This window comes from Crinia signifera, chromosome 2, assembly GCF_055691185.1.
Source record: "Crinia signifera chromosome 2, ASM5569118v1, whole genome shotgun sequence".
Classification (NCBI taxonomy): domain Eukaryota; kingdom Metazoa; phylum Chordata; class Amphibia; order Anura; family Myobatrachidae; genus Crinia; species Crinia signifera.
This window is the reverse complement of record NC_139218.1, coordinates 58,671,395-58,725,513: the sequence shown is the minus strand read 5'-3', so window position 1 is coordinate 58,725,513 and position 54,119 is coordinate 58,671,395. Positions and strand designations below refer to the sequence as shown.

The 54,119-nt window shown below is 45.9% G+C and overlaps 1 protein-coding gene across 1 annotated transcript; it reads right to left on the bottom strand.

Moving 5' to 3' along the window:
* Nucleotides 1-10,522: 10,522 nt before the first annotated feature.
* Nucleotides 10,523-50,582, bottom strand: ORAI2 (ORAI calcium release-activated calcium modulator 2). Its single transcript, XM_083172202.1, has 3 exons — nt 50,240-50,582; nt 30,265-30,503; nt 10,523-17,139 (listed from the first exon to the last, which is right to left on the bottom strand). The coding sequence occupies exons 2-3, from the start codon at nt 30,487-30,489 to the stop codon at nt 16,591-16,593; spliced, it is 774 nt and encodes a 257-aa protein (XP_083028328.1). The 5' UTR covers nt 30,490-30,503; nt 50,240-50,582; the 3' UTR covers nt 10,523-16,590.
* Between the last annotated feature and the right edge of the window lie 3,537 nt (nt 50,583-54,119).

The window sequence follows — 54,119 nt, the reverse complement described above, 5'->3', positions numbered from 1 at the left end:
CTCTGACTCCTCAAACTGCCTTGTAGCCCCGCTGTCTACTAAGCCCCGCAGTCCTACTGCTAACTGAGACAGGGGCCGGGTGAGTGGCCTGTGACAAGTGTGCACTTCACTGTTACTTACAACACAGGCAGTGTACATACTCTGCCTTGTTAACACACGCAGAGCCCCCCCTGCAAAGCCTACTGCTCTCCCATAGACCAGACTGCCCCCGGCTATCAGAGCCACTTGAACGTGGAGACACTTATTGAACTGTACTGGTTTGAGAAGACCACAAAGTGAAACAGGAGCGCCATCTACTGACATTCCTTATAATCGCAGAAAAGCACTGAATTACAGCTCCTAAAGACATTTGGCCAAGGAAGCTTCTCTATGAGACTTCTGGTAAACCTACCTGGTGCTGTTAATAGAGAGCTGACGTACAAAGCCTCCTATCATTTCAGGGCTAACAATTCCCACTACAGACACTGAACTGAGGGCATAAAATCACGCGAAGGCACCTCTGACTCGGCCCCCCAAAGAGCTCATAATTCACCCACAGAAGCCCTGCCTAATATCTCACCCAGGGGTGGCCAGCAATACCCCCGGGCGGCCCATTGTTGGGGGGCAATATCGGGAGTGAACCCCACCACGATACACCCCCTGCCCTGAAACCCCAGGGATCCACATTCCCCAAAGGAGATCAGGCCTCATCCCTTGAGCGGCGACTGCCCCCTCCCCCCCCCCCCCACCGGACACAAAGCTGAACACGCCAAACGGCTAGGGGTGAAGGAGTTAGATAAGGATACCCGAACAGCCCAGTAAAACCGGGGAAAGCCCACCCTCCCTAGTAAACAACTAAGAGACCCTGCTGCCAGCCTACTCTTGGCCCAGACAGAGCCGCCTCATACTAACTACAAGGAGACGTGACCCCACGGTGCAGCAGCATATGATCAGCGGGCCCCAGGACATTCACAACCAACCCGAGACATTCTGAACCCCCATCTTCCAATTTTGTCTTGGACTAGTCTGTAAACCCAACGCACATAAGACCACGGCCCAATCCAGGGAACACAGCCACCCACAGAGCGGGACAACCGCGATTCGGCCTGGATCCGTAGCTGCACCAATCCTTCCTTGCTACAAACCCCCCGAATGAGACAGCTCCACTGAAGTCGCAGAACTGTCATAGGACATTAACTATAATACTGCTCTTGAATCATCTTTTTTGCAGGTGTCAATTTGATAGATACTGAGACAGGAGCATATTTCTTTCGCTTTTTCTCAGGCCAAAACCACCATCTAGTGTTCAGTTTGGTTATTGCATAGTGCTGATTCAAATTGCTTTCAAAACCAAAATTTTTTTAATACAGACCCAAGAGAGCCTCCTGGGGTCTAGCTCTAGGGCTATTGGGGGGAGGAAAGATTGGGTGGTACCTCCCGACAGCCACAGTTACTCTGATCTAAAGGCTCTTGATTAGTCGTACCATATTATTATACCTTATAATGTAATGGTTTAATGTATGCACGTCCGGGGTGACCTGACCTCCCGATCACGCATCAGATACCCATTGGTCCTGTTCTCCTACTGTACCCCTAGGACTTAATCTGCTACTGGGTACACACCCAAGGGGGCAATTGTGTTGTCCAGAGGGGTATGGACAAATTTCTGGAGAGGAATACCCCATCTCAGTCCTCTCAACCAACACAAGATTCCAATATGGTGAAAAACCGCCAAAAATCAACCCATATCGTCTCGCCTCCATCCCCACCCTTATTCTCCTCAGATACCCACACAGGGGTTCTGTCGGGTCACTCGTCTCAAACACAGTCCATACCCTCCCCCGAGGACAACGCAAAGGTCACCATACAAATGCTTATGCCTTTGTTAGACAAAAAATTTGAAGATCTACACACAAGGTTGGAAGCCTCTTTAACAAAAATTGACTCCAACACAGCTAGAATAGCCACGGCAGAACAGCGCATCAGTGATGTAGAGGATTCTACACACAACATGCAGGCGCTCTTAGACAGGAGAGAACAGACAATACTCTCTTTGACCGCCAAGATAGACGAACTGGAAAATAGGGACAGAAGGTGTAACCTGAGATTCATAGGGGTCCCTGAGTCAGTTAGAGGCCCACAATTAGAAGAATTCATAACTGTCAAGATTGCGCAAGCGTTGGACATCTATGATCCTTCCAAAATGCTTCAGATAGAAAGAGTGCACAGAATAGGCCCGGAGAGACAGGATCAGGCTGATAGACCAAGACCTACCATCGCAAAATTCTTGGATTTTAGGGCTAAAGAAAAAATGCTCCTGGCCTATAGATCAGCCCAGTCACTGTCGGTGGATGGCCGGAGGGTCCTGATCTTTCAGGACTTCTCGGCCATTGTGACACAAAAACGGAAGGAATTCTCTCCCGTGTGTAGGATGCTAGTGGAAAGAAATCAGAGATTTGCCTTAATGTATCCAGCCAAACTTAGGATTATGGAGAACGGACGTCCCAGATATTTTACAGACCCTACCATGGCTAAGGCATTCCTGGAGCGAGACCCCTCTCGCTCACCAGATAGACACCCCGAGTGAAGGGACAAAGGGTATATAGTTCATACCGGGTTATCTACTCGTTAACATTGCTTTAGGAGGCCGGTCGCCCCCATAGGTTGTAACTACACAATGTATTTGAATGTTAATGTTGATGTTACCAGGGCACCTCATGTGAAAAATCATGAGGCCCCCGATCTACCCACAGAGAGCACACCACTCTCTGAAGGAAAAGTTAAGTTAAAAAAGAAACACTGTTTGACAATACAGATTCACTTGACAATATTGATTTTCTTATGTTACAGAACGTTGGTTGATGTCAATGTAGGTTTGTCTTGCGGCACAGGGCTGTCTTCAAACTCCAGAACCTCACCTGCTGCACATTGGAATCTAACACCTATCTTTTCTCTGACAAAGCAGGGCCACTACCCCCTTAAAACTTTGATCCATGTCTGCGGGAATAGATAACCAGGTGTCGCCGCGGACCCCACCTCTCCTGAAGGTATTGTCGTGGAATGTCAATGGCCTAAACACCCCGATCAAACGCAAAAAGGTAATTTCCCACATTAAAAAGTTTGGACCAGACATTACCATGTTGCAGGAGACACACTGGAAAAAGGATAGCGATTCAGCTCTTAGGGCCAGATGGATTGGGGACTGTGTCACAGCCTCTTATAGAACCAAATGTAGGGGGGTCGCAATTCTTTTCCATAGAAATCTTAGATATCAAATACATGACTCACTGGAGGATCAGGAGGGACGATACTTACTACTGGATGTGGAAATTGAAGGAGTATATTTCACCATAGTGAATATATATGCCCCTAACATCTCCCCTGAGCAGTTTCTAACTAGAATCTCCCAGATTTTGATAGGCCGCACAGTCCACAAACTACTAGTGGGCGGGGACTTTAACTCAGTAGATAGCCCAACACTCGATAAATCTCCACCACTACTAGGCCGCCAGCCGGCATCATGGTACCATATTCAAGCTTTAAAAATCAACCTCCAACTATGCGACCCCTGGCGCGTGATGCATGGCACTGAAAAAGCATTCACACACTTATCTAGAGCGCACCAAACCTTATCTAGAATAGATTTCTTCTTGATTGCGGATAGTCTTATGTCGGAAGTACAACACACGGAGGTACACGATATCGTCGTCTCAGATCATGCCCCAATATCACTATGCTTACGGCTGGGATTTGGGGGGGGATCGGACCGGCTCTGGCGCTTTCCAGATTACCTGACCCACTCAGAGGACTTTAAGAAGTTCCTCCTCCAATCCTGGCACAACTACCATGATGATAACATAGAGCATTGGGAAGATATAGTTCTGTTCTGGAGAGCGTCAAAGGCGGTACTAAGAGGGCAGGTGATGCAATATGTTTCAAAACGCAAAAAAGAAATGGCAAAACAGTACAGAGAATTACAAAGGGAGGTAGCCCTCTCATTTCGTAATTACCAGATTCGCAACTCCCCCACCAACCTAGAAACCTACCTAAACAATAGGAAAGTACTGGAATCTTTCCTGACGGCCCAGGCTCGCCAGAAATTAGATTTCACAAAACAAATGTATTACAAATGGGGCAATAGATCGGGAAGACTACTCTCTCTTATGTCAAAACCCTACAAAAAAAGATCGTTTATCACATCCATACGGGACTCGACCTCTAATAGGAACCTCTTCACCACTAAAGACATAATCACCCATTTTGAAGACTATTATCGGAAGTTATACAGAGACTTCCCAGTTAACGCAGAAAAACAGACATCTTTATTAGCGGAGGCCAACCTGCCCCGCCTGTCACAGGCCCAGAAAGACGACCTAATGGTAGATATCACCCCAGAGGAGTTACACACAGTAATAACTAGTCTTCAATCCCACAAATCCCCGGGCCCAGATGGCTTCTCTGGAAGCTACTACAAATTACTAGAGACAGAATTAACCCCCTCACTATTGGAACTATACAATAACATTCTCAAATTCAAACCTCCCTTCCCATCATTCTCAGAGGCATACACCACACTCATCCCAAAGCCGGGCAAAGATCCAACATTGGCGGACTCTTACCGCCCAATTTCATTATTAAACGTAGATTTTAAAATCCTAACCAAAATAATAGCAAACAGGCTCCAACGGATAGCTAATGACTTGTTCACCACACACCAGACGGGCTTTATCCGAGGCCGCCACTCGGTGAAGGCTATCCGGATGGCTATAGCAGCAGTCATGGCAGAATCCCACAAACGCTCGCCCAATAGTATGTTATTAAGCCTAGACACAAATAAAGCCTTCGACTCTGTGGCTTGGCCCCACCACTACACAGTACTAGAAAAAAGGGAATTCGACCAGACGTTTGTGGACTTAATCAAATATTTCTATACCCAACCAACCACCTCCCTATTGATTAATGGGTGCAAGGGAACAAGTATACAGATGTTCAGAGGGACGCGCCAGGGCTGCCCACTCTCCCCCCTGTTATTCAATTTATGCATTGACCCACTGTTCCGTATCTTACAAGAATGGACAGAATTCAAAGGGGTCAAGATAGGCAACTCTGAATTAAAACTCTCAGCATTCGCGGACGATGTCCTATTATATATCGGTAACCCTGAACACTCACTAGGAACAATACTAAACAGGCTGGAGGATTACGGAGAAATCTCTGGATACACAATCAACGCCTCCAAGTCCACAGGACTGTACCTACACCCCCGGGTGCATATTCCCTCTTGGGGGGCGGGATTCCCGATTAAATGGGAAAAGAGAGCACTAGACTACCTTGGGATACACTTACCGAAACGGGGCACATACTTATATAGAATTAATATTACAGAAGCAATCCAGACAACAGCAAGAGAACTAGAAGGGTGGAAACACCTAAAACTCTCATATATAGGTAGAGCCAATCTCATCAAGATGGTGACATTTCCCCGATGGTTGTACATACTCCAGGCCCTACCACTACTGCTGACACAAAGCGATCTCCGCTTGTTAGACTCAAATTTTAGGAAATTTATCTGGGGTTCTAAACGCCCCCGCATCGGGCTCTACAAACTACAGCAGCCAGCGTTTAATGGGGGAATAAATTTCCCTAACATCCTACACTATAACCACTCCTCCATACTCCGCTTTTTAAGGGACTGGTTGCACGGGAGCGAAATCTACGCAAACACACAAATAGAAGGGGAATTCCTGGAGGGAGGTGGTCTAGTGAGCTTCCTACATATCCACGATGGGGAGGTGGATGAACAAACTAGAATGAACCCTTTGCTGTGGTCAACCCGCAGACTATGGCACATCCTCAGACACAAGTTACACCTAAACGCCCATAAATCTCTATTCCTACCTTTCTTGCACAACTCAGAATTCCAACATGGAGCGGCCGGCCAGCCATTTGGGAGCCTCCGTGCAGAGGGATTGTCCACCGTCAGAGCACTGATAGATTGGGACCTGAAAAGGCCGATGTCCTATGACAAGGCCTCGGAAGCCTTCCCAACTTTTCGCAGACATCCTCTCGCATTTATGCAGGCCACACATTATGCGTCAGAAGTAATACGCAACTTCTCAGAGACAGATTGGGCAAGCACTCTGGATACGATGCTCTTATCTGGGGTGGCCGACCGTAAGGCCATATCCATACATTATAACTTCTTACGGCAGATTATAGATCACGACACCATTAACACAGGCATGAAAGCCTGGACACAAGCAATGCCGGACCTAACCTGCACACAGTTGTCCAAGGCACTGCTAAGATCCAGAAAGCTGCTACCCGCAATCCAATATCAGGAGATGTTCCTCAATATCTTCCATAAAGCTTACTTTTCACCCCATAGACAATTCCTGGCCGGGATGACGTCCTCGGCAACTTGCCCGAGGTGTCAGGCCGGCGAGGCAGATCTGTATCACTACTTTTGGAACTGCCCCATAATAAAACTATTCTGGCTACAGGTCAGGAAGTTTGCACAGGACCACTTAGTGAACTACGTACCCTTCACTGATCACTGGGCTATATTTGGCATACTGCCAGAGGACCAAAGAGCGACTAGGGGATGCAAAAGACTCCTGGGGATTATCAGTGCGGTTGCGCGCAAATCCATCCTGCAGACATGGATCGAAGCCACTCCCCCTTCCATGCAGCTTTTCAGGACAAAGTTATTTCATGTCTTCAACATGGAGTGGATTGAATGTTTATTAAACAAAGATAGATATACTAAAAAACTATTCGACACTTGGGAGAGCTATATAGCAATACTTTCCTTAGAAATTAGAACTAAACTCCATAACTCACTCAAAGACACACAGTGGTATTTACTAAGAACCATTTCAGGGGACCACCCGGTGCTTCTGGATGCTTAACAAAGAGAACCTAGTCACAACACATTTCTGGAGACAGCCCTGTGCCGCACTGGCCTATAGGCCACATAATGTAGGAAGAAAAGGATCCTGACATGATAAAGGCTCTTTCTGATGTGTTTACTTGAAACTGATCTGTACATCGGACATGATATGCTCGAATAAGAATGTCGTTTTGATCTGTATTTGCTGACGCTAAGACCACTTATACTTTTGTGAACTCACCTAACAATCAATGTTTATTCTCTTATTAATGTATTTTCTACCTCGGTCGGCTGATTGTATGTCAAACTCAAAGTGTTTCAATAAAAATGTTAAACTAAAAAAAAAAAAATGCCTTTCAACAGTCTATCTTATCAGTGTGAAAATATATTTGTATACAGTATATATCTGGTGTCCCGGCTGAACAGGGAAAAACAGATCTTTTATTAATGGTTGGAGGGCTGGGTCTCAGGGGTACACTGATATGTGAAGAAAATTTACATGGAAATTATCCCAGCAGATTACTCACAGTACTGGTGGACACTGAGGGGGAAATTTACTAAAGGAAATTTGTAAAAAATACAGTAGGTGTATTTGTATCCAGAAATACACTTATTTTTGACATTTACTATCCCGAAAATACGGCAATTCGTATTCGTATTGATAGAACATCAATACAAATACGAATTGCCGTATTTTCGGGATAGTAAATGTCAAAAATAAGTGTATTTCTGGATACAAATACACCTATTTTTACACCTATTTTTTACAAATTTCCTTTAGTAAATTCCCCCGATTGTTAAAGTTCTAATACCTGTACAAAACGATGGTCTTTAAAAGGTGTGGGACCGCTGGTGGCAATTAGGTCTTATTTACGGCCAAAGCCATGCTGTTGGAATGTTCGGCTAAGGCGATCCAGCCCGCACTACCACACAAGGGTGCAGATTCTTGGGCCACACCCAGGGCAGCCGAGAGGGGGGGGGGGGGAGCGGGTACTAATTACCCGGGCCCAGCCTTGCTGGAGGGGCCCCACAGGGGCCCTGGTCCGACCCCTCCCTTCCCCCTCCTGGGTAGCAACAGCAGGCTCAGCATGAGTGTCTCACTGACAGCGTAAGAGGTCATGCTGAGCCTGCTGTCAGCACAGCACATGCTGTATGTGTGTGCTGCTGAGATTACAGTCTTTAGCGTTTTCTTTCACCCTTCTCTAGACATTTTGTGGGCATGGCCTAAGTGCGGGAGGTGCCCACACCCCCACACTTAGGCCACGCCCCCCAAATTTTACCGGGGCCCAGCATTCTTCTCGGCTTCCCTGGCCACACTGCTAGCGGTGTTAGCATCTGGGATCCGGTTGATGTTTCTGAGCAGGAGAGGCCGTTGGATCGTAGTGGGTCCTGCTATTTAGCAGGCTTGTAAGGGTGCTGCATCTTGTATTCTTTCTTGCATTTAGTACTACTTTAATCACGTCATTTGAGATGCCATTCTTATACAGTTCTTTAATAATGTCAATCCAAAAGGGTTTAAATCTGGAACCTGTCCTGGCTATTCCATAAATGGTAAGACACCATCTTGTTCTTCTCATGTAATACATAGTAAGGGGGTGGGGGGTGGGGGGGAACGATGACTGCACACCCTGAACATAATGTGAGGTGCTACCTGATGAGACTTGTAGTGCAGCAAGCAGAATTAAGAGATTGCAGGAGCACACTCTAAATACAAATGCTACACCTATTAACAATATTGCTATATTGTATTTCAGAGGTTCTTTGCATAATGATGGCCATTATTATGGACCTCCCCACCGTGCCCAGGTGAACTCTATCAGGCAGGTCCCTAACACTACTATGGGACAAGTCCAGGGCTCGGAACCCCCAAAGCCAGCCCAGCAGAACCACTACACGTCATCACATTGGTGTACAATTAAAGTGATAGTTAAGGGATATAGGGAAAATGATATGTGATAAGTAGGGTGGTTCTGCTGGGCTGGCTTGGGAGGTCCCGTGCCCTGTACTCTTCCCATGTAAGTAAGACCTGATATTGTCTATTGTTACTGTAGCCTGCAGCTGGAGGTCTTTTCTGAAACCGAGAGATGCTCATTTTCAACCTGTGCTTGAAGCTACTTTGTGAACTCCCTATGATACAAGTGAAAGATTCTCAGAGACTAATTCTGATTTTCTGGACTTTGATCTGCCATATATCCTCCTGTCAGAGTTTCCTACCATTTCCATGTTCTTTTTCTTGGTGTAAAGAACTACTTATTTTTAGCTTTTTCAAGGCTGACCTAGATCCGTGAAACGCGTTGGTGTGTTACCAGGACCTTTTTGCAACAAGAACTCTGCTTTCTTCTCCACCTGCTGATGCCTTCTGAATCGATGCCCCAACACTGAGGAGTGCCTGGCTTTTTTACGTGGATATAATCTGTGTACTAGTTGAGGAAGTGTGGATTTGGGAATACAAATAACTCCAGCCCCAGGACACAGCCTCCACTCCAGCCCCAGGACACAGCCTCCAGGATTACAAATCACCCACAGGACTCCGTCAGCAGAACAAGGGGACTTTCAGCCAAGTTCAGTGCAGGTTATTAATCCATGCAGTATCAATATATCTTGTTTGCATTAGATTCCTGATATTGTTTTTAGTTATATTTTTAATCCAATTTTTTATCTTTATTGTGCTTGTATGATATGCATATTGATTCACTAGGTGAAGTACTTTTTTAATTGTAAGCGCTGCTTTATACTCTGCTTTATACAGCTGCTTTTGAGTCAGCACATTCATAAATAGCGCTCCTTAAAACTGACTTAAGTCAGTTTTGTCTTCTTTCTGACTAATTAATTAATCTCTGCTCAAGCATAAAAAAAACCTGGACTGCTAAACCAGGTACTTATAAGAGGAGACATATCGCTCAGTACGTATGCCCAAAATGTGGATGCCCATATTGCTAGTGACCTCACCCCTGGACAGCCCTGCCAACCGAGCAACTGTGACTTGTTCTATATAAATGAGGGATAGAACTATATATATCCTAATATGCTATCATTCTAATGTGTATCCAGGATTGAATGTGCCGTATTCAATGCAGGGGGCGAGCGGTGACAGGGAGCAGTGCTCCCTGTCCCGGCTTTAGGGTGTCCTGAGTGCCAAATTTGGGAACATCTGCCTTTACATTCAATGTTTTGTTGGAAGTCTGTTTCATGAACTTCCACAAGAAGTAAAATTGTTTTGCCGATCTGTCATAGTTTATTTGAATATGTTTTGCCTGCTGCCATCGCTGCCCCTTCTCAGTAACAACTAAAATAGACTATTTCCATATACTAGGAAACGAGATATCCAAGACGTTGTCACTGGAGCAAAGCATCTGAAAGCAGCTCATCTGAACATTTAAATACTGCTTAATATTATTACTACCTACGTGTTTGAGGATCTCACCACAAAATAAAGTCATGCCGTATATATTGTATTAAAACTTGCTATGTATATACGCATGACATATAATGGTTACAGCAGCTAGTAAGGGACTTCTATATTTTATATTTGTGAAGAATACGTTTATTTTTTCCAAACTGTAATCTATTAGGACCACATTCACCTGATTAAACGGCTCTCATAAAGAGAACACCAACACACACTACGAAATAAAAATCAGACAGCAGATGTGTACAACATATTTTTCTTTAGTTCATTTTTATGTAACATTAAACGTGAAAACAAGCCCATAAAAACAATGCAAATTATTTCATATTCACTTTTATGTTTAAAAAATATAAATTGTGCAAATACTTTGTTACATTTAAAAGTTAAATATGCAGATGAATACAGTACGACTGTACCTAGCAGGAATGACTAGTACACATTTGGTCATAGCAAGAATACATAAAATATATTAAGCAGTAATCCGTATGATAAAAATGTGATGCAGGGTAATCCAAGTCACCCAACGTGTAAAAAAAAGAGAAAATCAGAATTGCACCTATAAGATAAGTAATGGGCCACTGCAGCCCTAATTAAGTGTAAGAAAATAAGATTATACACAGACATGGAGACGAGAGGCAGAGTTGAAAGCAATATGGTTGCACTTGCTAACGTACAGTATATGCCGAGTTTCACGTTACCTCTGAGGCTGCACCTATCTGTACACATGGCATGATCCCAATTACCATCAGCATGCACTTGCTCATCACGTATACTTTGTGTAAAAGATAAATCAGATAACAGGTGTCATTATACATAAATACAACTCTGCATAGCCTACAATACCATCAACATGTCCTCAGTGAGTACAGCCCAGTTACGGCCCTTCAGTCACAAGCAGAGAGAGGACTTTAATGTACATGACTGTGCAATGCCTGTAGATGCATACCCTTTGATACACTACATAACTAGTCCAGCTCTGTGCCAGCCCCTTACAGTTTGCTCCTACAGTCTCTGCTGGGCCAGATGTAAGTGATAAAAAGTGATAAACCACCAATCAGCTCCTCTCACTTTTCAAACACAGCCTGTAGCATGGTAGTTGGTAGCTGATTGGTGGTTTATCACTTTTCAAGCTAGTACATCTGACTCTCTGTGAGGAGCTCTGCAAAACAATATAATAAAAAGCAAATGGCAAGGTAGAGTGAGGAAATACTGGGGTCATTGTTTTAAATGTACCTTGTTACCTTATATTTAAGGTTTGGCTGTACCACAGTAGAGTACCAGATGTCACATATAGACAAGTTGCTGTTGGCACTGCTGAAGTCCATGTTGTGTATTCAACAGCTGATCTCAAATAAGGGGTGATTATTTATGCTCCCCCCCCCCCCCCCCAAAAAAAGTACATTGTATAGTGCAAAATATCACAGTAAAAGCTTTTAAATGAGTCAGATACTGCAACTGGATGGCCAGATGAAATATCCTAAACGCATCTCCAAATTGTGCGCTCTAATTGTGTGCTTGCATATGTTAACTGACATTTACAAAGATTTTAACCATTTAGCCTGTCCCCAGCATCATCTGTCTGATGCTTGCGAGTAACTGGCAGTACCTCTAGGAGAGCTTTCATCAGGGTGGACCTTCGATTTCATGTACAGTACAAGCCCCACATAGGTTAAATCACGTATAAGGCAAGATCACCCGCTTTAGTTTACATTCAGTTTTGGCACTGCATTGGATCAGACTGGTGTAACATCTATATTTAATAAACAGCATTATTCCATTACTTGGCATAGCTTGGGGGGGGGGGGATTCAAATTCTGTCAACCTGTTCGGCCGGCAGAATTTGAATGACAGCATACAAAGATGAGATCTCACTCAAAAATGTTCGCTGGTCAATAGGGTTGCAGAGTTTGCTTTTAGCCACATTTCCTGTTAGCAATATGAAAAAGCTGCATGCAGTGTTCACAAGTGTTAATTAATGAATGAATTCATTATCTGTTGGTTTTCTTATCAATCACATTGTTTCCACAATGAAGGTACTGTGTGAACCCCCAGGGGCTTAACTACAACTGAGCTGGGTTGCAGGGGATCTTCCAAGAAGGACTTACAGCCACATTGGGGCTGACATTCTGATGTACCTGTCCCTGCTTAGAAGAGAAGTATGCCTCACTTCCAGAAATATATAACTATGGAGACCAACATCCAAGCCCTGATTATACTGCCTTCCCAAGAGTAAGCGTAACAGCACCATTTTTAGTCTATTTACTGTACTAATGTATATTAAATAAGAAGGTTTAAAAACTTAAATTTAATTTCTTCAGAATTTTGATAAAAAAATAAATAAAAAGAGAATGCAAAAAACATAAGACTGTGGGCAGGATGCACTAAGCTTCAAGAGTGATAAAATGTAGAGTGATAAACTCCTGCTTAACATTTTTCAAACACGGGATGGATGCACTAAAGGAAAAATACAGTAAAAGCCCTATTATTGGGGTGTTTACCACATTTTGGTATGCAGGAAAACCCGCACGCCGGGTTTTCGCTGCGGGTGGTATAACCAGCAAAAGCTGGCGATACCCAATAGAAGCCTATGGGCTTCTTAACCGCCGCCGCCCTGCAAGGACCACCGCCGACCTCCCCTCCCTTGTGACCAGTGACCTCCTCCTCCCTGCACTTCCAGGTGCAGGGAGGAAGTGTCAGAGCCTGCCCCGCAGCAGCAGCGGGGTAGGAGGAGGGGGGAGCCGCTGGGGACCTGCTCACCCTCAGCCGGCTGCTTCGCAAAGGGCATCTCTTACCGCCAGAGCTGTCTTTTGCGATACTAATCGCATATGTTAGAGCATATGTGATCAGTATCGCTGTGGTAGCTGGCGGAGGGGGGAAAAGTGGGGAGGTGGATGTTACTGCATCCCACCCACAGTATGTGACATGAAAGTTAGGAGCTTATTGGCTGGCTGTTTATCACCTTCCATTTTATCACTTTTGATGTTTAGTAAATCTGGCTCTGTATATGAAATTACATTAGTTCACCCCCACCATCCATCTAAAAGAGAATAATTAATTAACAAAATTCACAAAGAGGGATAACAAAACATTAAACATGTAAGACCAATACATACTGTATATACAATGTAACATAAATGAGAAACTCATAAAGGCAGTTTATCAGAACCACAACATGCATGCTGCATACAGAACTACTGTGCATGTTCTTTACAAGATGCAATATAAAAAGGTGAAAAAAATAAGTGTGTTCCTCTTAGTAACAGGGATAAACACATCCATTTTAACCCTTTCAGGTCCAACGTCTAGTCAGACCCAACAGCCCTAGCGCTAATAGCAGATCCAATGGTGAGACACTTTAAAATAAGAACATTAACATCATTCAATGTAGAACATTTTTGAATAAATTAAAAAAAAAATACAATTAATTTAAACATTCAAACCAGAATGTTTGAATTGCAAAAAAAACAAATTTGGACTGCAAAGGGTTAACATACCGTGTAACATAGCATTTGTGCCATATAAATATTATTAAAACTATTTATAATTTGGGATAGTTCAGTCAGGACAATATTACAACAAACACCTTAAAAAAAAAAAAAAAACCCTACTGTTTGGTAACTGCCATTGTTTACCTTTATCATTCTATGTACTGTACTATTTTATAGCGATTGCTATTTAAAATCGCTCTTAAATTTTTCTTTATAATATTTCCCTGTTTCCTTGGAAATGTAATTCTGCAGGGCTCATAGTCACTTTATAAGCATCAAAAACATAGCCCTATTAACATAGTGTACATAATGAACTTAATGCAGGGTTGATGCAGCCATTTTGGGTAGAAAATTCCACCGCTTACATAACCCACCTATGAAAGATAACAGGCAAGGCAGACATTTTTGCTGTTCAACATCGGTTACCCCGGGTGGAATAGGCAATGCCTAGAAGAGATGACACAAAATGGGGAAGTTGCGTGTACTAAAAATAAAAGCAGAACCCTTGCATAACCATCAGTTCTACGTATTTTTAATCTCACCTTCAGATGTACCATGTGGTGCAGCCTTCTTGGGCGCACTACTAAGCTTACTGAGGGCCAGATGCACCAAGCTTTAAAAAGTGATAAAGTGGAGTGTGATAAACAACCAGCCAATCAGCTCCCAATTGTCATTTATCAAACCCAGCCTGTAAGGTGGCAGTTAGGAGCTGATTTGGCTGGTAGTTTATAACTATCCACAGTGTCACTTTTTGAATGTACTATAGCTGTGCACATTGTTCATCTGTACATATATCCAAACTCTAAAACTCACTTACATGTTGTTTATCCCTACCACCATAGATAAAGACAGATAGGGGCTCAACATATTTGGTACACAGTTGTGTTACAAATGGAACTTCCCCTTTAATGAAAAATAGACAATTTATACTTTAGGATATAGGATTTAGTTATTATGAAGTCAAGCTATAAAGTGAAACCTAAACAAGAACGTGAAAACAAAGTACTTCATGTACTATTACTTCCAGTGTCTTAGGAGTACCGTAAGTCTTTGGTCGCAAGAAATCGGCAAAATATTGCACACGAGCAGCTGAAATGTAGCAGATTATATATATATATATATATATATATATATATATATATATATATATATATATATTCTATAAAATGCATTCTATAAAGAGCAGTTAGAAAAACATGAATAAGGTAAAATATAAAATGTATGCAAGTACTGACTGTGCTTCAAATGTCAAATGGAGTAAATAAGATACACAAGCTGCCAATAGATTTTCCAGGAAACAACTACTGTATTTAGCAGTTTTTATCAACCCTACAAGAAGTCTGTGTATGTCAATTAATAGACACGGCACAATTAAGTGGAATATGTGCCTGTGTGTGTGTAAACAAAAATGTATCATTTAAAAGTACAATCTGTTCACTACTGTAACAAAAGGCACCACGTTAATAAGCAAAGGCAGTTCTACAAGAGTCCTTCATTAACCCCTAGAACCTCATTAACCTTTCTAGAAGTCTGAAATGAACATTTGGGGAATAACCAGCTATAGAAAACATGCTATGGCATTATATATATATATATATATATATATATATATATATATATATATATATGGGGGGGGGGGGGGGATAATCAAACCTCTGAGAGATAAAGTACAGAGATTAAAGCACCAACTTCAGATTCAGACATTTCTCAAATATAGCTTGTAAAATGACAGATATAGGTGCGTACGCACTGGGCGATATTTTTGAACAATATCGGTCATTTTCTGAGCGATATTGTTCAAACTATCGCCCAGTGTGTATGCAATAAAGGATGAACAAAGTGCGTTCCCCGGGTCGTTATCGAGGGTTTCTGATGTCTGTTTATGCAGCTGGATTTTGGCTATGTCGTTCACAAAACGGTGCACAATATCATTTGTCCAGGACACGGGAAACTTCTAGAGAAATTGCTTAACAACATCGTTCGTCTATTGTGTATGGGCCATTAGCCCTGTACACACTGGGCAATAAAATGAGCAATATCGCTCATGATTTCACACAGTGTGCATCCCCTGCTCCCATGGGTCATTATCAAACCCCCTCTGTCACCTGTACATGTACAGAGTAGGGAGCAAATCATTAATGAGAACCATGCAGAATGCAGCATGACCCCCACATCGGCAAGTGTGTATGCAATTGTAGATGCCGCTGCCACCGTGTCCTGTGTGTGTGGGCCATAAGAAGCTGATTGGTTAGAAGCTTTGATATATCTGCATCATATACTTGTTTTGTGTTTTATTTTACATACATTCTTTCTAACTCTTTTATAGATGTTTAATTAAGTTTACGATACAGTATGTTAATATTATGGGTGGCAAAAAGTGATCATATTCCATAACTGGAGTAATTGCATAAGTAGGACAATAGATGCGGTTAGTAGATGTTTGTAGTTTGCAGGGTGTATCACACCTCACTTAATTCATTGCCTGAAATGCACTAAGCACAGTGACTGTCACGGTTTAGCAATGATGACACACATGACTTATTTTAATGCAGGGCATCATGGCACAGCAGTATTAGCCTTAAGATCTTTCCCAAGCACTTTATCTTTAAACTTATAAATGCCTAATGTTTTCCCTTTCAGACTAGAACTCATTTCCATCTGTTTGTCAGTATATACAAATAAGCTGCAGCATAGAACAATTAAATATTCGATCTATAGGCCTTTAAACCACCTGCTCAAAATCAGCCTGTTCCCTTACAACTGCTTAGCGACTCGGACTGACCGATGTCAGCCACTGAGAAACATTATGAGCCCCTGTAGCGTCACACCACATTTATGCCCCGGTCATGGCCGTCAAGCTCTATTTTTAACTTGTGGAGTTCCTCAATTTCTCGGTGGTGCCGCTCTGTTTTGTGCCTCACAAGTGTGCGATAGAAGTGAATTGTGAATATGACAAAGATAATCCCCACGGGCACCATGATGATGGTGGAAATGAGTGCAGAGTTCCAGCCAGCGTTTGAGCTTGGTTTCTGCAGGGCGGCTGTCTCATTGCGGACTTGCGGAGAGTCTATAGGTAGGAATTTTATCCAGCACAGAAGTACCACCTCGGCAAGAAACAGGAGGATTCCAAGAGCCGTAGAGAAGCCCCAAGCTAGCTCGATATAAGGGTGCATGCGGTCATGGGGCGACTCATTGACAGAGTTCAGGTTATGGATATTACTCACAGCCTCGACATTGGGCAGGATACACGTGCTGATCAGAAGTGCAAATAAATGAACAGCCACCAGTATTGTGGTGCAAGCACTGAAGGCAATAAGTAGTGCCTGGGGGTATTCATACTTCATCTCCAGCTGGACCTCGACCATGGCTACCTGGACAACAAAAAGGAAATAGTCATTAAAAAGGAGTGTATAATGCCAGACAGTACAAATAACAACTACAAAGGCTACCATTCAGAAGAAAAAAGAGAAATCCAAAGTGACTATCAACTTACACGAGCATATGAAACAAATCTAGGTCCTGATTCAGACCAGTTCGCTAGGCTGCGTATGTTTGCAGCCTAGTGAACAGGTCAACGCCGCCCTGCCGAAAGCCTGCCACTCACACGATCGAATGCCCACACTAGAATGCCAGGGGATGTGTACGCTCACCTTCACTGAGAAAAGTCAGCCAGACTGAGCTTTCTAGCACCCGCTTTCTGCCGAATTCAGAGCGGGTGCTGACATCAGCCACTGGCCCTGAGCTGGCATTGACATGCCTGGATCTGAAGGGGTATGGCCAGCGCTTTGATGGGTATGCCCATAAAATGCTGGGCGGTCCCCTACTTCCGCCCTCTGTGGAGCGAATGGCCCGGCGAGTGTGAAACTTGCCAAAGTCATTAGTTCCTGGGGTTTGCGCATGTGCAAACCCTGACCATCGGGGACGGAGACGAATTTGGACCATTAAAAAATGGGTCTGAATCAGCCCCCTAGTCTGCTATTATGGTTTCCATTTACATCTTATCCCAATTAAATGTACAGGCCAATTATGACCTTAATATGTTGTTTACTAAAATAATTCTATGGCCCTTATGTAATAGCTTGGGAGATACGAGCACAGGAGCAATTTGGTTGGTCTTGCCATTTAAAAGGACAGGTGCTTCAAAAATATGAGGAATCACGCCGGTATCTTGCAAGCTCCAGGAGGCCCTGAATGTCACACATTATAATTACTGTTATATTTAAATAATAGCAACAAGTAATAAATTACAGATGTAGCCATGTTCATTGTTGCCGGATTACCACCGCTTGTTCCAGTTTGGCACACCAAATACGTACCTGAGGTGTGGAATCGCCACTCAATTCGTTTCAGAGAGCCACAGGAGCAAACTATACACACATGAATGGCAACAGGATCGCACCAATCATCCGGTGCGACTCCCGTGGCGATTGGCAGCTCCCATGACCGTGGCTACATCTGTATACAATCCTAGAGAAAAGCCATGATAACACGTAAAGGCAAACTGGACAGAAAGCATAAAGTCTAAGGACTATGGGCCTTATTTTGGTTCTTTCTTTCTGACAAAATCCTTCTTAGATGGGCAAAACCATGTGCACTGCAGGTGGGGCAGGTGTTACTTGTGCAGAGAGAATTAGATTTGGGTGGGGTTTTACTTCAAAGTGAGATCTATATTGCAGTGTAAAAATAAAGCAGCCAGTATTTTCCCTGCACAGAAACAAAATTACTCACCCAAATCTAATTCTCTCTGCACATGTTACATCTGCCCCCCTGCAGTGCACATGGTTTTGTCCATCGAAGAAGGATTTTGTCAGAAAGAATGAACCAAAATAAGGCCCTATGTGACACTGGGATATTTGCTTAAACTGAAAATGTTCCAGGAAAATGAAGTCTTGGCTGACATAAATGTGCTGATCCAAAAATAGATTTACATTGGAGATATTTTATTCTCTCTCCCATTTTTATCTGAGTATAGGCTTAGAAAAGTATTAAATAAATTGATTTAACACAAATTAACGATTTTGATTGCATGTATTTTATGATTAGTAACTGCATTTCCGGCAAATTTTCAAACCTAGAAATATGATGTACATCTATTGTCAGTCTATTTTATACACCTGGTAGTTGAGGGGTTAATTCTAGAGATATATCTAGAAGAAGGATTGAGAGTACGACCAGTTCCAGAGATGACAGTTTCCAGATTCTGCAGGTATCAGTTTCCAAAATGTTAACAAGTAAGGTTAGAAATAAGGGGGCAGATTCAGGATCGCTAACTGCGATCCAAATTCGGCCTCAGCCCCGGGGGCGGACAGTGTTTTATGGGCATCCTCATGAAAATGCTGGGTGTTCCCTGGGGAACACAGGCAGGCCGATGCCTGCCGGTGGCTAGTGGTTGAAGTCACATGACGTCAGAACCCACCCCCTCTTCGACAGTCTCCTGAGGAAATAAAAGTCAGTTTGAATGATTTCTCTCAAGTGCGATTTGCAGACACGCCTAAATCTTGCTACAACAGGTTTTTATGTATCTTAGGGGTTATTCAGACCTGAATGCACATCTGAATTCGCAGACCAAACGATTATCAATAGACTGTGCATGCGTACTGGCCATAGCGCACTAGGCCATCCTGCAATAAAATCCTGCTTCATTTTTCATTGCTCTTTATTGCCGTACGCAAAGTTGATTGACAGGAGGCAGGCATTTGGGGGTGGTAACTGGCAGTTTTTTTTTTTTTTGGAGCGTCTGGAAAAACGCAGGCGTGCCTAGGCGTTTAGGACGTCAGCTCCGGCTCCGATCCAACGATTTCTATCGAAGCCACCGAGTAAGTCCTGGGCTAAGCACAGACTGCACACTGTGGAAAAATCATTCGGTGAGTGGCTTGCAAGGAATTGCTGATCCAGCTACTTTTTGCAAGCCGTGCTAAGCAATACACAGACTTGCACAAGGTGGGATTTCACTCTGACAGGGCGGTGTATATCTGGGCGCAGGGTTCTGCAATTTAGCAGTGAAACAATCAGTTCTGAATAACCCCCTTGTACTGTGGTTGTCACGCAGACCATTATATACCTGAGTGTGTCCCGTTCCCCCCCCTTTAAAAAAAATAACGAAATCGGGTTTAGCTCCGGGAATTAACTTAGGAAAATCTTGCTAATTTTTTTCTCCAACACAAGTAATGGGGCACAAGCAAAAATAAGGGGAGTGGGCCTCCTCTCCCCTTCTCCAGAGCATGGCACATGTGGGTCGGGGGAAATTGGACCACTCACATAAAGCAAGATAAATACATACTACAAAAAAAACATTCTAAAAACATGTTTGGTTCACGTCAAAAATTGAGGGCATCACTTTGTGGGGAAGAGGTGTGGCCACATAATAGTACCAATTCACATTACACCACACGCCGTAATGCCCAGTACATATTATACTAAACACTGTAATGCCCAGTACACATTATGGAACAAACCTTTATGCCCAGTACACATTATAGCACACACCGTTATGCCCTGTAAACATTATGCCACACACTGTAATTTACAGTACACACTATGCCACACACCTTAATGCCCATTACATATTATACCACATAAGTGCTGCTTACCTACAATCTTGTTGCCAGGGGTTATATGCTCGTTACAGGGGCTACATGCTGGTTGACCCAGGGGGGAGGGGGTCTCATGCTGGTTTCCACGGGGGTAGTTTGTGTTTGCATGCTGGTTGCCCAGGGGGCATTTTGTGCTGGTTGCCCGAGGGGTACTTTATGCTCATTGCCCAGGGGGCACTTTATGCTCGTTGCCCAGGGGGAAATTCGTGCTCATTGTCCAAGGTGGTATTTCATGCTCATTGCCCAGGGGGCTGGAAAAACTGACATGCCGCTCAGCAGAGTAGGTGAGCAGGCTGTCTGCACAGTGGGGGACAAGATTCAGCTGGAATAGTTGACAAGCTTCTCTGAGTTGAGCAGCGTGTCAGCACTTCTAGGCACATCCAGTACCTCTTATGCTGAGAGTGTCTGTCAGCTGTCCGTCCCCAGTTCTGCCCCTTGCTTTACAAATAACAAGCCTAGAGTGAACACAAGTAATTGGCTGCCTGTTGGGTGGTCACTGCACAATGATTGGGTCCCAGCGGCAGCTGCAGTGATTGGTTCATGGGCAGCTCACAGCTGCAGCACAGTGCATCCTCGGGGACCCCCTCAGTTTTAAAAACTGAGTCTCCGGTGACAAATTTAGAGAAAAATATGCACTATAGCGCATTTTGCGAACCCTGTATTCCACATAGTATTTTCTGCAGAAACCTAACAGGTAATTGAATCTTCCCCATAGAAGCATAAATCAGACTGCAAAACCACAGGCGGAATATGCAATCCTTCCTCGTACTGGGTAATCTAGAAAAAGTTGCTACTCTCCCTAAATGAGATGGCTTACACAGTATTTGTTATGATGGGCATGTTGGCAGAGTATATAGCGGTGCTTGTGGTGTTGTTAGGCAAAAACATTTCGGAATCTTAACCAGTAATGTGGTTTATTTGTAATGATAAGCACAGAGTTAACAGTCAACAACATGGACACTAGACATATTATATATATGATATGGGCGCGTCCCCTAATATCGGCAGCTTGCCCAGATAATTGTACGGTGTAAGCATGCAACAGTTCTAATGATATCGGTCAGTTGTCCTGCATGTCCATGCGATGCAACATTTGTTAAGTTTATGGTCAGCTGCATTGTACAGTGCATGTCCTGCTGTGGCCAACCGACAGACATTTACCCTGTACCTTCACAGGGGATGGGTGTTACTGTTTGGTGGAATTAGCCTTTAGGTGTTTTCATTATGTTTACACATCTTAACTACAGTTTGTCTTAGTACCCATTCGTACAACACATCATTATCACATTCTTAAATTACCTTTCTATACAATCATAGTTTACCCTTAAAGTAATTTCACATATTGAGGATAAATATAACAAAATATCCTCCCTTTCCAAACAATGAAGTTGGGTTCCGCATTTACATACAGCCAGGAATTCTGTGGAACAACCCTTTAAGAGATGTTCGTTTCCATAAATACTGTACAAGTGTATTTTAGCAAAACTAAAATAAAAAAACTCATTATTTTTTTTTTCCATCAATAAATTTTTATTAATAGAGTTTTATATGGGGTACAGAAGAAAAAAGAGGGGATACTTGGGGAAGGGGGGGGGGGGGGGGGGACAACATACTAGATTGGAAACAATACAATATTGTAGATATAATAAATAAAACAAAACATAGCAAAACAAAACATAGACCCATCGCTACTCAGAGCGACCCATACATAAAGTAAATAATACACAGATCGAATAAAACAGTGCGGCAAACTGAGATAGATATTCCCTGGCAGTCCCGGCTCTATTAGCTTGACAAGCTGTTATTAAGTGCCTAAGGTGGGGGGAGATTCCGGGTCTGGGGTTTCATTCAGGCTAAACGAAGTTGACTGCCCGGGGGGGTCAGGGGGGAAGAACCCGGTCCCCGCTCCGTTTGTTATATAGGTGTGCCAAGGGGCCCATCTAGTGTGGGGTGAGGAGAGATTGGTCGAGTGGGGTTGGAAGGCGGTCTCCATAAGGTAGTGGTGGTTTGTTTTTAAAATAACCTGAAGAAGGAGAGGGGGGGAGTGCTGTTTCCATTGTTGGGCAAGATTTGCACGTGCTGCGATAAGAATGTGTCCAAGGACATATGTTTTCCCTGCCGGGAGTTCCCGGGGGTATACGTGGAATAGGGCTAGAAGTGGGTCAGGCGAGAGGGTTATCTGAAGCACTGTGGAAATCAGGCCGAACACCTCTCCCCAGTACCCCCTGAGCTTGGGGCAAGACCAAAAAATGTGGAATATATTACCCACACCCCCACACTGACGCCAGCACATATTGGAGCATGTTGGCCAAAAAGTATGAAGTCGGTCGGGGGTTAGGTAGAGACGGTTAATCAGCTTTATATGCATCTCTGAGTGGTTAAGGCAACGGGACATTGTGTATGACGATAGGAAGATCTTACTCCACTGGAGAGCAGAGAGCTGAACGCCTAAATCTTTCTCCCATTTCTTATGGGCTGCTGTCTTAGTAAGGTCAGGCGGGGTTATCAGGGACCTATACCAAAAGGAGATGTCACCTGTGGAGGTCGTCATGAGGGGGCGGGAGAGGACCGTCTGGTGGTGGGCTTCTGGGGGAGAGAGTTTGGAGAAGTGTGAGGTCCACCAATGAGTCAGCTGCAGGTAGTGGTGGTGCTCATGGGAGGGGAGGGAATACATTTCTTGTAGGGAGGCAAAGGGGAGGATTGTGTTAACCCGTAACACATCACTTAGGATATTGATCCCATTGTGTTTCCAGAGATTCAAATTGAGGTTGGGTATAAGTTTTGCCACGGTGGTGATAGGGAGAGTGGTGATAAGGGCAGGGGGGGCATGTAGAGTGGTGAGTATCTGATCCCACACATATAGGGTGGCGTTTGTCGCAGGAAGTAAGGTTGGGAGTGAGGGTCTTATATGTTTTGGGATCTTTAGTAAGTCTGAGAGAGGGATATGTGGGCAGTAGGTTTGTTCGATGCCCACCCAGGCTCTAGGGGTGGGGCCTTCAAAGTAGTGCTTAGATGGGGCTAAGAGACAGGCTATCTGGTATTGGCACAGATCGGGGAGGTCAAGGCCACCAAATGCTTTCGGGAGGGACATTTTGGAGCGGGCCATAGCTGGGGGTTTTGTTGACCATACATATTTTGATAGGATGGAAGTAGCCATTTGCAGGGATTTTTTCGGGAATACATAGGGAATGGTGCGGAACAAGTACATAAGCTTGGGTAGGAGCGACATCTTAAATGCCGCCATCCTGCCCATCCATGAAATTTCAAATGCCAGCCATGATCTGGAGAGGGACGCGAGGGAGGTAAGGAGAGGAGATAGGTTAACCTCAAATACAGATTTCATATTTGGGGGAATGTGTATACCTAGGTACTTTATAGAATCAGGTTGCCAATTATATTTATACAAAGACTTCAGTGTGGGGAGGGATTCTGCAAGGTGGATCGGGAGAGTCTTGGATGTGTTAAGCTTGTAATAAGAGGCAGCGCTGTAGGAAGATAGTGTCGCGTGGATATGCGGGAGCGTATTGAGGGGATCCGTTACGAAAAGTAGCACATCATCTGCGAATAGGCTCAACTTATGATTAGTGGAGCCCACTCGGAGACCTGGAATATTGGGATTGTCGCGGATGGACATAGCCAATGGCTCAATGGAGAGGACAAATATCAGGGGCGAGAGAGGGCAACCCTGCCTTGTGCCATTGGAAATCGTGAAAGGGGTGGAGAGAAAGCCGTTGCTGAACACTCGGGCCGATGGAGAGCTATATAAAGACATAATTGAGCGTAGAATCCGGTCCTTGAAACCAAACCGTGACAGGACCTCTTGCATATATTGCCAATTAAGGCGATCAAATGCCTTTTCGGCATCGAGTGAAAGGAGGAGCAAGTCCTGACCTGCAGATAGTGAGTCAATTAAGTTAAATACTCTTCTAGTATTGTCCGGGGCCTGTCGCCCGGGGACGAACCCCGTCTGGTCTGGGTGGACCAATGAGGGTAGAAATTGGTTAATTCGGGCCGCCATTAATTTAGCAAAAATTTTTATATCAGTGTTCAGCAGGGCAATCGGACGATAGTTTTGGCACAACGCAGGGTTTTTGCCAGGCTTCGGGATGGTCACTATTCGAGCCTCCAGTAATTCTGGGGGGGCCTTCCCTTCCGAAGAGAGCACGTTGAAAAGATCTACTAGGTAGGGGGACAGTAAGTCTTTGAAGGCCTTATAGAAGTCTGTGATGAAGCCATCAGGCCCAGGGGCCTTGTTGTGTGGGAGTGATTTGATGGCCGACTGGATTTCCGCCAGTGACCAAGGGGCGTTCAGGGAGTCTAATTGTTCGAGGGAAAGGGAAGGGAAGTGTAGATTGTCCAGGAAGTCACGGATGGTAACGTCAGTGGGTTGTGGCGTGAAGGGGTCTGAGGAGAGATTATAAAGCTTAGAATAATAGTCGGCGAACTGATTTGCAATGTCTTTAGGGTTATGTACTTTCTCTTTACTTGGGGAGATAATGTATTTAATTCTGTTTCTGGCTTGCTGGGCACGCAGTTTCCGGGCTAACATTCTGCCCGATCTATTACTAGCTAAATAAAATTTATGCCTCATCCTATTTAAAGCTGATTGAGTGCGTGCAAGTAGTAGTTTCTGAAGTTGGCTACGCACTGAAGCTAACTCTGTCTTTAGGGAGGTAGAGGGGGATTTTTTATTCCTATCTTCAAGATCTACTAGTTTAGCTTCTAGAGATGTTTGAGTTGCGATGGCTTTGCGTTTCAATGTGGCTCCGGCTTTTATGGCTGCCCCTCTGGTGACCGCCTTAAAGGCGCACCAGTGATTGATCACTGAGGTGTCTGTTGTCTGGTTATTAGACATATATGCTTCCATTGTTTTTAATATAGTGTCTTTGGCTAGGGGGTCTTTTAATAAGTGAGGGAACAGGCGCCAAGGTCTGGGCGGGATTTTTGAAGGGAGGAAGTTCCATTGCCATACCACAGGTGCATGGTCGGACCAAGTAATGGGGAGTATATCAGCTCCCGAGGAGTGTTGGAGGGACCACTTATCGCAGAGGATATAATCGATTCTAGAATAGGTGTTGTGGACTTGGGAGTGGAAGGTGTATTCTCGGCCAGTTGGGTAAGTTGTTCTCCAGGTGTCATATAAATCAAATTCTAATAATAAGTTACGTAAGGCTGTGGATTGGTTATCTGAATGCGTGTGGTGAGCAGAGGGTAGGCGGGATTTGTCCATCCGGGGGTCAAGGGCCAAATTGAAATCGCCTAGCAGTATCAAAGAGCCTTTTGAGACTTTTTGTACAAGGGAGAGGAGTTTGCGAAGGAAAGCCACCTGGTTTGTGTTAGGGGCGTAAATGGATACTATAGTCGTCAATCTGTCCTCTAGGAGGCCGGTGAGTATCAAGTATCTGCCGTTCTTGTCAGCAGTTTGGGAGTGGCAGGTAAAGGGAGTATGTCGGTTAAAGAGTATAGCAACACCATTTCGTTTGAAAGGGCCATTAGCATAATAAATTGTCGGGTAGTTTGGGTCTCTAAATTTGGGTGGGTTAGGGGAGGCAAAGTGCGTCTCTTGGAGAGCCACTATATCCGCCTTTTGTTTGTGGAAATATGTCAATGCCATCCTGCGCTTATGTGGGGAATTCAGTCCCTTAACGTTTAAAGATATTAGTTTAGGCATGGTACGTCCTTAAGAGGCGCTGTGAGAGAACCGGGTGTGTCTGTGGGGGGGGTAGCAAATGGTGTAAAATGGCGGTAGAGAATGTTGTCCAGGAGGGGGGGGGAGATGGAAAGGAGGACAGGAGATAGGTAAAAAGGGAGATAAAGGGAAAGGTAAAGCAAAAGGGTCCAACAACTAGGACCCGCATGACTACTGCAGGGGAAAGAGAAAGGTTTTCATGCAGTAGTATCGAGGGGTTTTGGGGGTGGTGGCCCGGCTTCACTGGGGAGCAGGGAAGAGGAAAGAGGAAAAGCCACCGCTCCAGAAACAACTTTTCTTTGTTTTGTTTTTCCTTAGAAACTAAACAAAATATTACAGTTTACTTAACATTCCACCTGTGGATCCCAAGGGGAGGTGGGAAAACTAATACTAAATATAGCTTGCTAGAGCAGGCGCATATGGACCCCAGCTATTTCAGAGGGTACTATGCGCTTAAACAAAAGAGAAAAAAGAAAACTTTAACAGACTAACTTCGAATTACAACAAACATCTGTAAACAAAGTCCCAGTGCCTAACAACCTACGACCATTTATAAGTAAAAATAAACTGATACTTATCGCATCGACCTCCACCCGCTGTGGGGAGGTGAGGAGGTAGGGAGGCATAAGAGTCCTGATACAAATAGAAGATGTCCATGGCTGCATAGAGGTCATCAAGTGTCAGCCCATTCTTGACGGAGGGGCTGGGGGCGCTTCTGCCCCTGGGTTCCTGTAGTTGAGATGTCCCATTCTTGCAGGAGCTTCATTCCAGCTTCTAAGGTGGACACATTGTAAGTGGTGTCATCGTGCATAATGATCAGCTTCACGGGGAACCCCCATCGGTACCGGATCTCGTGAGCGCGTAGTGCCATTGTGATAGGGGAGAAGGCTCTCCTGTTAGCCAATGTCGTGGGTGAGAAATCTTGGAACAGTTGGAGGCCTCCTAAAGTATCGGATTTTTTTGCTTCACGGGCTGCTTTCAGGAGTTGTTCTTTAACTGTGAAAAAGTGGACCCGGAGGAGGGTGTCTTTGGGTAGGTCGGCTGGGATTGTTTTGGGTCTCGGGAGGCGGTGGATGCGATCGATGAGAAGATCTCTGGGGTCAGCGGAGGGAAGGAGCCTAGAGAACAGTGCGGTGGCATAACCTTCGAGCTCAGAGTTGGTCACTGACTCTGGAATGCCCCTGATCTTGATATTGTTCCGTCTGGACCTGTCCTCCAGGTCCGCAAGTTTGGCTTTGAATTGGGTGATTTCAGTTTGCTGACGGTCGTAGGAGGATATAAGACCGTTGTGTGATGCGACCAACTCCTCCATTTTCTTCTCCAAGTGGTCTGTTCTGTCTCCTATCGCCACCAACTCAGTTTTGACCTCACGGATGGCTAGCTTTAGGTCTTTGGCAATCTCTGCTTGGAATGCAGAGAAGACCTGGCAAAGGGACTTCACTGTAACAGGCTCGTCGGAGTCGGCGTCTATACCTGCCATGCCGGTGAGGGAGCTTCGCTCCGCTTGAGCTCCCAAGGGGTTGTATGCATGCTGCAGGGGGCTTGTTTGTGGTTGTGGGTTTTGAGGGGATTTCTTGGCAGACATGCTTATTTTGGTTGGGGCGACCTCCTTGGGTCTCTTTGGGGGCATATTTGGTTCAGACACTGATTGCGCTGATGATGGGAAGATAGTGTTAGGTACCGTGGGGGTTTCCGTAGCAAATTGTTACTTCATATATAGTGGAAGTTGCAGTCGTCACAGAGCGGCGGCCATGAGGTGTGGATATTACATTGAGGCCTGGATGGGTAGTATTGTATAGACTGTTAGGGATGCGCTATGTTACAGCGCCACTAGGGTGGGGTTGGTGGCACCCAGGGTATTTTGGAAGAGGAGATAGATCCTTTGTCTGGGCTGCAGCCTGGGGGATGTTCTGGGTATTGGTGTGATGCTGTGCTGATGCCTAGTGTCTCCAAGGAGGTTGATGGAGGGTGGGCTGTGTGCTGGCCCCAACTGTATATCAGCCAGTGATAGTCAAGGGGGGGGTCAGCGGGTGTTGTAGGGTACAGCTCAGCCCTGTATACGCTACTAGGTAAGGGTCACAGGAAGGGGTTTTGGATCCTGAGGGGTAGCTGCAGGAGGCTGTAAGCTCCGATGGGGACGCTGGGAAAATGGCGGAGCCACGTGGGGGATGCGGTAATGGCTGGGTCCAGCCGCAGCCAGAAGGTGGATAGGGGTGTTAGGCCGGCGCGTGGTGATCCCCGTATGGGGTTAGTCCCAGGCAGCGGCTGAACTCCACTCACCGGTGGTGCGGGGATCTCGTGCCGCTGGGTGTTGAGGCTGGGCGGCTGTCTCGCTGGTCCGGCACGCTGCGGGTGAAGGGTGAGCTCCGGGGTGTCTGTCGGCGGGGCAGCAGGTGATAGTGCTTACCGTCCGGGCAGTAGGAGGATGCACAGATGACCCCCGTCAGCGGCTGTGTTGTAGCGTCTCGCGCCGCGTCACCGCTCCGACTTCCTCCCCGAACTCGAGGTCCCGGCCCCTATCCCCGGACCAGGCCGCAACCTGCAGCAGCTCTTAAAAGTGCTGCCCGGCTCCGCGACCTCGGACCGAGGCAGGCAGGGGGTGTAGAGGGGGCTAGAGGCAGGGTGGGGAGGCAGTCTGGAACGAGTAGGGCTATTTAGGAGGGGAATTTCGCAGAGTTATCCGGGAGCTCCGGTGAGACTCGACTGCTCAGCCAGCGTGCCAGGCCACGCCCCCCAAAAACTCATTATTTTTGATATTAATGTAATCTTGTATGTATGTGTAAAGTATTTTATTAGCCCAGTTTTCTTCTTGGCTGTCACAACGGTAAATTGATCAACAAAAACTTTCTTTGTAGATTCCGTTACGTCTCTCAATCTTGAAACACAACTTGCCAAGACAATAAAATTGTCCTTATTTAGCGAGAAAAATTAAACACGGTCTTCAGCTTTTGTTACCAGTCCAGGTTTCAAATACACAATTATTTTTTTCTCTAAGAAAGTGTAAATCTTTTGAAAGGTAGGTACAGATGGAGCCGTAGAGTAACAAACTTAGTGGAGCCGCACTCATTCAAATGACTGATGCTCGCGTGCCCCATTCTTGGCACTGGGACACACGAGCGCATGAGACGTTTGCGCTTCCCCATCTCTGCGAACCTAGATGGGAAGCGGTGGGGCTCCGGGCAGGAAATGGGAAAACTGAATACTCCAGTAAGGTATGTGCGGTAAATACCCTAAAAGATAAATGATAGCCCACCTCACCCATACCTTACTGGAGTATTCACTGTCCCCATTTCCTGCACAGATTTTGAAACAAAAGGGTGTACTGTGACTTTTGAATCACCCTGTATATATTATATATTTTAATTCAACAGATGTCTGTAAAATGTACTATATTCATAGTTTGCTGAAGTACAGTTTCTAATGGATAATTTCTTTCAGACACACTTAGAGATCTGCGGGGAACTGTGACAGTGTTGGTTATCCCTTGTAAATGATTGTCACTTTAAAAATATGGACAATCTCAATTGAAATCCCAGACCTCCGGAAACTCGGACCCCATTATATCTCCCTGCAGGTATTTTCAATGTAATATGAGTCAAGAGAACCAACAGCCTCTCTTGACCAGCAGTTTTTTTTTTACAAAGAGGCCTTGTCATTAATGATAGACAATCAGGTGATAACTGGGCATTGATACACAATGGGCCAAATCTATCAAACATCAAAAATGATAAGATCAACAGCCAGCCAATCAGCTTCTTAATACCATGTTACAGGCTGGATTTGAAAAATGACAGGTAGGAGCTGATTGGCTGTTTTTTTATCACTCTCCACTTTATCACTTTTGAAGCTTGATACATCTGGCCAAAAGTTACACATGTGCAGAATAAGGAGACCCTCATTACCTTCTCCACATCTAAATATTTTTATTAACTTCATCCATTGTTGATAACCCTTCCAAATTTTAAAATAACCCAGGCCAGATAACCTTTATGCCCATCTTGATGATAATTGCAGTACATTTCTCCTCCAATAACAGCAAAGCAGAATGTAGCAAGATGTAGTTTTTATAGTCACTGAGAACATTTATTCATGTATGTGTATTATGACATGCTTTGTGCTTGCTAGTACAGAAACTTGCTAGAAACATAGAAACAACATAGAAATAGCAAATATAACAGTAAACACATAAAATAAACTGGTCCTTTTATATTTACCATTGCAAAACCAGAAAGCAAAGCAGAGGTCCTGCTAGATGCTTTCAACTTGGCCCTGCTGAGATACAACTTCCTCCATGATAGGGCCTGGACAGAGTGATGATTGGATGTGACCAGCTCCAGGTAACTGCGCCGGACCCAGTCTCTGTAGTCCATGCCTTTGTTGCCCCGCTCCGATGATGCCGGGGTGGAGGGATCCACCGGGATATTTAGTTCACTACTCATGGCGACTGTCGGCTCTAGAGACAAAGAGTTAAAAAATAAATCAGTAACCAGAAATGGGGTATTACATTGTTATTCTCATTCTCTCGACTCCATTGAATTACGACATACAGTATATCAAATGGTGTCATGATAAAAAAAAACAAATTTGTATAGTAGTCTGAACTGAAGACCTTACAATACACTTAGGAAACAAACTCCGCAGATTGTGTATACATATCAATGTGATAGGCTAGAGGGACACAGCTGTTAAAGAAGAATCCTGAAGATGCAGTGGAAAACTGGGGGTCAATTCAGTTAGAAGGAGTTAATACCAAGCGCGGCCATATTTTCTGACCTTGCAAAACTTTGTTTGCAGAACCTAGAGCTGGATACACACTGAGATATTGGCCAGGACAGCTAAATCGGAGTGACACATCAGGCATATCATTATGCACTACCAACCGAGGGATAGCTCTAGTGACATAGGGTATACTAATGAAGGATGGAGTAAATTGTCACTTCATCATTCATTAGATTGTCCTAACGTGTACCGCAGTAACCATATGATGGTTTGTTGTCCACAAAATCATCTTGATACACAATGTCTCAGTGTGTGTCCAGCCACATGGGTGAGATTGGGGCAGGCATAGGTGTCGTTGATGATACTTCCACGCCTCTGTAACGGCACTTCAACCCGCTAGGTCCTAATTGAGTAGCGGACTGACATCCAGCTAGATATTTAACAAAGAAGAACCAATTGAACACTCAGTTCTGTTAGTGGAAAGGATGAGAACAGATGATGGTACTGTAAACTGCAGCTGTGTAGTAGTAACAAGAAAATCTCCAGCATAACTGGTAAATATATAAATATAACAATGATATAATAGTGTGGTTTTATTATCTTTTGATTTACACATTTATTTTGGTTAATTGTATGTATACATTATTTTTTTTTAATAATACCTTTCAGTTGGTTACATTACATTGATTATAATTATTTCTATTACACACGACTGTCCCTTTGTTTAGTTTTTTTTGGGGTAACTATGGGTGACTATCCCATAAAGCCGGGGTAGCCAAGTCCAGTCCTCAAGAGCTACCAACAGATTTTAAAAGATCCACAGGTGGAGCTAAATACTTCAATGGTGATTCTGTGAGGAGACATGGAAAACATTAAAGGTGCATACACACTGTACAATTTTTGTTGACCAATTTTGTTGAAAGACATTTCCATTGAACCCAGTGTCCTGGATGAAACAGGTTGACGACAGATGAACGACGAATGATGATGCGCATACCCGCCAGTTGTTCATCAAGATTGTTCGTCAATTGTGCATGCAGCTCAATTCGGATATCTTTCAAAAACAGCCTATAAACTGTAGCTAGATCTTTCTTCTTTCGTCAATATCTTTTGCCAACATCTTTCGTCCAGGACACTGGGTTCAAAGGAAATGTCTTTCAAAGAAATTGGTCAAAAGAATTGTACAGTGTGTATGCACCTTTAGTCAATAATGACTGCACCTGCGAGGTGAGCTGGAAATGGTGATCTATTGGTAGCTCTCGAGGGCTGGAGTTGGCTACCCCTGCCATATAGGATAGCAGTATTTGGGTGCAGTTCTTATTTTCATTCTAAACAGGCTAGCCAGCATTTTCTAGTAGGAGGCAGGAGAAGAATGGAGAGGGTACTGGAAGAAGACAGGTGTGCAATATCGAAACAGAAGAATGTCGAAGACTATCTCAGAAAGTACTGTATATACAGTATATATACCCAAAATTAAAACTTGCGCAGCAGCCTTCCTGAAAAAGAAGTGCCAGTCCTCACAACAAAATTAATACAGAATAGAAAGCAGGTGGCACTGCTATACGCACTAAGGGGCTAATTCAGGTTGGATTGATCTAACCTGCAGTTTCCACAAGGGATGTTTGTTATCCAAGAGCAAGATTTGATCTGCGCATGTATAGAACGGGTCCTGCGATCTCAGCGCAGAATAGCGAACACATCTGCCTGAATGATAGGCGGAGGAATTTGGGGGGAGGGGCAGGGGTTTGACCGAACCCATCTGACTTCAAGTAGTCGGTTCTGAGATATTTTCCCTCCCGGCAGAGTGGAATTGCATATCCAGGTCAAGCTGCTACAGACGATTATACTATTAACTCTCCAAATGAGACACTTGGCCTAATTCAGACCTGATTGGAGGACAAATTTGTTCTCAAAACGGGCAAAACCATGTGCACTGCGGGTGAAGCAAATGTTATATGTGCAGGGAGATTTGGATGTTATTTTGTTTCTGTGCAGAGTAAATATTGGCTGCTTTAATTTTACACTGCAATTTAAATTTCAGTTTCAACGCACCCAAATCTAACTCTCTCTGCAAGTTACATTTCCCCGACCCGCAGTGCACATGGTTTGGCCCATTTTTACCACTCAATAAGTGCATAGGTTATGTTGAAAATTACGGGATGTCATCATTGTATGACTGTGTGCCTGTCACTCCGGGCATACTGTATATCACTATCCATGTACTGTAGATTTCATCAGCCTCAACAATACTCCAAGTACAGATGTAGCAGGCTACATCCTTGCTGGCGGATCGCCAGAACGTCCCCGCTGGCGATCCGCCAGCAGCCTCGCCATCCATCATAATGAGACACGCGACGGAAACCCTGTCCGTCTCCGCCTCAGGGAGACGGACAGGGTTAGGGGAGGTTAGGGGGGGTAGGGGGGGTGCGGGCAGGCGGCGGGGACCCCGGGTTACTGCCGACAAGCCGGCGGTGACCCGGGGGAGCGGCTGGAAGCGCCGTCGTGCGCGCGCGCGTCCCCTTCTCGCCATCGATATGGCGCTGGCGGGGGATGGCGGCTGGCGTCACCAGCACCATCCCCTGCCAAGATGGGAAGTACTCCATCTGTAGGTCACTGAATGAATCCTATCTGCCACTAAGGCAGATAGGATTCACTGGGGAGGATGTATTAAGCCTTAACAAGAGATAAATGCAAGGGTGATAAGGAGAGTTAAGGCCCCCATACACTAGCCGATTTTGGTCAGATTTCAGCCAGATCAGTCGGATCTGGCCGAAATCGGACCAAAATCGGCTAGTTTTGATGTCCCCTCAGATCCGATGCGCGGTCCCGTGCGCATCGGATCTGCGTCGGGTGGTCGGACCTGCTGCACGTCCGACCACCCGACTTGGGACCTAGTGGGGCGGGGCGGCGGTGGAGGGAGCAGGGGGGGCTGGGGACGCTGCGGGGGACACAGGCGGCATAGAGCCGGGCAGGGGGAGCCGGGAGCTGTCAGTAATGAATAAAAAAAAAAAAGCCCATACAATGAATGGGCGGCCTGTGATTGGCTGAGCACTCTCTCAGCCAGTCAGCAATTGGCTGAGAGAGCGCTCAGCAGCCAATCACAGGCTGCCCATTCATTGTATGGGCTTTTTTTTTTTATTCATTACTGACAGCTCCCGGCCGGCTCCCCCTGCCCGGCTCTTTGCCGCCTGTGTCCCCCGCAGCGTCCCCAGCCCCCCCTGCTCCCTCTACCGCCTCGCACAGACGTGTCCCCCGCAGCGTCCCCAGCCCCCCCTGCTGCCTCTACCGCCTCGCACCGACGCTGTCCCCCGCAGCGTCCCCAGCAGCGGGGGACACAGACACAGGACACAGACGCCCCCCCCCCCCTGCTCCCCGGGTTTTTTACATGTGATAAATCGAGACGATTTATCACATGTAAAAAATGGCACATCAAGTGCCAATCTAATCAAGCTCCCCCGGGGAGCAGCCGGGGAAGCTCAGGGGGAAGTCGGGGGCGACTTGTCCTAAGGACAAGTCGCCCTAGTGTATGGGGGCCTTTAAACATCCAGCCAATCAGCTCCTTACTGACTTTTTTCAAACACAACCTGTAACATGGCAGTTAGCAAGTGATTGGCTAGACATTTGTCTCTCTTTATAACCCTTGCATTTATCTCTTCTTAACCCCTTGAGTGGTGGGTTTTGCTGGGGCAGGATAAACCTACCAGGGCAGGTTTGTCCTGCCCCAGCAAAACCCACCACAGGTCGTCAGAGGCCGCTTCCCCTCCCCTCCGCACCCCCTCCCCTTTCACCTTTGCTCCGGCGTTAGTACGCCGGAGCTCCGCTACCACCGCTGCCCCAGCCGCCTGTCAGTGTGATCACACAGGCGGCAGGCTCGGGGATGTTTCGCGGCTGCTCGGGAGGACTCGGGTGCCTGAACTCTCCCGAGCCTGCCGCCTGTCAATCACTACAACTAATGGTGGCGGGGGCAGGGGAGCTCTGGCGTACAATCGCCGGAGCCGAGAGGTGAGGGGGGTCGAGGGGACATCAGTGTGGCCAATGGGGTGGGGTACCCGGTGATGCGCCAGTGGTGCACACCTGGAACCACTGGCGCACACTTTCATTTTAGTGGTATGCCCGGAGATGTTCCAGGACAGCCCGCTGAGGCAGCGCAGCTGAGCCCTAGAAATCTCTGGGCATACCACTTAAGTGGTTAAGGCTTAATACATCTGACCCATTGTTCCTTAGTTCGAGTACACACTAGAGTGATATCGGCATGATTTGCTATATCAGAAAGACAAATCGTGCGCATTGCCTACGGTGTATGACTGTTTGCATCCTCCCACAGGTTGCATACATCCTCTTCTGGTCATCCGTGCTGCACAGCAACACTGAAGGTATTATATGTGGCGCTGTGCCTGTTAATGAAGGACAGGAACAAGATGGTGTTCCGACGTTCATTACATTGGGCAGTGGGTTTGCATCTGGTAGGGAGGGTTAGTTAATAGGGTATGTAATCTGGAAATTGTGTACCGCCAATTTTGCGTGGACCAGGACAAAGGGATTTCATCGTTATTGACAAGATTGCCGGTCGGCCTGATGTGTACCCAGCCTTCTTGCAGGGAGCAGTAAAATCGGGACAACAGCTATAACAAATCTATACATATGGTACAGTGGAGGAAATACCTGAGAGATTCACTGACTGGGAAGACAGGAATAATTATTAAGGTGTTCTAGAATATTTAGGCATGGTATTTTACAGAAAGATTTAAATAAACTAGATGAGTGGGCAGACAAATGGAAAATGAGGTTCAAGGTTTAGAAATGTAAAGTTATGCATCTTGGGAGACATAACCAGTGAGTGACTTATAATTTAAATGGGGTACAATTGAGCAAATAAGAATAGGTAAAAGACCTAGAAGTCCAAATTGACTCACTGTCAGGATGCAGTCGCCAAGGTCAACTGGATACTAGCATGTATAAATAAGGGGCTTGCAAACTGGGGATATCATTGTAATTATACCCCTCTACAAGGCACGGGTTCGGCCTCATCTGGAATTTGGAATGCAATTCTGGGCTCGCATTACAGAAAGGACATTATAGAGCTGTAGAAAATCCAGAAAAGGGCAACCAAGGAAAGATTAGACAAATTAGGAATGTTTACGCTGGAGAAGAGGTGTTTAAGGGGAGACATGTTTAACATATACAAATATATCAGGGGGCAATATAATGAACTATCAGGCTCCCTCGTTGCTTTGAGGTCGGAGGCTAGGACACATTGGCATGCACTCAGACTAGAGCAGGGATGGGGAACCTTTGACCCTCCAGCTGTTTAACTACACATACCAGCATGCCCTGCTTTAGTTTCGCTACTTGGCCATGCTAAATCTGTTGCAAGGCATGCTGGGACGTGGAGTTCAATAACAACTGGAGGGCCAAAGGTTCCCCACCCCTGGACTAGAGGAAAGAAGATTGTATACCCTTAGAAGGAAAGGCTTTTTTTTTTTACAGTTAGGGCAATAAAGATATGGAACTCCTTTCCAGAAGACGTGGTGTTGGCAGACAAATTAAATACATTTATACAAAAGGTTGGACAAACAGTTATTGGGAAAAAAAACATTTAGGGGTACAACCCATAATCACAATTTAGCCAAAGGTTGAAAAATATAGTAAATAAATTACAATGGAGATATCACATCTATACAATTCACTGTAATGGGTCCTGTAAATAAGGTTGAACTTAATGGACGTTCGTTTTTTTTTGAACCTCAACTACTATCTAATGGGCCCCATACATCAGCAATCACAGTTTATGGATTTTCAGATATAGGGATATTTTGGCCAGATAAATGGATTTTACAATCTATCTGACTTTGCCCACACATTACAGATTTATTTCAGTGATCGGCAGATTTTTCCATCTAAAGATTGCATCTTCATATCTGGAAATTGCCCCAATCGATTGTCATTTCAGCTGTTCATAATGTAAATACATGAAGACGACGAATTGGGAATGCCCACACATATAAAAAAGATCTACAGATAATACCAGATTATTAAACATGTTTAAAAACCTGATTAAGCAATCGATTGGCGATTTTGATTGGGATTGCCAAAAGGGGGAGCCCACACATCTAAAATTAATTGTGGCAATCATCTCCATATCTGAAAATTGTCACAATTAATTGCTGATGTATGGGGCCCTTAACAGTGTGCAGCCAATCGACCCCTAACTGTCATTCTTAACATAGCGGATTGGCTGGTGCATTGTCACCTTCTACTTCCTCGTTATCTCTTCACCAGGCTTAATACATCTGCCCCTATGTAACTATTCTAATTCTCTTACCCAGAAACCATTTATGCACTGATGAATGCATTACTTTTTACCACATGGATAATGGAATACAAAAGCAGTCCCACACCCGCCTTAAAACCCTTAAATAATATACAGACATTAACGGCACCCAACAAAGCATTCTGGGGCATGTAATTTCACAACTGGAGACACAAACCAAGACCAGGCCTGCACTAGCCAATGGCAAAAATAATATTGATAATGACCCTAAAACAGGATAAAATGGTAACATTTGCACATCCACAAGGTGTACTGTCCCCAAGCTACAGCACTACAGTTCTTGCACCAGTATTTCATGGAACTCTTACTCCCAATATGGAATTATTCTCTATGTTAAAGACTAAAATCCGTTTCCCCTATCCCCTGTAACACAGGAACAACCAAGCAAAAATTACATAAATTAAAATATGATATTAGGCGCTAGTGTTTCCTACCTCACTTCAAAGTATTAGACCAGAGCAGTTTGGGTGCTGTAAAATGTTAGCGCTTTTTTCCTTAGCTGGCCTGTGTACACAGATAACGCCCTTAAGGCTCAGTCACATTTGTGTGTTTGGTATTGTATTTTCTAGTGAATACATAAAAAATACATATTAACCTGTACTCTATTCAATTCCAAGGGTGGAATACACACATAACCAATGTCTCGTGTGCTAGTAAAAAAAAACATAATTTATTAACTCTATATTGCAATTGACTTTTGAGCGTATTAGCACAATAAAGAAAAATGGTACTTGTGAATTATCACGGCGCCCACGAAATCGGTCGAAAATCGGCCGCAAATCGCATGCAAAGATCGGATGCGATTTTGCGGCCGATTTTCGGACGATTTTTATGCTGTTCCATCATTGCACACCTTGCACACCCCCGATTTCCATCGTAGTGCATCGCATGCAATATAGTGGCATGTGATGCATGTGAAGCGATTCGATTTGTAATTGTACAATCACCCTGATGGGTGCTTACAATGTTAAATGCACCCCCATTGTCAACACCACCCCCACTATCAACGCCAACCCAAAGCGTGGCGAGCGCAGCTAGCCCGCGAGGGCCGGCGGTACGTGTCCTCCGACCTTTTCATACCCCCACTATCCACGTCGGCGTGGAGTTGATTTTAGATAGTGTGGCGAGCGCAGTGAGCAACCGAGGCCGAAGTGTGGCGAGCGCAGCGCGCCCCGCAAGGGGACGCGGAATACATGTAAAGTAATCCGCGTCCCCTCGCCATGCTTCGGGCTCGGTGGCTCGCTGCGCTCGCCACACTATCTAAAATCAACTCCACGCCGACGTGGATAGTGGGGGTATGAAAAGGTCGGAGGACGCGTACCGCTGCGCTCGCCACGCTTCGGGTTGGCGTTGATAGTGGGGGTGGCATTAACAATGGGGGTGCATTTAACATTGCGAATCACATCGCATTGCATGCCACTTGCTTGCATGCAATGCGATGCGATATTTAATTGTACAATCAGGGGCATTTTCCCGAAAATCACATCGCATACCATCGCATAGTACCTGGGGGAGTGCAAGGATGGAATAACATGCAAATCGGCAGGAAATGGCCGAAAATCTGCAAAAAAAAAAAAAAAAAAAAAAATCGGACGAAAATCGGACGCAAAATCGCATCGCAGATCAAATCGGCCAAAAAAATCAGCCGCAAATCGGATGCGATATCATATGCGATTTAGATGAGATTGGGTGCCGTGATAATACACAAGTACCAGAAAAATATCTGCTGAAAACTGAATAGGGAGCTGTCCGCTTACATTCATGTTACAATGTGCTTGCATCGAAGCAAGTATGGCACAGAAGAGTGGGGTGTGTGGGATCACATGCTATGCCATTAAAATGAATGGGAGATGGCTTGGCCATGCGTCTGCCTCCCATTCACTACAATGGCTACTGGCAGCGATGCGAATGGGTGCTGCATGTTGCGCTCTGTAAGCATCGCGATACCACTATGATAAGCTTATATAAGCAGCAATAATGTACTTGGACACATTTGTAGGAATAAACCTTAAAAACTATGCAACTTTGTCAGGAGAGCTGCGGCCATTTGAATTGACTCAGTCGCACACAGATGTAATAAATGAAGTAAATTACAGTGTTCTGCAAACGCTAGAGTTTGGGAGTTGCTCCAGTAGTTTTATTTGTATGTATACGGTGCACAGCGAAAAGCCACTTGGTGCAACCAAGCTGCACAGGGCCTGGGAAGACAAGAGGGGCTATTTGGAGTGACAGGACACATCTACACATTTACAGACAGAGTATTTACACTATTGGGCTCATTAACTAAAACTGGCACGAACAGAAAATTGCTGGGATTCTTCGCAGTTAAAAACATTCTAAGGAGGGAATTCAAATGTTTGTGGACCTCTTAGTACTGGGTTTAGCCACGTATAGCAGCTAAACCGGTCTAAAGTCCTGTCTGCGGCACTCGAACTCCAGTTTGGATGCCCAAAGTGCACATTTCAGCTCGCACCTCAGGAGACTGCGAGCTGTACACACCCCACGGCTCAAACTGAGCAACGTTATAGCAGTCCCACGAACAATTGAATTCCCCTCTGACTATCATTTTAGCATGTGTGCTTCGGTATACTTCAGTCCCATGCATCCTGGCACTTACCTTCCCTAACGAGCTGCGTAAGGTAGTCAGATAGGTATGCCTGTCACATAGATGCCTATAGGCGTTATTAATGCTGTAAGCCCAGTGCTCACAGGATGCTAGAAACGCGTTTTGTAGCAATTTATGTAACTCTAGCTCAAAAAAATAAAAAAAACATTAGGTTGTTCCGACAGCTATTTGGCATTATGGATAAATGCTGCATGTGATCGCTGTACTGATTTAGAGTTCTCTAGAGTGTCAGTGGGAGGGGTGAGTATGCCAGGGATTGGCCGTGTCAAGAAATAAATTAAGCAGGAGGTGAATAGATCAGGAAGTGAGGGCATGGGAATCCTATGTTTATCCCAGGGAGGAAGGGGTGATTGCTAAAAAAAAAAAAAAGAAGGTTTAGTTCTCCTTTAAAAAGAAATTGCCGCTCTGCAAAATATTTCACTCACAGTATGGTACCTTTACTGTGCCAATGTCAATGACGTTCTATGCAATGGAACATGAACAGACACATTCCGATAACATTCAAACACACACAGCAACGATGAGTGTGGCTACAATTGTATAAGCTCCAGCAAAACGAGTACATGCTTACTTGGCGCTAGCCCGTTGTGCACTAACGGAACCCCCTAGACCATGGCTAGGGAATCTTTTTTGTGCCAAGGGCCGCTTGTATGGGGAAAAAAATATCCTTCGGGGGCAATATGTAAAAATTTCTCTTACAAATTGTCCTGCTGCACGCTCCGCCGGCTGCCACTGAATAGGCCTGACAGTCTCCGGCTGCTGTTGATTAAGAGGAATCTCGAGAGAAATACCGACCTCTCACGAGAATTTCCCTGTACTTGACTCCCGGCAAAGTCGCCGGGCGTGTGGACGGGCCACTCAGACCGGCTACGGGGAGCGCATACGGCCCCCGGGCCTGAGGTTCCCCACCCCTGCCCTAGACCATCTGTAGCACACGCATTTGTAATACTCTCCATTGGTACTCTAATAATTAAACACTGGAGCTCCAGCTCTGAACTTCCTGCCACAGTCTACTTATTTATCTTACCTGCAGGATGACCAGCAGTGGGGATGAAGGCAGTCAGAAAACAGATGCCATCATCACAATTTAGGGAATTCTGACAGGGGTCAGGTAAGTGACTTCCCAGGCACTTCTTTTTTTATTCCTAACCCAAAAAAAAAATTCAAATCACAACTCTTATTATGGGAATTTTTCATCGCTATATTTTCCATGGTGTTTCACAAAAAGGTTCTTGAGTAGTTTCACGGCGCCAGTAAATCACATGTGATATTGCATATGATTTGCATGCGATTCGATGTGCGATGCGATTTATTACCTGTTCATACCCCCACTATCCACTACGGCATGGAGTTGATTTTATATAGAGTGGCAAGCGCAGCGAGCCCGAAGCGTGGCGAGCCCCGCGAGGGGACACGGATTACATGTGAAGTAATAGTGTTCCCTTGCGGGGCTTGCCACACTATATAAAATCAACTCCATGCTGTAGTGGATAGTGAGGGTATGAACAGTTAATAAATCGCATCGCACATCGAATCGCATACAAATGGTATGCAAATGTAACTCCAAGGTAACAAGCATGTTAACCCCATTGGCAGAGCATGTAACTCCAAGGTAACGAGTATGTTCACCCCATTGGCAGAGCATGTTAACCCCGTTGGCAAAGCATGCTAACACCATTGGCAAAGCATGCTAACCCCTGGTATCAAGCACGAAACACATAGCAATGAGCATGTAGGTAAGCGGAACTTGTGTGACATAATATGTAATTACAGCATGTGGTGTGATATGCAATAGGCATTACAGTGTGTGGCATAACGTGTAATGAGCATTGCGATGTTTGGTATAATGTGTAATGGACATTACGGCATGTGGTATATGTAATGGGCATTATGGCATGTGTAAATTTTTGGTGCGTGCCTTCGGCATGCATGGTCGCTAATTTTTAGTTTGTCTAGCTCCTACATTTTCATCCTGGCTCTTAGAAATTGGTCGAGCCCTGACTTAAGCATTAATGTGGACTCTTTGTTCACAATACAAATAAGTGAAAACTGATCTTTACACAAAGTTGATGAATGGCGCATTTTCATACTTAAGTGACATTTTTATTATTTTTCCATCTCAGCCATTAGTAAGCAATAACTTTAAATAGATGCAATTTTAGTTGTAGACCAGCAGGGCAAAGAGTCTGTTCCGGAGGTAAACTGGCTCCTAATACAAATCACATGGTACAAAAAAATTACAAACTGAGAATATCCAATATTGCTCTATATTCTGGCCTGTAGTCAGAGCAGTCACACTCAATCACTGGATCATATTGCAACATTATAGTACGGATGAGGCGTATCTACTTAGTAACTAGACCGAAAGGCTCTGGTCTGCAGTCCTAACTATGGGGGCGATTCAGGGCGATCACTAAGGTCCGAATTCACCCCGGTCCCGATGGTGGGGTTTGCGCATGTGCAAACCCCAGGAGTGAACGCCTTCGGCGAGTTTCACAAAGGGATAGGGGGAAAAGGGGGAGGGCATGGGGCGGATGCAGGGGAACACCTTGGTTTACACCAAATGTTTTTTTATTAATAGGCTGTTACTACAGGCACAACACCGTGACTCACGCAGCAAGTTGAGAATAGAATAGTGTGGCGAGCGCAGCGAGCCACCGAGCTCGAAGCGTGGCGAGCTCAGCGAGCCCCGCGAGGGGACGTGGATACCTTCACAGGTAAACGTGTCCCTTCGCGGGCTTCACAGGTATCCTCGTGCGCTCGCCACGCTTCGGGCTCGGTGGCTCGCTGCGCTCGCCACACTATTCTATTCTCAACTCCACGCCGACGTGGATAGTGGGGGTATGAAAAGGTCGGAGGACGCGTACCGCCGCCCCTCGCAGGCTCGCTGCGCTCGCCACGCTTCGGGTTCACGTTGATCGTGGGGTGGCGTTAACAATTGTGGGGGCCATTTCACACTTCAGGGTGTCTATTTGGCCTCTGTGGGCCATTTAACATTGATTCCTATGGAAAAATCGTGTCAATTGAGAAATTTAACATTGGTCATTATGGGAAATTGCGGGCATCGCGTCGCACCCGATTTTTTAGTGCATTCAATGCCCGCGATGACCGCGATATCCTATCTGTCCTAATCTAGTGGCGCCGTGAAAGTAAAGAAGTACCGTACATTGCAACAATTCATAAAATTGTGCAAAAATCACAGTTTTCTACATAATTTTATAGAAACTATATAAGAACAGAGAATGTTGTGTTATAAGAGACGAGACGTTGTCAACTACAAAAAAAAATAATTATTCGCTCACTTAATTTTTACAGTGTACAGGCCCCCATACACCGTAACGACATTGGGCCCTAACGTTCAATCTCGACTGATCGTGTGCACATGGCATGTATTCTCGTTACGATGCGTGGTTCCGCAGGTCGTGAGGTCGGCCCTCAGATCAGACAAGCTGCACATCTGATCTGTTGGCTCTCATTGCCGTCATAAGCAGATTGGATGTGTATTTTAAGCACATTCGATCACACGTTGGACCGATCCATGACCTGATTACGATCAGGTCACATGCAGGACATCCTGATGTATGTCCAGCTTAAGAAACAAAGTGCTCTTTGCAACGTTGTAACCTATCCACATTTGCAGTGGACACAGCCCAGCAATAATTAGATAACAACCTGTAGGCCACACACTCCTACCGCACATATCCTATTTCATTGTGCACAGATTCTCAATACAGCTTTTCAGGATGGAGTTCTCCTGGACTAAGGATTTAACACAATCATCTCCAAAGAACAGTGCACATCTTAAAGGGAATATTTGTGGCAGCCACAGAATGCGATTATACAGGTTATTGTGGCTGTATAACATCTGTCAGACACAGCTGCAAATATAAAAGTGTATGCACTAACAGCAGGCTGTATAAGGGGGACTGATATTGATGATTAATCCTTCTCTGTATGCTCTACAGAAGTGCAATCATCGCACCAGGGCTGGCAAAAGCTAAAACATTTTGTAAGCATCAGTTGATGGGATAAAGCCTTATATATATCTCCTCCATACTCCATAAAATGACAATGCACATCTCCAAAAGGGGGTGGAGCCTCATAAAGAAGGGGAGTGGCCACACAATAGTACCCCCAGTTCAAATGACACCACAAAGTAGCGCATTCATATTCGCATTACACGGAAGCTGCTCAGTTCCGTCACTACTGTGAAGACTACTGTGTCTGGGGCTGGCAAGTCTCATCGGTGCGGAGCAACAGCATGCTTGCAGACGTTTATCATCTGCTAATCCGCTCTGCCAGTCCCTCCATTAGTTGCCTGTATTTTACTGTATTCAATATAAAATACTTCTATTCACATATAAAACTATTAACCATACTACACCAGCTTATATCTCCTAACTCGACCACTCCGCTCTGCACAAGACCTGTGTCTGTCTTCTGCACAGATCACTAGCTCCCATTCACTATTACAGGGCTTTAATCAGGCTGCTCCCACCCTGTGGAATGCCCTTCCACGCATAATAAGACTCTCCACGGTACTTGTTTCCTAGCAAGGCCACAACGATTTAGATCGTTGTGGTCGTAAGATAAAAAATCGGATCGATCGCATCGCATGCGATTTGGTCGCATACGATGCGACCGATCCGACCGACCGATTTTTCACCCGATTTTTTTTTTTTTTTCACCAGATTTGTTTCAATTGCCCCCCCAAATGTTACTAAGTGGGCTAGACCCCACGATAGACGTCAACCCGAAGCGTGGCGAGCGCAGCGAGCCCGCGAGGGGCGGCGGTGCGCGTCCTCCGACCTTTTCATTCCCCTACTATCCACTAGGGCGTGGAGTGAGAATAGAATAGTGTGGCGAGCGCAGCGAGCCACCGAGCCCGAAGCGTGGCGAGCGCAGCGAGCCCCGCGAGGGGACGCGTCTAACTTCACAGGTATACGCGTCCCCTCGCGGGGCTCGCTGCGCTCGCCACACTATTCTATTCTCACTCCACGCCCTAGTGGATAGAAGGGGAATGAAAAGGTCGGAGGACGCGCACCGCCGCCCCTCGCGGGCTCGCTGCGCTCGCCACGCTTCAGGTTGACGTCTATCGTGGGGTCATGGCGGGCACATAAAAAATGTGAAATGGGTCATATTGGGCCATTTCACCTTTTTTATCATTTTACCCTATGTGAGATGGACTTAATCAAGTCCATCTCATCTTGTGCCATTATAATGGCACAAGACCGACGCGATCCTCCCGATTTCAATGTTAAAAGATTTTTTAACATTGAAGTCTATGGAAAAATCGGGTCAATCGGTCGGTCGCATCGCGGCCGATTTTAATTGGTCGCGACCGACCGATTGACCCGATTTCTGTCATTCAAAGTGAAAAAATTGTAAAAAATCGGCCACATCGTGAGGATCGTGTCCCTTAATTAAGAGCCACGATCACTCACGATTGTGGCCGTTCTAGGAAACAAGTACCCTCTCCACTAACCTCTAAACTTTTAAGCACTCCCTAAAAACTCACCTCTTCAGGCAAGCCTATCATATTGAAGTTCCACAAGCATAACCCTCTGAGGCACTTATGTATCATACAGCTTCCCTTCTGGACCTACAAGCTATGCTATTACTGGTGCCTGTCCTTGTGTTTCCCTCCTATGTCCCTCTTATAGATTGTAAGCTTGCAGCAGGGCCTTAATACCTATAAGTCTGTCTGTTGTTACCCAGTTTGTTATATCACTGTCTTCTGCTGCCCTATGTAAGAAACTGTAAATAAATAAATAAAATATATATATATATATATTCGGTTATGCTTTGACATCGATTGAGGGAAACCATCTGGTTTTACCCTATCGATGGCAAAACTATTCTACATCGATTTTTAATCATTGATGGTCAATGGCCATCAATACTGTGTATGTGGTAGCAGCTCACTGGGCTCACCCACACCACCCACTCCCCTGGAATCCAGCACTGCAATAGCAGGGCATTACCGCTTCCTGGTCATGCACCGTGAAAGAGCCACCAGGCACCTGTTAGCAAATGGGGAATCATCAACTTCCTCCACAGTGTGGTGCTTTACAGCTGGCATAATGGTTGGGTAGGCCCTCACCAACTCACCAGCTAAAAAGGAAAAGTTATTTTATATTAAATGTCCTCCACACAAAGTTATAAAAATAAATAATTTAAATCTAGAGAACAGATTTAAATAGCAGTATAAATACAAGTGAACACCATAGACTGAGGTATTGATTATTTATTATTATTATTATTGTTAGTGTGTTTGATTGGAGATGGTGTCCTGCACTAGATTAGTTATTCATATTGAGTGAGCCGTCTACTTGTGTTATTGTGTTAGTGAGGATGGAGTTAAATGGAGGCAGCAGGAAACCACAGATACAGGGCTTTGATAGGCAGGGTTCTCCAACAGCAGCAGGTCCTGCAAAACTGATGCTGAAGTTTTTGGTGGCAAACATACTTTGTTAACAGCAAAATGCAAGAATTTAACCTGTTCTCCTCTGACATCTTTGCTTATTTATTCTAAACCACTGACATCATATGCAACTTCCTGTACCAGTCATGATACAGCCAAACACGGCATGATACAGCCAAACACGGCATGATACAGCCAAACACGGCATGATAAAGCCAAACACGGCATGATAAAGCCAAACACGGCATGATAAAGCCAAACACGGCATGCCAACACTGCTTACGTTTCTAAACCAATTTATCCAAATTACGCAATATTTCTTCCTAGTGAACATTCATTATTTTCACTAAAACAATGATCATGTAAACAACATGGGTAAACAATGTGCTCTAGATTGCTGTTATGTTTACTAGTGTACAGATACCAAATACCAAAATATTTCAAGTACGATTTGGTGGATGCAGAACTTGGTCAACCGTTTTAAAATATATTCACTTAAACGTATTCAAATGTACAAGATGTCTGAAAGCTAACTGATTAATGCCATGTAATACAGTAGGAGTAGTATACCAGCATCTGCCAGAGGTGGTGCTGTTGAGCGATGATGTCATATTGCAAATGAGCTTCAAGGGTCTAAAGGTACCCATACACGGTCCGTTCGTCCGATCCGTTCGGTACTTAATTAGTACACATTGTATCGAATCGAATGCCTTGTGCATGCAATGCGATGCGATACGATGTAAAGCTAGTACAAAAAGTATGTGCAGCACATACTTATTGTACCGTATGATGAGATGCGCGGGAGCGCACATCTCATAGTACAGAACGGACCGTCTATGGGCACCTTTAGAACTATATACAATTGTGGGCAGCACTGTATTCCAGTGGTAATGCCTGGGAAGCAAGGCACCGCAGGTTCAAGACCCACATTACCCCTGGAAAAAAAAAAAATACACAGGGGAAATAAAAAGAAACACAGGAAAAAATAATAATAATAAAAAAAATAAAAAGAATTAAAAAAAAAAAAAATACAAAGGTTGAACATGACGGCTATAGGCCTGTGACTTCCCAGACACTTTTTTTTTAATTCTTGAGTTCTTGCACTAGTGTATGGCATCCGATCCCCCTTGAGCCATCTGGGACCGGAAATGTGATGTATTGCATGCAAGCCCGTTCTCCATTCTGATATGCATTAGACCGCGCATCAGATCAGATCGATTCGGAATTGGCCCAAATGGCATAAGTGTAACGGGGCCTTCAGCTTAGGCACTAGGGTAGAATTTAGAGTTAGGCTGCGCGAAGGGGGGGGGGTCAGATTAGAGCAGTGGTTCCCAACCTTTTTTTTCTCCCGTACCCCTTGATTAGGCTTTTCATTTATGAGTACCCCCTCGTGAATTTTTTTAGGGTTCGTGGCCTAAAAAGGGGTGTGTTCTCATTTGAAGGGTGTGGCTTAACAGGGGCAAGTCACTCCCCCATTTTCACTGTGGTGGTATGTGCCATGTCTTCAGACGAATTTAAGAACATGCTGATGTATGATATCCAAAAAGATTCTAGTGCCCAGTTTATACTACAAAAAATTATTCTGGTACCAAATATAAAACATAGCGTTCATACTGGCAATGACCACAATATAAGCTCAGCCCATTCTGCGGACAGCATATAAAATAACAGAACACTGTCAAATCTCTATTACTGAAGCAACAGACATGCCAAGGGATCACGTTAGCCTTCCAATAGTGCCAGATACACATATGCCCCCAAAAGTGCCAGATACACATATGCTCCAATGGTGCCACGTATGCCCCCACAGTGCCAGAAACAGGAATGCCACCATGGTGCCAGGTATGACCCCATGGTACTGGGTATGTGCCCACAGATCCAACAATGCCCCTACAATGCCAGCAACAAGTATGCCCCCATAGTGCCAGCAACAAGTATGCCCCACAGTGCCAGCAACGCCCCACAGTGCCAGCAACAAGTATGCCCCACAGTGCCAGCAATGCCCCACAGTGCCAGCAACAAGTATGCCCCACAGTGCCAGCAATGCCCCCCACAGTGCCAGCAATATGGTATGCCCCCACAGTGCCAGCAATGCCCCCCCCCACAGTGCCAGCAATAAATATGCCCCCACAGTGCCAGCAAAATGGTATGCCCCCACAGTGCCAGCAATGCCCCCCACAGTGCCAGCAATATGGTATGCCCCCACAGTGCCAGCAATATGGTATGCCCCCACAGTGCCAGCAATGCCCCCCACAGTGCCAGCAATATGGTATGCCCCCACAGTGCCAGCAATATGGTATGCCCCCACAGTGCCAGCAATGCCCCCCACAGTGCCAGCAATAAATATGCCCCCACAGTGCCAGTAATGCCCCACAGTGCCAGCAATATGGTGTGACCCCATAGTGCCAGCAATATGGTATGCCCCCATAGTGCCAGCAATATGGTATGCCCCCACAGCGCCAGCAATGCCCCCCACAGTGCCAGCAATAAATATGCCCCCACAGTGCCAATGCCCCCCACAGTGTTTCCCAGCAGCAGCACACTCACCAATGATGCTGCTGCCGGGGAGAGGACAGTTCAGTGTCCCCCTGCAGTCACTGTAGCTGCCGCCACTGCCTTCTTCTCTCAGGAAAGGAGAGTACAGCACACTGCGCATCTCTCCTTCCCTTCACTGTGACGGCTGGCCGCCAATCAAAGTTCGCGGACCGGCTCCTGATTGGCTGCCGGCCTGCAAGCTCTGATTGGCTGACGGGCGACCCAGTCACAGGGAAGCACGGTGAGGGGTAGGAGAGATGCGCAATGCACTCTCCTCCCCTCAGGCTCAGAAGCCGGCGCCGCATACCCCCAGCAACCCGTCTTACTGCCTTCCAGCCGCGGCGGCGTGACCCGGCGTCCTGTGCATGTGCCAGGTCACGCAGCCGCCATTAGCGGTGACTTATTTGCGTACCCCCTGAAAGACCAGCGCGTACCCCCGGTGGTACGCGTACCACGGGTTGGGAACCGCTGGATTAGAGTAAAGCTGTGTACACACAGAGCAATATGATCGCTTCCAATATACTGTATTGCTAGCAATATATTGCTCAGCAATCATATTGCTCAGTGTCTCCTTTTCATCAGCGACCAGAGATGGTCGCTGATGAAAATGTCACACTGCCGGGAGAAGAGGCAGGCGAAGTCACTGGTCTGAGAAGCATGCTCCTCTGACCAGCAACCATTAGGGGACTGAAAACGGGAGCGCGCACCCGGCGATTTATCGCCGATGCAAACTCCAATCGCTGATAATATGGTCGCTCAGCGACCATATTGCCAGCGATAAATGACCGTGTGTACACAGGTTTAGGCTGAAGGGAGGGAGGGTTATGGTTAGGTGGTGGTGTATGGATAGTTAGGTTAGGCTGAAGTGGGGAGGGTTATGGTTAGATGGTGGGCCATCATAGCCTGCCCTCAGTATTCAACTAACCTCCTGCACTCGCCGTTTCCACCTTGCTATTTCTGAAAAGCGAGGTGGAAATGGTGTGTGCGGCCATTGCATTAGCCACGAACTTCGCCACTCTGGGAAATCCTCGCCTTCCTCTGATGGTGGAGATTCCCTCATAACATAGAATAGGGAAAAGGGGCAGTGAGAGGGGTAAACGCGAGGATGGCTTGTTTTCGTGGGACACTCGCTGAAATACAAGCCACCCTCACCATAAAAACCTTCTAACCGGCCACATTGAATACATCCCTTCGTGCATTATCAGCAAACAAGTGCAGACATGCAGCTGTGTGCATAGTAACCAGAATGCCAATGTTATAGTGAGCAATGTATATACAGTAGAATACACAGTATACAATTACGTGGTTTGGTTCCTAAACCTGGAGTCAACGGCCCAGGTTAACCGTTTTAAGGATAGCCATGGCTTAATCAAAACAAATTAGGTACTACAGTAAGTTACCTGTGCTCAAGCTTCTGGACCATCAAGGTGCTTAAGGACGAAGCATGACTGGGAAGCACTGTATATGAATGACTGCATGACGCTGGATACAGCATATCACTGTATAATGTGTAAACATATCATGTAAGGAGCTATTAGCAGTGTATTGACTTACCCAGGCAGTGACAGCTACACGGGAGCACACAATCCCTTCTTCCTCCAGCTACACCCCAGCAGCAGCATCACCCAATGGAAGCAGCCATGCCGTTGACAGCAGCTCACCTGACGCCCGTGAGACAGCAAGCAGCGCGCACACAGAAGACATTTCTCTCTTGCAGTGCAGGCAGGGACTTCTGTCTGATAGATGCATGATGTAACCCGCTTTATGATTGGCTGCTGTCTCTCTTCCTCACTGCTGACTGTATCCTCTGCTCTGATTAGACAGGGAGATATTCAGGATCAGTGTTTGTGTTCTTCTTCCCCAGATTAGAAACGTGTCTGGGCTGGGCTCATATTACATACACTAGTGATGTCTCCCTGCTGTCTCTGTGTGTAATGACGTGCTCTGCATTAATAGCTGTGTCCATTGTACTGTGCACAATTAACCTGGTAACACTGGATTGTTGTCATTTGCTGCCTGTGAGGGATTATGCCGTAAGGGGATCCTGTGTGCATACAGACAGCACACCATGCACTTCCTGACAGCATACACACAATACACCATGCACTACCTGACAGCATACACACAACACACCCTGCACTCCCTCACAGCAGCACTCCCTGACATCACACACACAGTACAACATGACAGCATATACACAGTATACCCAGACAGCTCACACAGCACCACTGACAGCACACACCAGATGCAGCAATCCCTGACAGCACACACAGTACACCCTGACTGAGAGCACACACACCCTGCACTCCCTCACAGCACTCCTTGAGGATTCGGTATGGAATGCCGGCGGTCGGAATCCCGGTGTTCAAAATCCCGACGCTGGAATCCCGACCGGACATGGAGCGCCCCGCCCCCCCCCCCCCCCCCCTTGTGGGCTCGCTGCGCTCGCCACGCTAATTTATTCTCCCTCTATGGGTGTCGTGGACACCCACGAAGGGAGAACATTTCGGGATTTCGGCGGTCGGGATTTCGGCGGTCGGGATTTTGAACGCCGGGATTCCGACTGCTGGGAAATTAACTGCATCCCCTCCTTGACATCCAAACATGGCACTCCCTCACACTGCACCACACACTTACAACACACACACACAGTACAACATGACAGCACACACACAGCACACCATGACAGCATCACACACAGCACACCATGCAGTTAGCAGTAGGCGAAGCCAACAAAGTTTATAGAGCGACATCTTTTCTTTTTAATGCAGCAGTTTTAGAAGGCTGATTTTGTATGTGGAATATATATAGAAAAGCAGTTATAATCAGTACTATTTTTCTGGAAAAATAGGTTCAGGAACTCCAGGTCTGGGGGCGGATCAATTAAATGAAAAAAATATATATATATAATAGAGAGAGGGAGAGAGAGATAGATCTATATATTGTATTTGAAACAAAGGCACTCACAGGTGACTTTAAAATACAACTTATCTTATGGAAAGTAGATTTTCAGTTCCTGATGATGTCATATTTAATTAGAGGTTCAGGAACTGAGTTCCTGCTGGTTCCTGCTGAAAAATAGCACTGCTTATAATTATGCACAACCCTCAGTCTGATGGATTTTGCTTTTATTTAGCCCGAAGATGACTTTGCTGTGTCGTGTCTATGGCAGGGTTGCCGACCCTCCCGGAATTCCCGGGAGTCTCCCGAAAATCGGGTCCCCCTCCCAGCCCCCCGGAAGGGTGGGCAACCCTCCCGGAATCTGGGGGACCCCCCTGAACCCACCGAATCGCGGCATGTAAATGCCGCAATCCGCGGGTCTCAGAGGAGGGGGCGGAGCTAAAATGGCACAATCGCGTCATTTTAGCCCCGCCCCCTCCATGGATATCAGTAATTTCTTCTATTTCCCGTAGAGGGGGCGGGGCTTAATGACGTCACCGTCAAGCCCCGCCCCCCGATCGGGTAAGCAAAGTCTCCTCTCCGGGCTTCTCCCGGAGAGGAGCATTAAAAAGTCGGCAACCCTGGTCTATGGTCGCGGTTCCGAGGTGCAAGCACTTTGGGCACATGTAGGGAAATACACAGTACATGCAGATCTTTATCCATGTGAAAAGTGAAATGCTTCTAATACCCCTTTTACACCGCTGCAAAAACCCGTGTCAGCGGGGGGCAGACCCAGGTCAGCAGCGGTGTAAATGGGTCATGCTGTGTCCCTTTACACGGGACTTCTACCCAGGTCCTGACCTGCTTTGAACACGGCTAGAACCTGGGTAGAGAGCAGTGTACACGGGTACGCCGGGTCATCCGACCCAGCTCCCGTTTACATCAATGGGGGGAATTCCAACCTGCGGACCGCAGCATCCGCAAGTTGGATGGGGGGCACACACAGCCTCCGCTGCTGTACTCTGCAGATGGCAGCAAAGGAGGTGAATGGATGCCTGTGTGCGGCATCCATTCACCTCGCGGACAAGGGCTGGGGGGTTTACGGGGGCTGGGTGCAGCCCAGCAGCTTACCTTGGTGCTGGGCTGCCCCCAGCGCGGCGATCTGCGGTCTCAGCGGGGGTGATCGCTCTCCCGGCGCTTGGAGATGATGTCATCTCCAAGTGCCGCCTCAATCTACACTGCGGGTTGGCACCGCAGGTGTAAATGGTGACAATACCGCGTCCGACCTGGCTTGGATCCGTGTTCAAAATGCCAGGTCGGATCTGGCTTTTTTGGTGTAAAAGGGGTATAAGTGGCTACACTACCCCCATCCAAAGCCATAACTACCCTTTTTAGTGCCCTGTGCCAGAAAGAGACACCCCCTTGTTTCCAATACATATATATTTATAGAACTAGGTGATTCATCGCCCCCTACATGCGTGGTCTTCACATACCGTCGTAAGGGGCTGCGCCCCCTTAATTTGTGAACGTTTGTATTGTGTGAAATATGGTTAGAATTGTATGAAAGATGCCGTGTATTGCAACTTGTTATAGGTGAAATGTGTTAAATAGAGGGCATATGATTTGGAAGGGGGTGTGTATTGTTTTCTTTAATTAAAAAGCAGTTGTTTAGGTGTGTGTGCAATAGTATAGTAGGGTGTTTTTGGGTCAGCGGCTCCCCACTGGCGGAGGTCACGACACAGGAAAACAGAAGGCTGGGTAGTGATAGGGGTGTGTGGGCATAAGGGGGACTACAGAGGAGGGTGGGGGACACTGTGCAGCTTCTGCCAGTGGGTGAGGGTCCAGCGTGTCTCTTCCTACTGGGTGGGAGTTAGGGTGCATGAGAGCAGGAGGCTGGGCTATAAGGCATGATAGGGGTATGTGGGCAACACAGCGTCAGCGACTCCCCAGTGGTTGAATTTACGGTTCAGGAGAGCAGGAAGCTGGGTAGTGATAGGGGTGTGTGGGCAAAAGGGGGACTAAAGAGGAGGGTGGGGGACACTGTGCAGCTTCTGCCAGTGGGTGAGGGTCCAGCGTGGCAGCACAGGAGTACAGGACGGTGGCCCTGAGTCAGTGTCTCTTCCTACTGGGTGGGAGTTAGGGTGCATGAGAGCAGGAGGCTGGGCTATAAGGCATGATAGGGGTATGTGGGCAACACAGCGTAAGCGACTCCCCAGTGGTGGAAGTTACGGTTCAGGAAAGCAGGAAGCTGGTAGTGATAGGGGTGTGTGGGCATACGGGGGACTAAAGAGGATGGTGGGGGACACTGTGCAGCTTCTGCCAGTGGGTGAGGGTCCAGCGTGGCAGCACAGGAGTACAGGATGGTGCCCCTGAGTCAGTGTCTCCTCCTACTGGGTGGGAGTTAGGGTGCATGAGAGCAGGAGGCTGGGTGGTAAAGCATGATAGGGGAATGTGGGCAACACAGGGTGAGCGGGTACCCACTGGCGCAAGTTACGGGGCAGGAGAACAGGAGGCAAGGCAGTGATAGAGGTATGTGGGCATGAGGGGTAGTAAA

Coding starts and splice junctions, on each gene's coding strand:
- ORAI2 (XM_083172202.1), bottom strand. CDS start 30,489: ATGAGTAGTGAACTAAATATCCCGGTGGATCCCTCCACCCCGGCATCA. Junction 17,140..30,264: donor TGCTTTCTGGTTTTGCAATG/GTAAATATAAAA, acceptor TTTGTTGTCCAG/GTAGCCATGGTCGAGGTCCA.